At 48.1% G+C, this 66,278-nt stretch overlaps 1 protein-coding gene across 8 annotated transcripts; it reads right to left on the bottom strand.

Annotated features, from left to right (window-relative positions):
• Positions 1-3,735: 3,735 nt before the first annotated feature.
• ZFAND6 (zinc finger AN1-type containing 6) lies at positions 3,736-58,279 on the bottom strand. 8 transcript variants are annotated; one of them, XM_044230985.1, is made up of 7 exons: positions 58,206-58,279; positions 35,315-35,475; positions 18,393-18,563; positions 17,120-17,228; positions 16,203-16,303; positions 7,025-7,138; positions 3,736-4,649 (listed from the first exon to the last, which is right to left on the bottom strand). In XM_044230985.1, the coding sequence occupies exons 3-7, from the start codon at positions 18,544-18,546 to the stop codon at positions 4,501-4,503; spliced, it is 627 nt and encodes a 208-aa protein (XP_044086920.1). In that variant the 5' UTR covers positions 18,547-18,563; positions 35,315-35,475; positions 58,206-58,279; the 3' UTR covers positions 3,736-4,500. The 8 variants fall into 8 exon arrangements, with proteins under 8 accessions (XP_044086920.1, XP_044086927.1, XP_044086919.1 ...); XM_044230992.1 differs by lacking the exon at positions 35,315-35,475 and having other exon boundaries at positions 17,120-17,225; positions 58,206-58,267; XM_044230984.1 differs by lacking the exon at positions 35,315-35,475 and having other exon boundaries at positions 58,206-58,267.
• Positions 58,280-66,278: the final 7,999 nt, after the last annotated feature.

Consider the following 66,278-nt stretch of genomic DNA (forward strand, 5'->3'; position numbering starts at 1 on the left):
TTATCCATCCCTCAGTGGGACTTGGGTGGTTCTGAGTTTTTGCATTCTGTGAACAGTGCCAGAAAATTCATGTTTGTGTCTCCTTGTTATCTTTGTGCAAGTTTTTCTGGGGTTACATTCGGGACTGGGATTTCTAGATTACAGGATGTGTGAAAGTCCAACTTTAAAGGACTATCAGGGGCACCTGGTTGGTTCAGTGAGAAAGGCAAGTGACTCTTGGGCACAGAGATTACTTAACAAAAATGTCAAAAAAAAAAAAATACAAGGTAACGCCAAATCTTCTAAAGAATTAAACCCCCTTTGATTAATACCAGCAGCCTGTCAGAAGTTCTGCAGCATACTGCCAGATTTTTAAATTTTGTCAATTGAGTGGGTACAAAATGGTATTTCATTGTGGTATTGATTGGCATTGTAATTTCTCCCAATTTGTAACACACCTTTTCTTTCTCTGAAGATGCTTTAAATAAATATCTATATGTGCATAAAATACCTCCTTTTCCTTTCTTTTAAAAATTGAAATAGCTGACGCACGATGCTGTGTTAGTTCCAGGCGTGCACCGTGGTGACCGGACACTTCCACGCATTCAGAATGCTCCGCACCACGACGAGGCGCAGTGGCCCCCTGCCGTCAGAGCGATCACGGTATTACTGTTTCCCGCGCCCTACTTTTCATTGTACTTACTTGTAAGTGGAAGCTTGTACCTCCTTGTCCCTATCACCGGCTTCACCCATCTCCCCTCTGGAAGCCACCAGCTTGCTGTCTGTAGTTAATGTCTGTTTCTGGGGTTTTTTTTTTTGCTCCAATGAGTAAAATCATATGGTATTTATCTTTCACTTATTCCACTGAGCAAAATAACCTCTAGGTCCACCCGTGTTGCTGCCCACGGCAGGATTTCCTCCTTTCCTCTCATGACTAATACCCCACTGTGCGCACACGCACACCACACCTTCGTCCGTCCATCGACCGATGGCCACGTAGGTTGCTTCGGTGTCGCACTGTTACACTGTAGGTGATGCTACAATAAACAAGGACGCTGCTTTTCTCTTTCTGAATTAGCTTTCATTTTCCTTAAGTGAATACTCCGAAGCGTAACTGTTGAGCCATATGGTATTCTCCTTTTTAACCGAGGACCCTCCATACTGTTTCCCACAGTGGCTGCACCGGTCTGTGTTCCCACCAGCTGGGCATGAGGGGCCCCCATCCTTGCCAACACCTGTGATTTCTTGTGTTTATCTCAGCCATTCTGGCAGGTCTGAGGTGGTATCTCGTGGTTTTGACGGGCACTTCCCTGATTGATGTGTAGCATCTTTTTGTGTGTCTGGGAACATCTGTAGGTCTTCTTCAGAAAAGCGTCTACTCGGGTCTTCTGCCCACTTTTTAAATCGAATTTTATCTGGTGTTGAATTCCCACTAAGATTACATTTTCATTTTGTTTCCCTCACTGTGTGAAAGCTTTTTAGTTTGATGAAGTCCCAATTGTTTGTGTTTTTCTTGCCCTTGCTTTGTCAGAGTATAGTTTAAGATATTTGGGGCTCTTTTGGGGTTCCAGAGTTTAGGATCACTTACTCTGATTTTGTGAAAAATGCTATTGACATATCAACAGAGACTGCATTAAATCTGCAGATTGCTTTGGATAGGATGGACATTTTAGCAATATTATTTCTTCAAGTCCATGAGCTCGGAGTATCTTTCCACTCATTTGCATCACCTTCCATTTCTTCCACCAACATCTTCTGAGTACAGGGCTTTCACCTGCTTGGGTTAATATTTTCCTAGGTATAAAATACTTCATTTTAATATCTAATTTATCATTAACACTTCCAGTTAATGCTTTGTGTCTTAAGTAGGACCCTATCTCAAGGTCAAAGTACATCTTTACCTTTCCCCCCGAGTTTGAAAATTTTATGTCAGATTTAAGCCACTAACTTCCTCTGGCGTGAGAAAAGAGTTAATTTTCACCCTTTCCCATACAGATAACCAATTGTTCCAGCTCTAATTATCAAATGAACTTTCCCCAATGTGACAAGCCGCCTCACACACCGAAATCCAGTCCATGTGGGCCTTTTCCGGGCCATCTGCTCTACCCCATTGGGCAATGTGAACACCCCTTAGCTAATACCAAGCTCTTTTAATTAACATGGCTTCATGTGATCGAGTCCCAGCATCTGCCAGGACAAGTGCCCAACTCCCTGCCCCTTCTTTTCCAAAACACACTAAGCCTTTGCTACCTTTTACCTTATACTTGATAATTGCTTAAACGAGTCCCAGGAGAAAACCTGGTGGGGTTTTGACTGGAATGCTTTTCATCTGTAGGTCTATCTGGGCACAGATGACATCTATTGTGTTCCCAGCCATTAACGTGCCTCTTGGGTGCCTGGGTGGCTCAGTGGGTTAAACCACTGCCTTTGGCTCAGGTCATGATCTCAGGGTCCTGGGATCGAGTCCCACATCGGGCTCTCTGCTCAGCAGGGAGCCTGCTTCCCTCTCTCACTCTCTCTCTGCCTGCCTCTCTGCCTACTTGTGATCTCTGTCAAATAAATAAATAAAATCTTTAACGTGCCTCTCTCCCCAGTTACTGAGGTTTTAGTTATTGTCTCTTGATAACACTCTAGAATTTTTTCTTAAAGAGCCCTTCAACGTGTATTGAAGGTGCCTGGGGTCAGTAGCACCGGGAAAGGTGCCTTTTGGTTTTCTAGTTATTACCACTGTAAGGAATGCACCTGGTTTCTCTGAGTTAATGGCATATCTAGTTGCTTGACCACACCCGTTATTTTTAGTACTCTGTCTAGATTTGTTCGCTTTTCTCTAAGAACCAACACCTAACATGCAAATATTGAGTGTTTCCTCCTTTCTCCTCTTAGGACTTTCTGTTTTGCCTTACTCTATTGAACACAGGATCTCCAACTCAATTTTGAATGCAAGCAGCGGACAGCAGGCAGCATTTTTTTCTGACTTTAAAATGGAATGAATGAATTTCCTCTTTTTGGAAGATGCTTGGTTTTCATTTGTTCGTTTGGTTTTGCATAGAAGCTATCAGCTTCCAGAAATTCCTCTGTAGTTCTCATTTATCAGGAGTTCTCATCATAAAACGGTGTTAAATTCTATTAAATACTTAACCTGGAGATGTTGGGCTAGGCAAACAGTTTTCTCTTTTTAATCTGTTCATGTAATAAATTAACAGATTACATTTAAATAGATTACATTTGTAGATGATCATGCTAAGCCATCATTGCATACTAAGATAAAACCTAAAAGTAAAGTCGTGGTGTACGACTTTAGAAAGTAAAATACTGCTTTTCACTTGTTTTATGTTTCATGCTAAAAAAAAAAAAAGAAAGAAAAAGACCGGCCGCCCGGTAAGTTTGAAAACCACAGGACAAACGGCCTTTCTCATCCGCAATCCTCCAGCTGCCGTGTTTGAATTGTGCCCTTTCAGTTTCTCGAATTCTACCAGAAAAAGGAGCTCCTAGGCAGATACTGACTCAGCGTGACAGGGTGTAGAACAGAGCGAGAGGATTCGGTATCTGTGCGACAAAAAGCAGTTCTTGGTGTTAAATGCTGACACCTTCCCCTCGATGGGATCTGAGCGTACGAGTCACTACCGGAAGACAAGTCACAGATGGATATGGGAACAGCAGCAGGGCCTGCACAAAATCAATAAAGTAGAAAACAAAAGGACCAAAAGTCAAAATGAATCACCGGAAAGAACAGAGAAAAAGTAACACAAGGGAACGTTACAGTTTTCCATTTTATTTAATCAAAGACTGGTGGGTAAACATAAATACAGCACAATTACTTCAAATCATTCTTCACACCGTGTACACACAGACCGGTGAGCGTAATCTGAAAGAAACCCGCAGTCGGCAATGAAATGCACACAGCTTTCCCTTCCCTCGCTCAAAAAAAATTAAAAACACACAAACTTAGAATCTCATCAGCACACACTCTCTTGTGACAAATGATTCAGACATAAATAGTGGATGCAAAGAAACTATACGCTAACGTATGTAGAACTTCTGTTAATGAACACCCAGCAGCAGCCGTAAGCATGAGGACACATTCCGTGACTGGTAACCAGCCGGGCCCCGAGGGGCGCCGTCGGCAGGGACCGTGCTGCAGAGAAAAGCTACGGACACACACAGTGGAAAATAAACTGCAAGATCAACGCATGCGTGTTTAATACTGGAAAAGTCACGGCCCTCCAAAATTTCTCCACGTTTGTTATAAAAGCCCTCTGCACTCAACTAAAATTAAAATGATCTTAAAAGGATAATACTTGTAAAGTTTACTTAAGTCTTTTCAGCCACAGAAACTGCAATGGAAATAAATGTTCAGAGTCATTTTCAAAACAAAAACAAAAATCTCTTCTTCTGGCGACATGCATGATTAAAAAGGTCTATGCAAGTACGTTGCTCTACATTCCCAAGGACTAGGAAAAAAAACCTCAAGTCAATTTTTAGTTTGCAGATGGTCAAAGGATTTTGTATTCCAGCAGGAGTTCAAATCTTCTGGATCTTTTCACCAACAACTACTGGATTTTCTTTTCTGATTTTCTCAGCAGCATCAGCTTTGTAATTGTAAGAGCAACTGTGTACATCGGAGTAGCGGTGTACAGCACAGTAAACATTTCCACACCGGCATTCAAACCCTGAAAATGGAGCAGTACACACACGTGAGTTGCATGAAAGGTCTAAGTGGTAAGCTCCTTAGCACAGTAATGATGACATCTATCCTGTACGTAGGGCAGCCATCTAAAGAACCACTCCAGACAGTTTCAGGACTGCCTCGCTGAGAGCTTCCTTTCTTACTCCTTATCTACCAACAGAGTCTGCCCCACAGCGGAGCCTCGCCGCTTCTCTAAGCTCGGCCTCCTGACTGCGCCGTGGCCACAGTCACACGTCCTGCCAGAATCAGGACTGCTACGTGGGACGGAAGACCTCTCTCAAATCACATTCTAAATGTGAAAATAAGCACACTGTCAGAAAGCAACCTTAAGAAAGGTGCAACGAGACTCCTGGCAGAACTGTTAAGGGAGAGCACAGCATCGGCCCGGCTTCCCCGGCAGACTCCAGCGCAGAGGCCACCCGGCGGCTGCGGGCTGGGTCAGGGCAGGCTCTGGAGTCTGGCGCCTCCGGGAAGCCACCTCCCGATGCAGGCGGCTGCTTAGCTTCTCTGAGCCTCAGTTTCTGCAGCTGTAGTTCTGGAATAATACTTTACGGATTAAATGACGGATGTGTTAAGTGCTTAACATTTAGCAAACATGCAATAAATGCTCTTTATTTTCGGGAAATGCCCAAAGAGTTGAAGCTAAAAGGGGAGAAGGGGAGGGGAGAGGAGAGAGAGAGAGAGAGTAGATAGTCCTTATCAAACCAGTCCTGCTTCCCAGAACTCAGATTGTAGGACAGGACAGAACCGTTGGAAACGCAGCGGAGGAATCAGCATGTCGCACGCGGACATCTGATGGGGGCGTCTCTACCACAACCCATTCTTGCTTCAGGGACATCTGCTGTCACTTCACGCTAAGGAGTGGAAAATGAAGCCGACCGCGACAGCAGGTGGACAGGCCGGACGAAACGGGTCTTACTGAGCCTCAGCCTCCCATCATGAAGTGAGAGTTCCCGAGATGTCCTCGGACTACACCGGATACCAGTGTGTGCACTCTACAACACCTGACTCGGACCACACCGGACACCAACGTGTGCACTCTACAACACCTGACTCGGACCACACCGGACACCAACGTGTGCACTCTACAACACCTGACTCGGACCACACCGGACACCAACGTGTGCACTCTACAACACCTGACTCGGACCACACCGGACACCAACGTGTGCTCTCTACAACACCTGACTCGGACCACACCGGACACCAACGTGTGCTCTCTACAACACCTGACTCGGACCACACCGGACACCAACGTGTGCACTCTACAACACCTGACTCGGACCACACCGGACACCAACGTGTGCTCTCTACAACACCTGACCCGTTCCCGTCTGCCAGAGCACCGGCCGGTCTTCCACGCCTCAGATACCAGACCGTACTCTGCTTCTGCCCTCTCTACAACCTGCTCCTTGGCCGGAGAAACCTTCCTGAGATCCTGAAAATCTCGTCTACTCTTCTCAGCTCCAAAGTCAAATTCTTGGGGAGTGCTCAGCACGACGCCGGGCACGCAACAAATGATAAACGGGAACCCTCTCCAGCTGCACCCGCTCCCCGCCGTGGGGCACAGCCCACAGCAGCAGCCTCCCCTCTTCCCAGGCTGTGCGCCACAGCCGCCCTCCCCGGCTCGGGCCCCTCAACATGCCCCATCCCTTCCTTTCTCCAGCCCTTGGTTCAAGCTAGTCTTTCTGCCTCGAGTGGCCCTGCTTCCGTCTGCTGAAGTCCCGCTCGTCTCTCGAGACCCGGCTGAACCACGCTGCCTCCACGCCACTCTCCGTGACGGGCCTCTCCGCCCCTTCCGCCATGTGACTCGGGATAGCTGTCCCTGAACTGCCGAAGTGATCCACCAACCGCGCTCAACCTGCTTTGGCTGCCAAAGACCCAAATAACACTTCAAACACGTTTTCTTCCTCTCCCCGTGGCGATACCGTCTCACGGCTATGTTGCAGCCGCACCGCGGTGCGGGGCTGACGCCTCACAAGGGAAAACGCGCGGGGCCCTCACGAGCGCCACCAGCGCCACCTCGAGCCGCTGTGCACTGACAAAGCCCCCCCGCCACTGCCCTCGCTCCCCAACTCCGGCTCGGCCACGCAGGAGCCGTGCACTTCAGCGCCCGGCACCGTGACCCGCCCTAAGACTCGCAAATCCGGGGCTATGAGTTTTTAAAAGAAAATCTATTCATTTTACTTTCAGGTAAATAACTAAAAGCTACTTTATGTAAGAAAATTCAGGAGTTGAAGTGTATCCAGTATTAACTCTCATAGAGCAAAAATGATCTCCACTGAAGCCAGGAACAGTGAGCCACGCGTTACTTTAAAATACAATCTTGAGTTTCAACCAACGGATTTAGGCCCTTACCAGTAAGTCCCACCTTCTTCCTGCACATGAAACAGCGACTCTTTTTTGGTTTTGGTTTTTCAACAGACTTGCTTTGCTCTTCAGACGGCTGCTGTGCCGTATCTGATACTGAAGCTGACAAAAACAGGAAAGTGGTAAAATTTAATTATTCAGGAAGATTTTAATACTGGTGGTGGCTGCCCCCCCCCACCCTCAGTGGTCTGCTACTGTGAGGACAGCTGAGGAATCTGCTAGCGGGGAAAGATGCTTACACAGTTACAAGGTAGAATACACAATACTACACTCTTTTCATTCCATGTATGTACCTACGTTAGGTATCCAGGCACGCACACGTGCACACACACACACATAGGAAACCTAGAATACATACTGGCATGTTAACAGTGTCTCTAGAGATCTAGCGCTGTATTCCCTCTATTTGTAGTAATCATGTATCTGACCCCCACGCAAATACTAGCTGGGTATTCTAAGGGAGTGCGTAAGAAAATGGCCACACGTCAACTTTGAAATATTGCTGGGGTCAGAACTATGTCGATTTCTCAGAGAACAAGGACAAAAAGAGCTGAAACCAAGATTAGGTGGAATACTATGTTTAAAATTCTCAGAATGTTTCACATAAAACCTTTAATATGTTAGAAGATAATTTTATTACGATGTTTTAATTAGGATAATAAATTGACGCAGGTTAGTAGCAAAGTCAAGGCCAACTGCACCGAGATTCAGTCAAATCACCACGTCTGCCTCCGAACCAACGTGAACCTTCCTGTCCCTGGACGCTGTCCCCGGAGTCAGTCTGTCACATGACCCAGCACACACACACACACACACACACACACACACACGACACCTCCCTCTAAAGCAGCGACTACCACAGCCAAGCTGTCCCCTTCTCGGGGTTTCTCAGCGTCTGGTCCTGGAGGACTCTTGCTCAACAGTGCAGAGCAGGCCTCTACAGCCCTTCCGAAGCACACCGAGGCGTCTCATTGCCGAGCTCCTGCCAACAGCCTTTCTCCGCAGAATGCTCTCCCACGCCCTCCTGGCCCACTCTCCCCCTGGCTTACTCGCACTGGTCTTTCCTGTTCAAGCTCACACCATCCGCTCTTACTCCAACCCCCACCCACCAGCTTAGAACAGGAACCGTGCCGTGCGCCCCACTAGTAGTGCCCTACGACGGTAACGGCCTCCTGGTCTTCACCCGGCTGAGTGGTGAGCTCTTCCAGGGCAGGCCGTGTCCTCCACTCCTGCTCCGGCCTGTGCTGGCACCCCTGGCCACAGAGCCGGCGCGCCACAGAGCCCGCTCAGCTGCCCTCCTTCAGCGCTCACCCACTGTGGCTGGGTGCAGTCACGGGCCCCGCGGAAGCTGGTGGGATCTGACATCCCGTGCGAATCTCCAGCACCCACCACCGTGAACTATACATAGCACATGCTCAAGCATTTGGTGGAATGGATTCCAACCTGCTTCTGTTAACTATATTACCTCCCATCAAAGCAGAATATGACAGAGAAAACACCACAAACTACCAAGTAAATATGCACGAATGAACAACTCCGTATGACTCATCACTCCACCTAGAAATTCTGCCAAGTTCTTTTTTTAAAGATCTTATTTATTTATTTCACAGACAGAGATCACAAGTAGGCAGAGAAGCAGGCAGAGAGAGGGGGAAGCAGGCTCTCTGCTGAGCAGAGAGCCCGACGCGGGGCTCGATCCCAGGACCCTGAGATCATGACCTGAGCCGAAGGCAGAGGCTATAACCCACTGAGCCACCCAGGCGCCCCTGCACCTACAAATTCTGAAACCAGATGGGAGCCCGCTGTGCTAATACAAACATTTTATAAACACTTTAAACAGATTATGGACACATAAAACCTTTTATTATTAATAAATAAATATCATTATGTGAACTCCATGATGGTAGGGGCTGAATGTCTAGCTTACTTGGGTTATCCGCAGCCCCTAGAACAGTGTCAAGTAACATTCTGCTATGTGTAAGGGGCTCAAACATAGTGTAACTTGCCATCAGAAAAGAGTCTCTTAATTGTCTTCAAAATCTGTAAGCCGTAACATCTAAACTGTTCTCCCAAGAAACTGTGATATTCATATATGCTTATATGAACAATATTTAAACAGCAACAACAGCACTACTCCAAGAAAACTTTGTCATAACAAAACCGGGTGAATTACTGAGGCACAAACTTTGGAATCCGGAAAGGGACGAGAGTGAAAATAAGTTTCCCTGCCACACGCACACACACGCACGCGCGCACACACACGCACGCACACTCCCGTGTACACAAGTCTCAGCCCTAATGGTCCATCCACAGCAGATGCGCAGCTGTAAAGTTAAGGACCCACAGGCAGCCCGAGGGCTTGGGAGCGAGGCTATGCGCGAGGGCTGGTGTCTGAGGCTGACCATCATCCTCTAACGCTCCCATGAGACTAAGGTGACCTTCGCTTGCCTCGTACTACCGAGGCCTGAATTTAAACATTCACCAAATCAGTTCATGGGCAAGATGATCTAGAATTGTGTCAAGGCCTAGGAGTCCTAGAAATTACCCATTTCCTTATATATGAGATTTAAGACCAAAGCAAGCCTTCCCAACTCTTAATTATGCAAAAGGAAACAATTCCATCTTTTAAAGGGGCCATAAACATACTGAACTTGAAGCCAAAATAAGAAGTGTCCTCAGAACTAGGCAGTTTCTCACAGTGTGACAGGAGAACTGGACACAAGGTCAGCTGCTTGTTAATGACTGAGAACAGGCCGCAGCCTGCTTTCTCTCTGCTGGTCCTCAAGGTCTGTTTGTTTGGGAGGCCTAGGCACGAAGTCTGGGAAGTAAACTTGATTTTTCATGGGAATCCCAAGTAGACAAAGTCTACTGGCCTGTCATTTTAAGATACTTCACAAACCCTCTGCTCTAGGGCCTGCTAAAAAAATACACAGATATAACAGGAAGCACATAAACTACTTAGCATTAACTGTTTGGAAGCATATTAATACACACGATCAATACTGACAGGCAACCCAGGAGTCATCGGCAGCAGACACAGCCCCCATGTAACGTCGGGCGCGTGTCTTTCTCACACAGCAGGACCAGTCCCCCCACAAGCCCCTCGGAGGTCAGACGAAGCTCAAAGCTCCGGGCTTCTGCTCACCGCTTAGACCCACCGCGCGCGGCCCAGCCCTGCAGCAGACTGGAGGGACACGCCCCCTTCCAACGACACCGGGAGGACACTCAACCTCCTTCTCTGTACGCCATTTTATGCAACATGAGGGGTTGAACCCAAGGATTGTTAAGTTATTCCTAGCTCACAAATTCTTTACCAAATGAGAACACGTCAAATATTTAAGGGGAAGTCAGGCTTATAGAACAGCAGGGTCTAAAAGCACAGACCGAGCCATAGATTTAATGTTATATTTTCCAGCCACTGCGTTAAAAAGCATAAAAGAGCCAAGTTAACATATATTACCATTTAAAATGGAATCAGTATTTAAAGCTTTAGTGAGGTATTTGTGACACTCTCGGAAACCTACGTATACGTTGCGGGACTAGCGAACAGACGCGCACTGATTCCAGCCCAGCCGCATGGGACGTGCTCGAGGCTACCCAAGACCAGCGGCCACCTTGCTGGACGAAGCAGCTCTGTGCAGGAGACCACTGTCTATCAGCAGCCACCTGGGGCGAAGCAGTGTCACACTGAACTTCTTAAAACGCAGCTCTGTGTTCTCTTAAAAACAAAACAAAAGCAGCCGGCCTTCCCAAGGCTCTCTCCCCTGTCGATCAGAGCCCAGTACCTCAGGAATCTTCCGTGACTTCCTTAAAACAACCTCCTTGGGGGACGCCTGGGTGGCTCAGTTGGTTGGACGACTGCCTTCGGCTCGGGTCATGATCCCGGAGTCCTGGGATCGAGTCCCGCATCAGGCTCCCAGCTCCACGCGGAGTCTGCTTCTCCCTCTGACCTCCTTGCTCATGCTCTCTCTCACTGTCTCTCTCTCAAATAAATAAATAAAATCTTAAAAAAAAAAAAAAAAAAAAAAAAAAAACCAAAAACCTCCTCGGCTTCTGCTCCAACACAGCCTTGCTGAACCGGCCCCTCCAGCAAGTGCGGCTGCCGCTGCCCCCGAGGGCCCCGTGTGCCGCTGAGTGCCTGCACATGGCCCTCTTCACTGCACCTGCCGGCCCACCTCCTGTGGCCTCTGTGCCTGGCTTCTCGTCCTCTGCGTGTTTTCCAAGTTCAGCCCTGCTGTGGCAGGTATCAGAGCTTCCACTCCTCTCTGACAGAGGAGTGCTTCAGGGTATGGACAGCCCACATCTATCCAGTCACCTGCCGATGGCCAGCCGGGTCGTTTCCATGCCTCGCTAAGTGAACAAGGCTGCTGTGAACACTCCTGGATATGTTTTCAATCCCGCAGGAATTAGGAATGGAACTTCTGGGTCATAAGGGTACCTCTCGGACTTTCTAAATTCAACATGTAACTGTCACCCTGTTTACCCAAGTGGCCGTACCACTGCACGCCCCCAACGCCCATGTATTAGGTTCTCATTTCTCCATACCCTTCACACTTGACCATGGCATAACTGCATCTATTCAAATCCACTGCCCTTTAAAAAACTGGCCTCTTATTGGATTATAACATTCTTTATATATTCCTATCAGATATATGATTCGCAAATATTTTTTTCATTCTGTGGACCGTTTCATGGTCTTGATGGTGTCCCTTGAAGCGAACAGGTTTCACCACGTCTGTTTCCCTCTGCTCGCTCGCGCTCCAGGTGCCGCACCTAAGGTCATGAAGACTCATGCCTGTTTCGTGTAAATGTTTTACAGTTTGGGCTCCTGTAGTCTAGTATTCTGGGGCAAACTTCTGTGTAAGGTGGGGCAGAGGTCCCGTGTTACTCTTCACTCTCTAGCATCATCTGCTGGAACCTGCTCCTCGCGTACCGGATGCTGTCCGTGCACGTGCTGAAAACCAACGGCCCCCGTTGCCGGATATTTCTGGACGCCAGGCCTGCCCCCCCGTCGGCAGGCGCGTCCTCAGGCCCACACCTGCAGTCTCAGGTACTGGAGCCTGTGGGAAGCTTTGCAGCTAGGAGCTGTTAGTCTTCCTGTGGCTCCGGTCTGCTTTTCCCAGGACTGTTTGGTTCTTCTCGCTCAGCCTTTAGAACCAGAAGAAATCTTCAAGTTTTAATCCAGACAGCTTTCTCAAACTAGTCTAAGAGGACTGTTTCTCTTGGACTGTTCTGAGCCATCACGCTGCCCGCTCAGCTCTGCATGAAGTCAGCATCCCTGAGAGCTGGAGGGAGGAACAGCAAGCCCCCTCCCACCGCTCCGACGGGAGCTCAGCGCTCTCGGGCGGGTGCACGGACCACGGGATCGGCGTCTCACCCCACGCTACTGCCAGACGCTGCAAAGCCCCAGTTCCCCGAAGCCTCCTGTAACTGCCGCATCCCTGTGGCACTGTACGGACTAGCAGTGTCCTTTGTGTGCCTAAAACTCACGTCACCTCCACCGCTTCACTGACTGCCGGCACCCTGTAAGCTGGATGTGGCTGTTACTTCTTCTCCTTTAAATGAATAAAAACACGGCTCAGAGAAATGGGGGTGTCAACATATGAAAACAGAACCTCTGGGGCGCCTGGGTGGCTCGGTCAGTGAAGCGCCTGCCTTCCGCTCAGGTCCTAACCCCAGGGTCCTGGGATCGAGCCCCAAACCGGGCTCTCTGCTCAGCAGGGAGGCTACTTCTCCCTCTCCTCCTCCCACACGCCATCGCTCTCCCTCAAATAAATAAATAAAATCTTTAAAAAAAACAAAAGAAAGAAAGAGAGAGGGAGGGAGGAAGGGAAAGAGGAAGAAAGAAAATAAAACCTCTGATCTAAACTCCACTTCTTTTTACTAAGGTTCAGGATCTCAGGCACTGAGAGGTTAACCAAAGCGAAGTACAAGGTGCAGTAAGGCAGTCAAGTATGATGGTGTGAAGTGCACCAAACACTTAAAAAAATGTTCTGTTTTTTTTTTTTTTTAAGATTTTATTTATTTATTTGACAGAGATCACAAGAGACAGAGAGGCAGGCAGAGAGAGAGAGAGAGAGAGAGGAGGAAGCGGCTCCCTGCTAAGCAGAAAACCTGATGCGGGGCTCAATCCCAGGACCCTGGGAACAGGACCTCAACCGAAGGCAGAAGCTTTAAACCACTGAGCCATCCAGGCGCCCCTAAAAAATGTTTTTAAAACTAGCTTTTGTGAACTGAAAATCTGATATTCCTAAGTGAGACTATGTGAGGCGTTGCTACTTGTTAAATTAAAAAGAGTAACTACAAGAGAAACATGCTGTAATATGCTACATTCTCCTTCAAAGAGGAGAAAAATTCTTCAGAGTCACGAGGACAAATGGAAGCAGCACCAGACCCTGGTGGCAACAGCTTACGCAGAAGCAGACAGCGACAGAGAGAAGCTGTTTCCAGGACACTCATCTGCAGGCTCCAAGAAAGACTGTCGGGAAGTGCGGGCGGGGACGCACGGCTGCTCCTCACGAGCCCTCTCCACTGGGATGATCTCCCCATCTAAGCCAGTTTCCCTGAGGGACAGGAGTGGAGTAACACAGAAGGAAGCAGGTACCTGGCTGGTCACCAAACACACGGCCCCACCCTGGCAACGGCGGGACGGCACGTCCCAGTCCAGCGAGCGCGACTGTCCGGGGAAAGACTGGCCCACAGTCAGCACTGGGTTCCAATTCCAGTGCAAAGGACCACAGCACTGGAGTCCAAGACTGCTTCTGTCGGTGTCTGTCCAGTCATAAATAGATGGAAAAAATACCCTCTGCATTCAGTTCTACCCACTAGGGAAATCACAAGTACATTTCCGTTATGAGTGTACACACACACACACACACACACACACTCCCTCCCCACCTCCCAGCTACTGAGAACTGGCTTTATGTCCCTTCACTTTTATGAAAAACCTACATTACTACCTGTTTTTGCTGACAAAGATATTGGTCAAAGAGAATTCTCGCTTTTTTAATTGCTTCGTTACACCATTTTAGTTTACAAAACGTTTCACCAAAATGCTCTACTTTTGGATAGAAGGGAAACCTGCATTTGTGTATATGTTTATAATAAAAGAAAACATTCTTAATTCAACAGCATGAGCAAGGCCTTTTTAAAAACAAGGCTATTAAGACATTTTATGCACTGAAAATGAATCCTCTCAAACTCAGATGAAACTTCTACTGGATTTTTTAAAGATTCTGCAATGCTAAAATAATGAATGCTAAGTTTTTAAGAGGGTTTTTAGTTTTTAAGAGGTACCTGTAAGCTAATACTGGTTTAACTTTAAGTCATTAAAATCAGGGCGCCTGGGGGGCTCAGTGGGTGAAAGCCTGTGACTTCCACTCTGGTCATGATCTCAGGGTCCTGGGATTGAGCCCTGCATTAATTAGGCTCTCTCTGCTCAGCAGGGAGCCTGCTTCTCCTCCCCACCCCCCACTTGTGATCTCTGTCAAATAAATAAATCTTTTTTTAAAAAAAGTCCTTGAAATCCTACGTGAAAAAAGGAGTCTGTAACTTTGAAAACCCCTTAACAATTTCTCATAATACACCTTCAAGCCCACCTCTTGCACTCCTGTCCTCAGGGCTGGGCGCAGAACACTACCCTGCTCCCCATACACCACAGATGGTGTAAAAGCACTTCACAGTCATGGGTGAGCAACCTCTCTGCATGTGTCAGACGTGCGCAGTAACTGCTACCGTACACTTAAGCGGCACACATTTTGTTTACGACCAACATTCAAAGCTTTGTTCTACTGTGGGACAAACCTTCATGATTAGCAGCCTGTTTTCCTTACTTCCTTTCCTTTCCTTACTTAGCTCTCTTCCCAAACTGCTAAGCAACTCTTGCTTCTAGAAACTCTCCGACACGGGCACCCGAGGGCTGAAGTTAACCAGGGCCCAGAGCCGCCGTCCTTGGTTGACTAGTCCTCCGCCCTGCCCCCCTCCTCACTTAAGCACCTCATTTCTCAACGAATCAAGGACTTCCAAATCGCAGACACAGTACTCACGACGCATCTGAATACCCATTATGTTCCCACAGCCTCCAGGGGAGCTAATTCTGAAATGTGATCCCGTCCAACTTGGTGTGCACATCCTGTCTGGCCACGCCACCTGGAGCCCCTGCCTAACGCAGCCGGCCACCGCCCCTCTCCTACTTCCCACACCCCAGGGAGAACTAAATCTTAGGGAGTTTTCCATTTCTTCCCTTCCTAAAATTTTTGTTTAATGAAAAAATAAAAAATTCTCACTTATAATATTTATTAATTTACAATAATATGCTGTATGGAAGGGAATACTGATGTTGGCCAGACAGTATATTTTCTTGCTATAGCACAATCTACAAATAGGCAAATTATGCTAATCATCTCTCGGGCGTGAAGACCGAGCGCGGGGAACTAGCCAGCTCAGTCACAATCAAACTTCAGCAACCTTAGCTAAGATTTCCAGATACATCTGTCGCTACCATGTGAACACTACGTTCGAGGGAAGGTCTCCCTAGCCTGGGTAAGCCACCGCCTCCACACAAGCACGGGTTATCCACTCGCCTCCTCTATCTGTCCACCGCCTCTGCCCGCGAGAAAGCCCTCCTAGATCGTTCCGACCCACAAGATGGGGACATCCAGCAGGGCCCAGAATAAGAGGTCCCACGCTGTGAGGACGAGAAACTGAACCTGATGGCTGCCCTCGCAGCCCACCTGGGGGGAGAGGGACGACGGCCAGTCAAGTCAGTCTGTGACAACCTAAGTCCAAAGACAAGAGATGCCCCCTATGCTGCAGCCGCAGCTGCTCGCACAGAAGTAAGATTGCGGTTCAACTGGTAAAAGTAACGGTAGAAGAGAGCAGTGTAATACCACTGTTCACTCCGTCCGTTCGCCAACTGAACACATTCACAATTCGCTACATTTACTTTGATGACACAATTACAGATCAGCAGCAAGTGGCTCCCAACATTTCCATCCGTTAAATACTTGAAGATATGAAATATTCTGCTCATAGAGAAAATAAATTTAAAAACATTCTTGAGGCAGGCAACTTAAAAGAATCTATGCTCCAAGCATAGCGCCTGGCCTGGAATTGGAATCCTCGACTGGCACGTGAATGACGGAAGTGAGTTAGCTCGTATGCAAACCTTGCAGGTCTTCTGTGTCAGGTACTGCTTTGTCCACAGATGTACTGTCCACTTGGGAAGATGCTACAGATTCTGATAAAAGTGACTGATTTGATACAGGGCTAGAAAAGCAAAAACACGTAGATTTACAAAGTGATCATGCGGGAACAGTAACTAGAGGGCCGGAACAAGCACAGGGTCAGCATGTGTAAGCACACTGTCACACGCCTGAGCGCAGAGGTGCTGGCGACTTCCACATTAACCAGAGCGCCAGGAAACCAGAGACCAGTGTGCACCGAGGTCCCCGGCATTAGCAAGAGAAGCGACAGCGAGTGGTCTCTGTGCGCGGCTTCACCCCGGGAACATCAGCGCGTGCGCCCGGCTTCCCAGCCCGGCCAGGACGCCGGAAGGGACGCACTGGCGTAGCGGGCCGGGCGTCTCCCGTCACTGACCGGGGAAAGGGCTGGAGCAGAAACGTCATCCTTGTTTCCCAACAGCAGAGGATGTAGTGAGGCAGGTATTTTTCTGTTTTCAGGCTTCTACACGGCAGGACCTCACAGCCAGAGTGGAACGCGGGGGCGCAGCCCTCGCGGGGGAGCACAGAGCCGGGATGGGTCTGCGCCACGGCACAGCCCCCGGGGACACCGGCCCCGCACGGAGCCGCGTCTGAAGTCTGGACTTCGGGGAGGGATGGGTCACGAGGAGAAGGAAAGGAAAGGCTGTCTCAAAAGGAAGGGGAACTTAAAAGACACCTTCCCGGCTCCCTCCCAAAGCGAACACAGGAAGCCTCTCCAGACGAGTCAGTGGTGAGACAGACGCAGAGCTCGGCCAGCTGACCCTCCGGAGACTTGAGCCCCTCCTCCACGGCACCCGCGAGACCGAGCACGAGCCTCCTCCGCCACCTGCCTCCCGCCCCCCGCTCGAAGCCCGCACCTTACCTTGGCTGCGCAGACGCACACGCGGAGTCCAGCGGGCACTGAGCGTCGGGGCCACCGCCGTCCACGCACTGGACGGGGAGAGGCTCCGAGAGGCTACTGACGGAGGCTGCTGCAACAGAACCGCACCGCGGGTTAGGGACTCCGTGCTCCCGGCTTTCCCACCCCTGTCTAAACCAGAGAGTACCTACACGCGAGACAGAGCAGACGAATCTTGTTTACGATACCTAGGACATGCTGCTTCGCTACTTTTATTTACAAATTCTCAGTAATTTTCCAGTGGAAGAAAACGTACTTGAAACCAAGAAAGCAAGCACATACGTGCTGTAGGTACTAACAAAGTAAGCTCGTGCTTCCCAGGACGACAGGCCGCCCGCGCCCCAGAAGTCGCACACATCTGTGCACACTCGTGCACAGAATATTTAAGACAAAATCCGGAGCAGGTAAGGCCAACCCAAGTTCAAAACTGAAATCTGTGCTCAGTACATTAAGTTATTCTTTCCCCTATTCTTCATAAGGCAGAATGTAGATGGTGATTTAATTAAAAAACAATTTATATTCATTTGATTTTGGCCTTGAGAAAATTTGGAAAAATTGTGATTCAATGGTTCTAGCTTTCGGCTTGAACGCGAAGCGACAAGGTGAAGGACCGCGGGCGGGATTTTACAGCGACTAAGCAACGGCCTTCACTGCTACACCTCTCTGAAGCACACACTCAGAAACCTCCCGATCCTTCCAGTACAACCACGCACACAAAAACCCACTCCCACGACCCCCGAAGAATCCGCGGGCGCACAGAGCGCACCCAGAACTCAAGCGAGCCGGTGCTGACGCCGCTTGCTCAGTCGCCCCGCGGCACTGCTCCTTCCTCCCGGTGTATGGTCCTCTCTCAAGTCCGCCGTGGCCACCTGTAACCCACGCTTTCCTTCTACAACTATCTTGGCTTCAAAAGTCACCCAAGATAAAATAACCAAGGTCCTCGTGAACCCTCCTTCCCTTACACCTGACTCACCGGATGCCTACATACACTCGGAGCAGGCCTGTGTTTCCTAACAGAGTTCTTTCGACAGCAAGTAAGGCTGTGGAATGGATTTGTTCTGATTATTTCCAATGGGCAAGGATACCACTGACAGTGAAGACACGTAAGGAGGGAGTTTGCTGACACCAACGTGGCGAGAGAACCCCAATGTGAGAGTAGGAAAAAGGTTCCGGTGCATCGAGCCACCCCAGTCTAGGTCAGTGATGAATACTGCTGGGTTGTGACAGAATTACTTACCAGGTGGGCTTATTCTACCATTACTACTATTCTGTCTTTGAAGATGTTCTTTATAGCACACTGAACACATGCCATTTGTACGAGGGTTTCCATAAAATCCGCAGCCAGTGGAACAAAGCATAGGCACTTGGCTGTGATTAGTTTCTTGAGCCATGTTCCTCTGTTGCACACCTGAAATGTACACAGAATCAGTAAAGAACTCAGACACACTGCAACCACACATTATCCACATTTGCTTTATATGATTAATGATTGATATGATTATACTCCTGCCCTAAATCATTCTATACACCTGTCTCAAGATCTAGAGCTAAAGTAGAGAGAAAAAATAATGACCAGAAGATAAACACAAGAAGGTGCGTACTGGCTTAGACAATGTAAATGACTCTAGGGATAGGTCTGTTCAGAAGACTCCACCCCACCAGAATGTTAAGGAAGACCCTTTAAGGCTAGCTCAGTTTGGACTCCTAATAATAAGAAATACATTATATGTTTTGCTATGTGTTTTACTATTAATTACTAGGCATTAACACTTTTGCTCCAAGTTCACTGAGCATACTTGTATAATTTATTGTTGAAAAGGCATTTTACAGAACACCAATGCTGGTGAAGACAGGAAGAAACCGGCAGAATGTGGGGGAAATGAGGAACTGGCCTCAACTTCCTGGCAAACAAGTCAGCAATTCACTGTAAGAGCCTTACAGAACTGCCTTCAGCAGCAGGCATTCCCCATCAGGTTTTCAAAAGAACAGCCAGGGTAGAAGCAGAAAAAAGACCCCCACACACAAGGGACGTCGTCACAGCACTACTGATGATGTCAGTACATTGCAGTACTTGCTCAACATCAGGAGAGTGCATTTTTTCATTTCAGTAGACCTTTAGGCGGAGGAGAATGCTGGCAACGCAGGAAAAGACACAACATGAACTGAAGGGATGATATGCTGTCAATCAGGACAAAATGAGAATCTACACCCCTCGAGGAGGACAGGAAAGAATGTATCGGGGGACGGCAAAGCTAATGGCACTTTCTGACTTGTACATTTTTCTAACTTTTAAAAAATCCTCTTACATGAAGGTACAACTTGCTTAATTGGGAATGAAATATTTATTTAAGATGAAAGAGCGGCTGTGACACAGAGCAGCCGTCTGGAAACCGCACATGGCGGGCCTCAATCCCAGCAGACGGAAGGGCCCCGTGTGCCGTTTCTCCCACCGAGTGAGGCATCCTTTGGCGCAACACGACAGAAGGTAACACCAGACTATTAAAAAAAAAAAAAACCCAACCCTCCCAGATGAAATGAAGGTTACTCCAAAATGGGTGTATGCATATTTAAAGACGAGTCCATGCAAAGACCGTAAGGGATAAGAACCACCAGAGGAGGACAAGGTTTTGCCCTGAGTTGCCCTGAGTCGATCAACAACGAGGGAAAGCGCTGGCAGTTATCGGGCAGTTTTTCTTCACCTGAACGGACTGTAGGGGTGGAGGCTGGTGGCGGTGTACTTAACCCAAATTCCTGAACCAAGAACAAAAATGCATTTGACAGGATTACAAAACAAGGCAGCAGATTTTGCATTTGCCTTTAAAAAGAACTGTCCTAAAACTATGGGGAATCTTTAAACCTTTAGCCTGGGAATACAATCTGGGATTTGGACAAACCTCCTTCTTACTCCAGGCTGGTAAATCGCTCCGGAACCCAATCTTCGCTGCTCTGCTCTCTGCACGAGCTGCCTCCCTAGTTCTATAAATGTACATGAAAAAAAGAAACAAAGTAACAAAGATGGGATAGAAAACTAATGGGAAACATCCCGTGGGGATCTGTGGCCTCTGCTCCCCGGGGACAGTGTGTCTGGCGCTGGCTGTCAGGGTAAGCGCTCTGGGTCATGCGTGTCGCCGGTAAGTGATGGAGCTTGACTCAATCAGCCAGTCTGGCTCTAAGCTCCTGTTCCGAATCAGGGTTTCCCAAAGCGTGCTTCCATGGACCCCCAGGGAGGTCAGAACGGTCTCCACACTAACGCTAATAGCAACTGGCCCCTTCTCACCGTGCTGCCATGTGCCGCAGTGGTCAAGGCATCTGATCAGGAGAACAGCCCCAGTACTAGCTGTCTCCCCCCACACGACATTCTCACCGCAACACAACCAGCTTTATTAAATCTGGAGCCTGAACAAACATCTTGCTAGTATTGTAGGTGACTCTGGAAGTCTGCAGAGAGCTCCTGCTACATACACAAGTGTGAAGACAGCAGGAGCAGACACACTTGCCCAGCTGCTCAAGCTGCAGGCTGCCCCAGTCACTTTTTTCATGGCAGAGGTTTTTTATTCCAAGGAACTGGCGAAGTCTGGTTAGTTAGACTTCTGTACAGAGCAGACATTTTCTCAAAAACGAACGAAGTGAGCCTGTCACTTTAAGAAAAATAACAGTATTTATTGCCAAGGACCACATTCAAGCAAAATAAATAAATACATAAATTAAGCTGGACAAGTATCTCCATTTTTAGAGTCTCTGGTAAGATCAGTAATGATATTAATGACATGTGAGTGGCTGGTACTGTCAGAAAACAAGTATTTGCCAGTGACCAGTGTATGACGGCACAAAACGATTCATCAACAAAGGATCCATTCAGAGAAAGACCAGTGAATTTTAAAGTAATGGGACAAAAGTTTTACATACAGTTTGAGATTCTAGACTGCAACTAACCCTTTAAGAAGCTACAAACTGCCAAGTTTTAGTATAATATCTCTATTATCTGAAAAAGTTACAACATTCCCTCTTTTTTTGCTGACCCATGTGTGTGACGCCAGCTTTTCTTCTGTAACAGGCTAAATGCAGAGACAACTACGAGAATCTCGCTGTTTGCAAAATGTCTAACGATGCCACTTTTCTCACTAAACCTTTTCGATGGTAATGGCAGGGGTGAGGGAAGGGGTGGTTATTTTTAATAAAATATTTTTAAAAATTAATACTTTGCAATTTTTCCTAGCTTTAATTTGTAATGGGATAAATACTGCTAGATATAACACACAAATGAAAGTTCTTCAGGATCCCCAATAATTTCAGAGAATATGAAAGTCCAAAAATTTTGAAAATCCACTGCTGTAAATCATACATTCCCAATGTAGATGGTATCACTTCAAGGGGACAAACACCCATTCTTTGGGGGAAGGAGGCACACAAAATACCTCACTTTTCATGTAGAAACACAGATATATTGAATACATAAATAGAAATACTGTATATCTGTGGAATTAAAATTTCATGGAGGTGGAGGTCAATTAGGAAAAAACTATTTTAAAAAGGCTTTTGTCAGGGAAGAAATTAAAAAAAGAGAGAGATTAAGAAAGACTTGCTGTAAACCACCATTACCCTATGCTGCCTGTTACAGATGCGACAGCAATACTGAGGTAGGACTTGAAGGGACCTTCTTCAGTGGCACAGGTAAACCTTTCAGCATCTGGCTGGCAATCACAAGCACCCAGAAAAGGGAAATATTCTAGTTCTTTAAAAAAATCATCACAGATTAGAATACGACCACCAAGCTTTTATTCACAATACCTGCTTCTGAGCAATAAAATTAAAAAACATACAGCACTAGCAATTTCCCCAAGCCACAGAAGCAAATTAACAATGGTTGTCATACGCTGAGCTTTCTTACAAAAAAACAACCAACCATTATCTTAGTAGGTAAAAAGCACAAAGAATTTCATAGGCTATTTAAAAAGAAGAAAAAAAGACAACCTTATTTATTCATCTTTAGGCCATAAAATGTACCTTCTCATGAAGACACAAAAAAGAACCACCACCATAAATGGGTACCTTAGTTTATCCCAATCTGCAGTGGCAAAGATGGAGGAGCTGTGGGAAAACCAAGTCCTGCCTGCCCACTGCTGCGCCTTCATGGCAGGGAAGGACTCTGCGGGCCATGGGTCTGGCCCTCAGGAGGGAAGGGAATGAGAAGGCAGAGCAACTCCTTCACGGCCATACTGCAGCATTATAAAGCTGCAAAGTCAAGGCAGTAAAGAATGAGATTATCAGACATAAACAAAAAGTTCACTAGCATGGTGTAATTTAAAAACAAATGTCTATGAATTGCAGAAAATTCAGAAAATGTGGTTTCACTGTATTTGTAATCAGGACAAGAGCCAATTATGTTCTCTGCCCTAAGATGGTACTGAGCAGTTACTCAGAGCTGACTGTGGGCCAAGAACCGTTTCTCCTGGTTTATTTCTCTCTGGAGACCTGTGCTGTTGGTCTTGGTGCTACTGGTGTCCCTGTTTCAAAAATGAGGAACTGATATTCAACGAGATTTAATAACTTGCCCAAGGTCACTTATCTGAGAAGCAGCTGGGTGTCTTTTATCTCCTGCAACACAAAGAGAATGACTTTCAGAGTCCATCCTGTCCCTACTGAAGCTATAGCACTGTGAGCATTCATGAATTCTTATTCTTTTCATTTAAAGATAATTTAAATTTTCACTCATTTATTCAACCTCAAGATATTATGCAGCTTTCATTAGCTTAACCAAGCTCTTGAGAAAATTTGTTTTTCAAGTCTTTTGACCTAAGACATTCTCACTGGCATAAGAAACTCAAGATCAAGTATTTTAAGACTGCATAGAAAGTTCATGACCAATTACGAAAATTCTGACAAAGGGACAGCAGTGAGTGGATATAACACAGACTCCGTTATTAACTGCAAACGTGCCTCCGTTAAACTTCCTTTCCTCTGTTGGTGCCCTAGCGTTCGAGTCGCCGGGTTCCCGTCATTTGCACTTTGAACCGTCCCGTCCTCTCTCCTGCATTCCGAGTCCCGACACTCGACACTGCACAGCCCTGTTACCAGTCTGTCTTTCTGTTCTGCTGCCTCTCGCCCAACACATTTCCTTACACTCTCCTCAGTGCCCCGTTCTCATACTACTTCTGCTTTCGTTACTCTAGAATTGCTCCAGAAAGGAGCGCTAGACCTAGCCGGCGTGTCGTGGACATAATCTACCGCAAGCAACGCACTTTCCCTAGAAAGTGAGCTGCGTGGGGGCAGCCTGGCATCCGTCTGACCCCCAGCTCGGCCGTGTTTCTCACCTGTCACCGCCTGGACACGCTCCTAAACTTGTCCGAGTCTCCACTCCCCAGGAGGGCGCGCGGAGCCCGGGGAACCCGATGACGTCAGACCGCGTCTCCAGGAAGTCAGGAAGCACAGAGCCCGGCACAGGGCAGAGCTCCGCAGCGCTCTTCTCTGCCGCGCCTGAAGGCACCGTGCCCTCCGCCCCCGGCCGCTGGAAGCCGGCTCCAGCCCGCCACACTGCTCCTTCCTTGGTGAAGGCCCTCTGCTTCTGCAACGCCTACAACCCTCTCGACCTCAGGCCGACTTCTTCTGGGTCCGCTGCTGCCTGCCTCGATCCCCCTCCGCTCTCCCCCTAAAGCAGCACGGGTCCTTCTGGGGCACTTCAGCAGGACATCACCCAAGTGCTCTCTCGCAGACGCTTCCTTTCCCCCTGAACCCTAAGTTTCTTTTTCAATCCCTTTCCCTGTTACAAGATTTTACTTATTTGAGAGACAGAGCATGAGCAGGGTGAGAGGCAGAGGCAGAAGGAGACTCCCTGCTGAGCAGGGAGCCCGACACGGGGCTTGATCCCAGAACCCCAAGATCATGACCCGAGCTGAAGGCAGATGCTCAACCGACTGAGTCACTCAGGTGCCCCCCAACCCCCTTTATGCCTGATATGCCCTAGGTCAGCTTGTCTTCCCTGCCGTGGCTTGGGCCGGTGCCATCTAGTTCACGTGAGGGTTGCGGTGTGGGGGGAACTATATATTCATTCTTTCTGAGCCAATAAGTAACTCCTCATTTCTAATAGATGAGGTTGCATGGCTCTCATCGGTTGCTTTCTGCCCAAGAATGTTTAAATCAAGGGTTGTCAAATTTTCCTGTGAATGACCAGACAGTAAATGTTCTGGGCTTCAGAGGCCACACGGTCACCGTTAAATCCATTCAGCTCTGCTGTCCCGCAAAACCCGCCAAGCAGCACTTACACCAATGAGCAGGGCTGAATTTCAAAAACACTATCTATGGTTACGGCCACAAAAATTTGCATTTCTTAGAATTTTCACATCATAAAATGTTACTCTTCTGATTTTTCCCCCAACCACTTAAAAATATGAAAACTATTCTTAGCTCTTGGGCTGATGAAAAAACTAGGTGACAAGCCCAAAGTCCACTTGTCCCTTAAATGAGCAGGTGACTTCAGGGCATCACCACGGACGAGGCAGGGGGGCAGGCGGACACAGGACTCCGGCAGAGGCACTCCACCGTGCGGTTCCTCATCCAAACCGAATGTAAACGTTAAGTATTATTTGCTCTTAGTAAAGTTTCGTCTCTTAACTAAGCATGTGTTTACCCGCCAGGAAGGGAAAGGACTGGGAAAGGCGTGTCTCGTCCACACCGGCACCTCGCGCGGGGTTTACACAGAGAGGTGCCGCGATGACGTGGACGGAGGCCGAACCGCTCCTGGTACGAACGTGCCTCTGCCCAGCACGCGGCCCGCCACTCACCGCGCTGCCTGAACCGCGGCGCCAGCAGCTGCCCCGGGCAGACACCCGCACTCCTGAAGCGGGTAGTTCTGGTGTGTCTAGCACGCTCTTCCCTCAGCCCTTCAGGTAACAGAACCTCCCCCGTGGGGCAGAGCATGCCGTCTGGCTGGGGCACGCCTAGCCGCCCCCTCCAGGGCCCGTCGGTCCTCTCTGGACTTAACCGCGCTGCTGGGAAAGAGGCCGACCACGTACACTTGGGGGCTGGGGCTACGCTCGTCACAAGGGAGAGTCTCCACACAATTAAAATCGGGTAAGCAAAGTCCAAATGGGAAGGGAGGGAGGAGCCCAGATCAAACCGGGACTGAGCTCTGGCATCCACCTTGCTGAGGGCAGCTCCGCCTCGGAGACTCCGGTTACGGAAGACAGATCCTGCTCTTGCCTTCGCTCCATCTGGGCTGCTGTCACTTGCAATTCACAGTCCTTAGGAAGGTTAGAATCTGGTGACCCTGTAAAACCCCTCCAACTTCAGGGCATATCAGAATCAGTGCATATCAAAATGAAGGTACTGCATTAGTCCAAGTGAGATGTCCTTGACAGGGAAAAAAACAATCCCAAGAGTTCCTAGTACTTATCATTCTTTTCACAGAGAAAAATATGTAAGTGGTTGGGGGGGGGGGCTGGGGCGGAAGGGACAAGTGGGGAATGACACTAAGGAAGGCACTTGAAGTAATGAGCACTGGGCCTTCTACACGACTGATGCATCACCGACCTCTGCCTCGGAAACGGACAATGTTTCCGTTGATTGACTAGTTAATTGAATTAAATTAAGTTAATTTAGTTTATTTTATTAATTTATTAATTTAATTTATTAATTAAGTTAATAGTTAATTAATAGTTAATTGAATTAAAACACAAACCCTGTATGAGTCCCAGCTGTAAAGCTTGAACTTTCACAAACTGAACACTGCCACTGGCACCCGCCTGAGAACCAGATCACCGCCAGGACTCTCCAAATGCGTCCTCACGCCCTGTCCCAGGAACCCCCCTTTCTCCCAAGTCACTGTGCCGGCTCTGAAACCTCTCTTCCCGCTCCCCAACTTTTATAACGGGGACTGCCCAGTGTGTACACATCGTTGCTGAGCTCCCGCCGGCGACCGTGTCCAACCGCAGTCCCTTCGTTCTTCCTGCTCGCTCGAGCACCTGTGCGCACGAACTGCCCTCCGCTCTGACGCCCAGAGGGCGCGGGGGCTTTCCGGCTCACGAGCACGACAAATACTGGTGAACACGACTGCGCGTCTTTTGACCGACACACATACGCATTCCTGCGGACTCTGTACACACACACAAAACAGGAGTGTCGGGTCGCAGGGCACACACATATCCCGGTTTTTGAAGGTTTGTGTCCTGTCATTCCTACTTCTCGGAAGACCTATATCAGCACCTGTTTTCGTTGAGAAATTTGAAGATGACTTTTGCTTTTCTTGAGAAAAGGCACGAAGTGGAAACAGCGCTCAGAGTTTACTGTGCAGCAAGCCGTCTCAGGGGTAGTGTGCACCCCTGTCGCGGGAGGGGTCCCCTGAGCCCCTTCCCGCACCACCACACGCAGCAGCTCAGCATCCAGCCGCCACGGCCTGGGGCCTGGAACCGCGTCTGTGAGCACCCGAGCTTCGTCTTGGTTTACGGCGCGCACGCATCAGCAGTGTGTCCTGCCGTACCAGAAGAGCCCAAGCGAGAGGATTTTCTGGGTCTGGAAACGCCCCAAGAATCCTCCGCATGAATTCACGGAAACGGCGTCTTCAGAGCAGCCCATTTGGCTTCCAGTAGGTTTCGTGGGCTCGCTCTGCGTGTGGACGGTGGGGAGCCCGCTTGTGTTCGCCCTCGGCCGGCACTGCACCGGTTTCCCGAAGTGGTCACACCCGTCCACACGCTGCTGACAGCGGAGACGCAGTCCAGCTACTCCACACCTCACCAGAACGGGCCACAGTCTGCTGCGCTGGGCTGAACGGTGTCCCTACACACATCTGCGTCCTCACCCCGGAACCTGGGAACATCACCTTCTAAGAGGGGGTGCTTCCCCTGGATTTCCTTGGTGGCCTCAGCTGCAAGGGGCGGAAGGAATTCTGCCACAGACGCCCGGAGAGGGGAGCGCAGAGCTGGAGGGAGGAGGCTGCAGCCGGCAGGATGTGGAAACGAGGACGGCCTCTCCGGGGGCGCGGCACTGCCAACACCCAGGCTTGGACTCTGCGCCTCCAAAGCCGTGAGAGACGGAACACGCGCGGTGCTAAGCCTCCCGTCGGAGGCAGCTTGTCTCGGCAGACCGGAGAACCAGCGCGTGTCCTTCCACGTGGGGTGCCCTCTCGGCCGTGCCGCGATGCCGCAGCCGTCTCGTGCTTCCCACCGTCAGGAAGGCGAAGGCCGCCGAGCACGTCTGCCCCGCGTACTGGCGAGTGGGGGTCCGTCCTCCCGCGGAAGCGCCTCCTGGGGACTGTTAACAGTCCTGAAAGCTGTCCCCTGCGCTCAGTGACTGGGTAAGGCTGCGCCTGGCTCTCTCGTGCTCCGATCACCCATGGCACAAGGAGAGGCCCAGCCGAGTCGCCGAGGCCTCTGGCCAGGAGCCGTGTGAGTGGGCGCGGGAGCCGGTCCTCCAGCCCCACCGCATCGTCAGAGGACTGCAGCCTCACGGGGGACCCAGCGCCTCAACGACACGGCTCCGCCTCCCCCTTATTCCCGACACCAACTGTGTGAGACCATCCGCTGGTTGTCACGTCGTTCAAGTTTTGAGGCACTTTGTTCCGTGGCAACTAACAGCGTGACTTGAACGTCGTCCCCCGCTTCTGTTCTTTCCTCTGCAGCCTATTTCCAACACGGCAGCCTGAGTTCCCGTCGGGATCTGGAGCCCATCACACTGCCGGCCGGCTCAAAATCTGCCAGCCGCTTTCCAATGACCCCGAGCCGACGCCGAACTCCCCGCCATCGTCGGCTCCCCCCCCGGCCTGGCCACACGCCGCCGGCGGCACCAGGGCTGCTCCCGTCTCGAGGACTTCGCACTTCTGACGTCCACCCCCCAGACATCCTTCCGAGCGGGCTCCCTCACCTCCCTCGGGTCTTTGTTCAAATGCCACCCTTTCCGGGAGGACTTCCGTTACCTATTACTTCCCATTACTCTATTTAAAATCGCCCCGGCGTCTTCCATTAGCCCTGCGGTTTCACTTTGCTTCAACGCCCTCAATTTCAGTCTTAGCTTACTATTAAATTACACTTACTTCCCCCTACTAAGATGAAAATCTCAGTAATGACAGGGATTTTGTCCACTTTGCTCACTGCTGCTTGAGTCACGTTTGGCACGCGGTGGGCAGGCCGTGTCTGGGCAACGCACGCCCGGGCGAAGCGGCCTGCCGCCGTGCTAGCACAAAACCCGGAGTGCTCAAATACTGACCCCAGGGCAAGAAACAGAAACAAACCCTGTCTGAAAAAAACTGAATTTGCTGTCCGGGAAGAGATCGAAGTCTGCCAGCGGGGGCCACGACATACGCGTGCGCCGTGTGGGCACCGAACCCGCATCACCAGCACCGAGCGTGGCCACGCCTGTGGACGTCTTCTCCACTTCAGTCGGCTCAGAGAGGGCTTCGCTTAGCGATCTCTATGCAAAATGTTGTAATTCTGTAACGAAACTTAAGCTGCCCTCAATTCTATGTTCTCAAACTGACTAAGGTTCCACAGCGCATACCTTAAACAATCAAGACACAGGTATGATCTGCACAAAGCCCAATCCCTTTCTTTGCAAAAGGCAGGGAGGGGACCCACTCATAGTTTCCCACTGGGCTCCACATTCATGGGCTTTCGTTAGTTTTTCTTCTCACAAAAACTAATACAAAATACACTCTTTGTATATCAAGAGCCACATGCAACACCCCTTTTCAAAATTCTCTCCTCTTTGACCTTGACGCTTGTAACCTGGTCAGCAGCCTGCGCCTCTTGCTCTGCCCCAAAGCCTTCTCAGGCCGCTCCTCTCCTAATGCAAATCTCCAACTCGGCTTCCGGTAGCTGTAAGTGAATCTCCCCCCCAGATTTCTTCTGCGTGACATGGCCAACCTCCACATTTCAACCTCCCCTGTTACCACTGAAGCTCTACAACCTTTTATGTGAGTAACTGGCTTTACTACTTCCTTTTATGAACATGACTCGTACACTACTTTCTGTACCAAACACTGCAGAATTTCACACATATCCACTCCCCGAGTCCTCAGAACTACTCTGTGAAGTGGGGGCTGGCGCCTTCCTCCTTCCGCAGAGGAGAGAAGCGAGGCCTGGAGAGGTCGGGCCCACAGCTGCAGGCCACATAGTGGGTTAAGGGACGGAGCTGAGCCACCCCGGGCTGTCGGGCTGGAGCCCGTGCTGTCAGAGGTTCCCAGGGCTTCTCTTCAGACCCGTGGGGGACCCTGGAGGTCCTGTGGCGGAGGTCAGACGTGGACTTGCTCTTTGTTTGTGCTACGGTGCCGACAAGCCGTGCAAGAGCAGCGGCCACACAGCCGGAGCCTCCGAATGACAGCAGGCGTCCCCGTGTCCTGCTCACCTCCACGGTCTTCACCCGCAGAGTCTCACAATAAGAAAACACACGTTCACTTACGAGTCTTCTGGATGAGGCCATAAAACTCTGGACGTTATTCAGTCTTATTACCGATGACACTTCCTCGTGTTCTCCGTCGCTGACACTCCGCACCGCAGAGCAAGGTCTTCCGCGTGCCCGTTTCCCTGCCACACGCCACCGTCCCAGTCCGCACACGGCCCAGCACTCCGGGTCTCATCTCAGGGCAAAGCCTTGTAAGGAAACACATCCACACCGATTCCAGGAAAAGAACGGACAGTGTCGTACAGGAATCAACGCCGTTCTTTAATATGAACTGAAATACAAACGATGAGTAGATAACGTGGCCGGTAAGGACTGAGAGTAACGTAGAAAAGAAACATATTAAATACACACGCCAATTACTTAGCGTGTTCAGGGTTGTATCCCCAGCAGTGCCGATAAGGGGTTGCTACACATTTTTTCTAAAGACAACGACTTGGGCTGTACCCTACGACAGTCTGTCACGACCACTCAGTTCCACGTTTGTAGTGAGAAAGCAGCTGCCGACATTATAAAAACGGACGGGCCTAGCCGTGTTCTAAGAGAACTTTTGTTTTCAAAAAGAGGTTGCAATAGGGCGTGTCTGGCTTGCGGGCCACAGTGTGCCGGTCCCAGTTCTAGATCAAGCGCCAGGAACATGGGAATTCTCAGACAGACGCTGGATGAACAAGTGAATGATTTCCAAAATGCTTTAGGTGGCACATTATCAGGAAAGAGAGCAAAATTATCCAACACTGAGTCCTTTTCACTTCCTTTTGCCACAGCTCTTCGGACAAGGCTGTCCGGCTTGATACAGTTCTTGCGGTGCCTCCTGATCCGTCAGGACCTGGTCAGCCAGAAGTTAGGGGCCAACTCTGCTCTCAGTGATCAACAGATGCGTGAGGACAGGAATCCTCCTGTGTGGTACGTGCACAGATGTCACGACGACATGCAAAATGACAGTGACGATGAGCCCCATCAGCCGCAAAAACTCAACGCTAAGCAGCAGACCAAAATCAGGTTTGGTGCTCTCCTCCCACGGGGCTTTCAACAATACACAGATGCTCCAACGACGGCCGGCGATTCCCGACGCGGATTCTCCGTCTTCTGCTAGAAGGCACTACACGGGGGAGTGGGAGGTGGGGTGCTGTTAACAAAGACACGGGGAGACAGGCCTAACGACGAGTCCTCGCCAGACAGCAGCACCCGCGCAGGGCGGCCTGCCCTGGACTGCGGCACAGTGGACGCAACGGGACGGACGATCTCGGAGCTGGCTCTGACTCTGCCGCCTTCAGCTCAGATCAGGGGTCCGGTTCCCCGTGTTGACGTTTCGTGATGACCCGTCGTTTTTAACTCGCAGGACTCGGGGACAGCATGAGAGACCATGACTGCAGAACACTTTGTGCCCCGTGAAGTGTGACACAAACCTCCGACTCAGCGGCTCCGGCGAGGCCCCTGCGCGGTGCCGCGTGCTGGGGGCAGTGGCCGTCATCGCGCCAAGACCCCACACTGGCCGCGGATAGCGGGGGCTGGCACGCAAGGGGCGCCCTCCCCACACACCGCGAGCGCCTGCCAGCAGAGCCCCGAACAGCCCTCGCCGCCGCCCGATCTGAGCCCGGGGGCCGCCCGACTTCCGGAGCACAAGGGACGGCACGCGGTTTCTGGGACCCCTCTCACAGGCTCCTGAAAGGACACACGCTATTCCAGACAACTGCCAGCCGAGAAGCCACCGAGGGCTCATCCTTAGTGTCCCGAGCGTGCGCGAAGGGTAACGGCAGGCCGTGTCTCACCAGGGCGGCGACTCCCCGGGGCCCAGGACGGAGCTCTGGAGGGGAGAGCGGATCTGCGTGCGGACGGGCAGGCCACAGGGAATCCCGTCCCCTGGCATGGGCAGGAGGGCACCGCCAGCAGGTCACGAACGTCACCACCATTGCTTGTGGACCTCCCGTTGCTCTGAAAAGGATTTCGGGCGACTTTAAGTGTTCGTGCTGTATGACATGGGAAGCAAAATGGTCTGTTTCAGGGAAAAATGGCAGGAGAAACAAGGAGCGGTCAGGTATGTTGTCAAGAAGCAAAACCCGTGCCCGTCAGGGCACACGTGTGAGTGAGAAGCCGTCCGCCGGACCCCTCTGCCGAGCAGCTAGTACAGAGAAGGCCGTGGCCTGTGAACAGGGAAGATACCTGAAAGGAACAAATCCGGGTGACCCGCTCCAAGTCCCCGGGTCGAGCGCGCGATGCCAGACGGCGAGCCAGTGGGGCGCGGGGTCGAGAGGCCGTCACCCACGCTCTAGAGGTGACCAGGCCACCAGGCCACCAGCCCAGCTCGGAGGCCACTGCCCCTCTGGCTTAAGATCCGCGGCCTAGGTTTCCAGAGGTGGTCATTCCATCTTAAATTCTCCAAAGTTGTTCCCTAAACTAAAAAATCAGGTCAGAAGGCTACTCACTTCAGATGTGTACTCGTAAGCCCTCATGAAGATGCCAGCTCTTGTCGCCACACACGAGGCCCTGTGCTATGGCCTCAGGGGAAGTCTCTCCTTCAGTTCCCGCCGCATCCATACGAGGGAGGTTACAGGATCACACCCCCAAGCTCTGCTTTTCAATCAGTTAAGGAAACTGAAGTTAGATGGGCCAGTCACTGCCTCCCTGTGGACACCCCCCTTTCATACACTCCGCACTGCCCACAGCTCCGAGCGCCTGCTGTCCTGCTTGTGCAACGGGACACACCTCCGGACGAGCCAACTAGACCTGGCTGATCCCCTGACTCCGTGAACCAACCCTACGTCAGCTGTGGGGATGGGGAAGAGGCAGAACACCGCAGCATAAAAAAGACAGCAAGGCCATAAACTTCTTGCAATTCCATAGGGTTTTTTCATTCTTTTAGACTGTCTTTAGTTAGAACCGGTATCTGTCCAACTGCGTTCTGCTCCTTGAAGAGGAGCTAGTGAACAGTGTGTTCCTCTACCACCCAGAACCGTGTTTCTACTTCCTGGTACACCCCCGAGCTCCTGCACTATTTCTAAACATAAAGAGGGAGTATCCGGCTGAAATCCAGACCACTCTGAGCCGTCGGGAGGACCGTCTCACAGAGAGAAACGTCCCCAACAGAACTGCCAGCCAGTCCTTCCTGAGGCGCTCGAGACTCACGTAGCACCACGCCACCGCCCTTCAAGGTGCCCCGAGATCACAAAGCGCTCCACGGCCCCTAAACATCAGAGATGGCCCACTTCACCACGCAGCGGTCACTACGGACAGAACTCAACACTCGGAACACCGCTTGGCCCCCTCACTGCTCCTCTGTGTTTGTAAAAATGTTGTAAGGACTTTTATAAATTGCCTAAAAATCACTTCACTTAACCGGAGGAAGTATACCTAACCTTCACCAAGACTTTTCAAGAAACATTTTCGCCTCCTTTCCTCTTCCTTCGTGGACTTAGGTCTGATGCAAGAGCCCGTTTTTGTGCTCCAGACAAGCAAGAGTGTTGTGTCACCGAGAAACGTCATGTTGAATGTAGCTTCACTACATACCTTCAATGCAAGGCCCTAGAAAACCCGGCGACACCTGCGGCCGCCGAGACTCGGAAGCGGGGCGGGTGCGCACAGCCGGCGGATTTCTCCTCTGCCACCAAGGCAATGGCTCCTGCCAGACTAGCCCGAAGATACCTTACTTCATGGTCTCCAAACGTAGTCCTGAAGCCTTTAAAATGTACTCCTCTGGGGATGAATGTACTACTCAGTGTTCCTCTTCTTGAAGAAGAAACAGAAGTTCAGTAGTAACAATATTTTCCTGGTATTAATGACTCGCTCCCTCAAGATCCCACACCAAATGATAATGTCTGCCTTCCAGATTACAGGCACTAAGGCAGAGAAAGGTTTTAAATCACTTGCTCAAAAAAAACACGCCATGACAAGGGACAGAGTTGGGACCAGACCCCGCACGGCCTCAGTCCTTGCCACGTCACATGGCCTTCCACAGCCCAGCAGCTCAAGGTTAAGGTGCACTGCAAAGGACAGCAGCACAAGTCAGGACGCAGTGACCTGCAGACATTCAGTCACAGACGTGCCAGCAGATCAGTGACAGGGTGACAGCGCGGGGGCAGGGCGAGCAGGGCAGAGGCGAGGCTCTACGGGGCCGTGTGCATGTGCCGCCGGCAGGCACTTCGTGGCCAGCACGGTTCACTCAGTTCTTGGCACCATCCTCTACCTGCGCGGCACCAGACGAACACAGAACGTGCCAAGTGGGGCTCAGAGACGTGCAAGGAGCACCAGAGCCCGGGACCCATCGACCACCGCACAGTGTCCCTTGTCCACCCTCCACGGCTGCAGAAGCTCCTCTTCCCTGCTGTGTGTCCTTTCTGCCCGATCTCATCTTCAAAATCCACTTCGTCCATAGGTTCTGCAGGCTCCCTGCACCTCGAGTTTCACTTCTGGCACTATCTGGAGAGAGGGGAGGGAAGCGGGCCGCGGGTGCCGTGAACAGAGCAGCGTCCGGTTCTGCCCGTGAGGCGCCACGTGGCTCCAACTGGAGAGCTCACGCTCACACTGCAGGCCTTGGTCACCACGACACGAGTAGATTCTAAGAGCTTTTCTTTAGAGTTGCTGAAGGACCAGGAACGAGACAACCCCTGGATGGTCGCACACTGGAACCTTGACTTTTCCGCTGCTCTGAGAGGCGGCCACATACCCTTTACCTCGGCCCTGTGCCCCCTGATCACTTTCACGAGAACAGCCACGCTCAGGGCGCAGTCCTCACGGGCTTCCTGAATGCCTTCTCCTTCGCCGATCCTAAAGACCGTCAACCCTGACTTTCCTTCCACTAAGACATTTGCGATGTGAAAGACAAAGTAAATTCATCTTCATGAAAATACCATTCATTCCATTCCATGTGTCCCCGAACAATTAGTAAGATTTTGTCAAGTTTTATCTAGATGCCCATCACTTTGCTCACATCAATGTCTTGTATTTTAATCACCCTCATCTATACATACCATGTGTTCTTCTAAGGGCGGAAGCCATTCAAAAGTCTTATTCCTAAATCCATGTAGGAAAAAAACACCCCAGTACAAAACAAAAACAAACAAACAAAATAAACAAAACAAAAATAAAAACACAACCAGGGGAGATGGGGGGGGGAAATCAGCTCCCACCCTTGCTGGCCTCAAGTTGATTACTAAGGCAGTAACTTTTACTAAAAGAAAAAGAGAAGAATTTTTTTCTTTAACAGGTACTTAAGATTACCAAAGCACTTTTAAAACATAAAAAGCTGGCAAGTTTAAAAGACTTCCAAACTGCATCTAGGGAACAGGAGTTTATTTATTTGGAAGTATATGCTCTCTCTGGTTCAAAAGAACTATTTAAAAATTACGAAATTTAACTGTAATTTAAATTATGAAATTATTCCCAAGAGCAATTTCCTACATTAATATGTAACATCATATTCCCAAAATACATTTTTATGGTTATCTGGTAAATACAGTAATATAAAATGGCTGAAACCAACTACAAAACAAACTGCAATCTTAAGAATTATAACCTTTTGCTTCACTGTAAGATTAGTAATGCAAATTCCAATGCTTAAAATAATTCTGGAAAAAAAAAAGATGCATGGTCACTAATGATACTTAGCTACGGTTTTTCTCAAAAATATTTTGTAAAATCTACCACCCACTCCACCCTCCGTTTCCTACCCACCAGAAAAAAACCGACCCTATGAAATGTGTCATCATGCTGACTTAAGTGTTTCTTCACTTAGATTTAACTACCCCCAGCGACCTAGGGCTATGCGTTAAGTCTACTCACACAGTTGAGGTTGATGGGCAAACAGCTGTCCTGTATCTCGAGACACACATTAGCCTCCTGCCTTCCCTAGCCTCATAAGCAGCTACTTAAAGTCTGAGTTTTATGCAAGAAAACATTGTAAAGCCTTCAGTGTTTTACCGCAGCAGACTTCAGATTCATTCCTGTAACACATTTAACATGAAACAGAGTTGAGACAGTTAAAATTGACTGTGTACATTTTAATTGTCTAAAATTTTAAGGAGTGCTTTCACTATTATAGCTACATAAAGAGGGCTGTTGAGATAAAATTAAGAAATAAAAACATTTCACTTGCTATTTGACACCAACGTAAAATACAGCAATATGTAACCTTACCAGATTCTTCTTCACCTGGCCCCAGGCGAGGTGAGCAAGAATTATTTTTTATATATAGCCATTCATACCCCAAATAAGCAAAACTAGGTCTTTTTCCACTTCTCTAAAGTTTAATTCATTTAGCATGAACAGCCAGAACTAAAAACGACTGTTACAACCAGACAGTCAATGGGAATGACTTCAATGGCCCCAACAACATTCCCTGGGACCCTCTTGGGTAGGGAGAATGAGATCCTTGGTCCTGTTTCAACCGAAGTAAGAGCCAGGTTTTCTGACATTTACTATGAACGTTTACGGCACATTTACCCACAGATTCACATTTCTCTAGTACCATTACTGCTACAGATTGATCAAGTGTCAGATGGCTTGTCTGGAAAACAGAACTGCATCCGATCAAAATGTCCTTGGGATACACAGGTAACTACTTCCCCTACATGTGTCGCATGGGCATCAAATTTCTACAAAAAGTTTTAGGAAATGCTTTAGCACGTCACAGAGTAAACTTACTATTTATAATAGCCACATGATTTAGAAATACCATGAGAAGTACATCCCAATTTTTAAATCTCACTAACTTTTAAAGTATTAACACTGAAATAAGCTACTATACGTTTGTTTTGCTATAAAAGAGGCCTGTTTATACTCTCCTTATACTGTGCAAAGAAATGACTTGGGAAGTAATTCAAGCCGCATGGAAGCTGTAAGTTGACAGGGCACCTTTCACGCGAGCTGAAGCACGTGTTCCAGAGTGTCCCCCGGCTGCGGCAGAACTTAAGCTTCCTGCGGGAGTCTACCATCAAACACAGCCGCTAACGAGGATGGAACACATCTCGGGCTGTACCACCGGAGTCGGCTTTCTGCGCGGTGACAGCGATAAACGTCTGATGGCTGAGCCCGGTGCAGGAGGCCCCGTCCTGGCGGATTTACACGCACGCTTACTCCTCATTCCACCCTACGAGGTGGGCGCAGTGATTACCAACTCTGTACAGATTATGCACCCTGAGGAGTCTCGAGACGCTAGGAACCTGTTGAAGATCACAGAGCTAAGAGGCAGAGACGGGCCTTGCATCCAGACGTACTGGCCTCCGAAGCCTGGGGCTTAAGATCACAGCAACGGCAGTCCCGTGTCCGGATGAGCCACACGGAGAACGGGCACCCGGACGTGGCTCCCCACGGGAAGGGAGGCGCTAATGAATGAATGCCACCGTGCAACCAACGGGATGGCTACAAGTGCAGGAAGATCTTTTGTCACGAGACGTGACTGTGAGAAACCTAGAGAAAAGTCACAAAGGAGCGCGTTCTGAAGGACCGTTCAAGAGGGCACAGAGCGGGCTTATCTCACGTGGTACAAAGCACAGACTCTGCAGCCGCGCGTGCAAGTCTCGGAAGACGGTTCCAGCTCAACACGAGACCCTCTCGGAAGCGAAGGAACCCAACGGCTGGAGCAGACGCCCTCCAGGCCACGGAGTCCGCGCCGTTCCGTACTTGAACCTCAACCGCCGCCGCAGTGACCAGCTCAAACACAATGACCGTGGCAAGGTCAAACTCACAGTGGGCGCAGGTCTCACAGGGGATCGTGTGCGCCGAGTCTCGAAGTTACTTCCCCACACACGGCTTATTGTGAAAGGAAAACTAATAATGCTTTAAGTGGAAGAACCTGGCGGATACCACCTCAACCGAAAGACCAAAAGTCTAACGGGACACCGCTAACGGGACAGGTGGCCATGCTGTCGCCGCCGCGACGCACGGAGGGGCACACGCGCCAGTGACACAACCTGCCGACGCCACAGCCCCTAAACTGAGTCACAAGGATACGCCGGACAAGCCCAGCTTGAGGGGACTCTGTCAGTAAATGGTCACTCTTCACACAATGCCAACGTCCTAAGAGACAAGGAAAGGGTTAAGAAACGCTCCTGACTCAGGGAGAACAGAGAAGCAGGATAAGTGAACGCAGTAAGGGATTCTGGGCTGGATGCTGGACTGGAGAAAAATCAATGAAGGAAGGACATGTCGGGAGAAAGGGAGAAATCCAAAAGTGGACTGGAGTAGAGAATTCTACCAGATCAGTATTAATTTTCCTTTACTCGGTAACTGACTACCGCTGAAAATCCAAGACTGGCCTTGTCAGAATATGTAAATATGATGTATTTACCTATAAATAAAGGGTAAAGGGGACAGGATGCACACTACCAATGGTCACACAGTTCCGAAAAAAATAATATGATAAAGCGTAAGAGTGAATGTGGCAAAGGGTTAGCAGTGGTCAGATCCTGTCAAGGAGTATATGGGAATTATCTGTATTATCAATGCAACTTCCTATAAATGTGAAAATAAAACCCGAGAAAAATAAATATTTGAAGCTGATGTTCTAAAGATTCTGAATACTTATCAAGTGGGTCATTGTCCCAATCTGATCTCTACATACTCCAAGTCCAATCCGACAGCAATCCAAAGTCATCTGACCACCTAGATAGTGACTTGTCATAGTGCTCGGGTTTATGACATCCCATGCTGGGTGCTGCGTGACACGTGCCATTCCACACTGATGACAGGTTTGACTCCACGGATCTAAGCCCTGTGCATGTCCGCCTCCTCCCGACCGTGTCAGCCTGCCACGGCCTTCCCCAGAGCACAGCACGGTGAGGGAAACAGACCTCTCGCCCCGAGCGACTGCTCTTCACCGGGAACACAGCAGAGGGGATGCCTCCTCGCTGAGAACTCCACGATCAGTTAACTTCTGCTTACAAAGCAGAACCCATGGAGGAGATGAGCGACCAACAACATGCAAGAAAACAGTAGAATAAATGTCCCTCCCCAAACAAATAAAACTCGATGATGCCAATAAAACGCTGACAAAGCACACATTGACTACAGAGCACCTGGAAAGACCAGCGATCAGACGTCAATCACGGAGAAGCTCGCCAGCCCCCAAATGGGTAATACGCACACACTGTAGTGGCGTGAAGCCATAAAATGAAGAGGAAGGAGCACAGAAAACAGCGAGAGGGAACACGGAAAGTGAGAACGGCCCCACGCGAGCCCACTGCTGACACTGCTCGCCTTCCTCCCCGGTGGCTGGCCCATTTCTCCCTCCACGTTCCCCTTCAGTTTAGTCCTCCCCTGTCCTCTAGCTCGCCTACTGCAGGGTCTTTGTGAGACTCGCTGCTGCGGGCGCGGAGGACTACAGCAGGACAATCCGCGTCTTGTACCCATACTCCCTCCCCTCGCTGTCAAGAGGCACAGAGGGGCAGTCTCTCTACCGGGACAGACCGTCCAACAGGTGGCTTGGGAAAGGAATGGAATGACAGCAGCATCACTAGCTCCCAGTCGAACAAAGAAGGCAGGAAGTGGAGGGGTAGAAAACCAGCCAATTTAGAAAGTCAAGGTGGAGCAAAGATGACCGGGGAAGAAGGGATGAATTTCAGTCTCTCACAGTCAGTATACTCCCATCAGGCCGAAGCGCCCCGTGCACAGCATTTACTGTTCTTTAGCTAATTCCAGATCAGCTCTGTTACAGAGCCTGGCGTCCTCTGGGGCAGGCTCCCTATCAGATTAATCCCTGTAACCCAACAGCAAACACCACCTTGTTTAAAGAAGGCACAGAACAGGCCCTTACAGATGCCTAATGTCAAAACAGGCAAAGGTACTTTTTTTTTTTTTTAAAGATTTTTTATTTTATTTATTTGAGAGAGAGAGACAGTGAGAGAGAGAATGAGCGAGGAGAAGGTCAGAGAGCGAAGCAGACTCCCCATGGAGCTGGGAGCCTGATGTGGGACTCGATCCCGGGACTCCAGGATCACGCCCTGAGCCGGAGGCAGTCGTCCAACCAACTGCGCCACCCAGGCATCCCCAAAACAGGCAAAGGTACTTTATCCCAACCTCTTCCCTGTGTTTGACACCATTTTCTCACGCAGCACGTTTGGAAATCCTCTGTCCACCGATGTATGCACTACCTTTCTAAACCTTCCTCTGATCTCAATTCAAACTCTAGCCTCTGAATGCTGCAGATTGATGCCCTTTTAATAAAAGAATCAGAATAATCCACCTTGTGAAAGATGATAAATCTAAAATTTAAATCAATTTTGAAGCCCAAATCCCTAATTTAAGAAATACGGGATGTGAGGGGAAGGTGGGTGGCTCAGTCCATTGAGCATCTGACTCCTGGTTTTGGCCTGGGTCATGATCTTGGGGTCACGAGTGCTCAGTGTAAAGTCTGCTTGAGATTCTCCTTCTCTGCCTACTCCCAAATAAATAAATCTTTAAAAAAAAAAAAAAAAGGCAGCATGGAATGTGTCTGTGGACATTTGTATATGTACATACGCATCTGGGAGGGCATGAAGCGAGTTTTCAGGCATCCCTTGATTCTAAACGGACTCTGAGCCACAGTGCCGAGGAGATTATAACATACATTTGTTAGCAAATATTACGCTTCATTAGTCATTAAGTCAGACCAACAGAGCCTGCAGCTGAATTTCCAGCAAACTCCTATCATATATATCTATATATATATCCTACACACATAAAATGTCGTAGCCTTTACCTGTAGCTTCTTATGTAGGCCCTTCTCAGACCACACTATGTAGCTCCCAACTCTCAGAGAGGAGGTGCTGTAGAAAGAAATAAAAAAGGCTCCAAAAAATAAAACTTAGTATGAGGTAGAGGCACAAAGGGGTAGGGACAGAAGTACTGTACAATAGCCACAGTTCAACAAGCCCATCTAAAATTCAGCTTATTCTTCCAAGAGAGTTTTAAATAAGGAATACCATTTAAGAAGAGGTTTTATAGAGATCAAAGGTAGTAGCTTTTCTCGGGGAAAGGGAAAAGACAAGGACTATAACAAAGGTATAAAGAATAAGAGAATAACAGCTGACCATTCAGCTTTTTCTCTAGGACAAATTTTATCTTTTGGTCTGTATAAGGTTTTTCTGTCTTCCCTCCCAAAACTATGAGACGGAGACTGACATCTGAGCGAAGCCCCGACCACCAGGTTTCTGCACGCATGTGCACACACAGGCTTGCGCTCAAACGTTCACGACGGCCTTATTTACGCCAGCAGGCGGTGGCACGGTCCGGACGGCGTCCAGGGGTGAGCGGACAAACTGGGACACGTACGCGCCACGGAGCACTACTGAGCAAGGAAAGAAGTGAAGCCCCGACGAGGGCACTATGGTGTGTGATCACCTGGCGTGTGATCCACATCAGAGGAAATGCTAGAAATAGCCACCAGACAGAATGGAGGCCCAAGGGCCAGGGGTGGGAGAGGAGGTTAGCTCCAAAGGGACACGAGGACACGCTCTGGGTAACAAATGCCCCACAACATGACCGCTATAGCGGTGGCGTAAATACATTCATCTGTCATAACTAAAGCTGCATGCTAAAAATTAGTAAATGTCACTGCATGCAAACGTACATCAGTAGAGCTGATTTCATGAAATAGGACAAAAGAAACAGCCATTCTGATTTAAGACGTGAGTGAGTTATAGCTATGTGGGGTACAAGATAAATATTACATGTTAAGTTACACGAAGAGGTGCCACATAACTCATGAGTTCAAGTTCCTGAAAGTATCTGTGTACTATTAAGTCATTATTTTATTTTTTAATATCTTGAAAAAAACTTTCTAAATCATCATCCTCATTTAGATATAACAGAGAAACCAACTTTCCTTTTCTTACCTTCTCTCTCTATCCACTTATTTTATCTTATCACTACCTTGAAAACGATCTGGTATCTTGAATAAGATCAACCTGGGCTGCTTTTCATTTATTTTTTATTTTTATTTTAAAGTAAGCTCTGCACAGGGTGCCTGGCCGGCTCAGTTGGTTGAGCATCTGATTCTTGATCTCAGCTCAGGGCATGAGTTCATGCCCTGTGTTGGGCTCTACGCTGAGCATGGAGCCTACTTAAAAAAATAAAAATAAAAATAGAAAAATAAAGTAAGCTCTATGCCCAACAAGCATGAACTCACCACCCTGAGATCGAGAGTCACATGCTCCATTGACAGAGCTGGCCAGGCACCCCTGGGATTGCTTTATAAATAACACGCGTTATTATTTTACAACAAGCATAAGGCATGAATAGGAGCTTGAACAAATTCACCATCAATTTTCAAAGTTGGGGAGAGGGAGCTTACAATTCTAACAAATTCTACTAAACACTATTTCCTGGTCCTAGATTTTCAAGTACAACTGACATGAATTTGCTGCATTTCATCAAAAGCTGCCTCCCAAATAAAGGCAACACAGCTCCTTCCTTTCATCAGGAATTGCTTCTGAATGTCTACTGGTTCTTCAGAAACTATAGGGAAAGCAGTTTGCTCACACTGCCTTGCTCAGTCATTAAAGTTATGTTACAAAATAATTCATGTCCCTAAAGAGTTTTCTCAAATCAAAGCTTCCATTAAAAAAAAAAAAAATTTTTTTCTCTTGAAAAAGATCAAGCTTTTTTTACAAAAAGCTTGTTGTAAAATTCAAATATAAAACCTAAAGATAAACTTATAGTAAACTAGGTAATTTGAGCCAAGAGACTTCTTCGGGAACTTAAAAGGAATTTAAAAGTATTTTTAAGAAAAATTGTAATTCATTTCAAACATTTTAACTTGTTTACCACGAAGTTCAAATGCCCAAAATAATAGCTATTTTTTGAGTAGCCTTTCCACTTAAACAATTTTTCTCCATTCTCTTAGTGTAATGGTCAGACCAGCACTACCAAGATACAACACTCCCAGGCAAGCAGCTTTCGTGAACCCACTCAGCCACCCGCTGCTCTGCAGAGCTGTGGGGATGAGACACTGGGAGAACAAAGCAGCCTCAGTGAGTTAGGTGGGCTGCTTTCTCCCCTAATTCTCACCACTGACAAGTCTGAATAAATTGTTACTACCCATCTAATAAAAAATGTTACTACTGAATAACTGATGTTTTATTTTATTTATTTTTAAAGTCTGTATTTGCTACTGAGCGAGCACAGGCAGGGGGAGCAGCAGTGGGAGGGAGGAGCAGGCTCCCCGCTGAGCAGGGAGCCACCCCGGGGGCTCGATCCCAGGACCCAGGGATCATGACCTGGGCCAAAGGCAGACGCTCAGCTGACTGAGCCACCCAGGTGCCCCTGAATAACTGATGTTTTAAATACTATTTTTAGTTTATTATATTGTTCACAGAGAATACTGGATGGAGTTTTAATTTCCAGCAATCATGAAATCTTTTTTTCTACAAAGCCTTTCATTAATCCCAGTTAACAATTATCTTGCATATGAATACTATCTCTTGCAAGTGGGGTAAACTATATGGAGAAAAGTAAATACCAAAACAGCACTGCTAAGAAACACAGCACATGTTAATACATAAGTCACCTTTCCTCTCAAAGTTAAACCCAGTTATTAATTTGGCCCATAACAATTTGGTAACACTAAATGTTAGAACCCATGTGTCTTTCCACTTTATTTCTAACACCTGACACAGCTGCATTAAACAGGTATTCCAGGCCCTCAGATGTTCACATAACGCATCAGCGTGTGACCTGCACACAAGAACCAACCCCGAGCCTCTTACAGACCCATCAGAGGAAACTCAATCTCCAGGTAAAAACCAAATTACGAGTCTTTTTCATCTTAATGCTCGGGATCAATCAGAGAACGACTGAACAGTGTAGACAGACTAAACCGATCTGAATCAGCAACTTTTTCTCCTTCGAGGCCATTCAACAGTCAGCAGATTAATCCACAGCAACCTACAACAGCCCACCAGGTGAGGAGTCTGTGGTAAGGCTTCCTCCCTTCTCTCCCTTCTCTCCGGGACACGGATGGCGCCCAGGGCCCACTGTATACAAGCACGGTCCGCGGACCAGTCTCTACCCCACATCACTAAAATACCCGCACGTATACGCGCACCACCTCTGCTGCCAAAGAAGTACAGGTGACTTGACGGACTCTCGGATCTTCCTCAACGAGGAACAAAAGTAGAACAAAAGCAGAGCGCATTAGCTTTAGAGCTACTTAGGAGTGATCGACCCCAGAACACGCGTCGACCGGGTCTCCGCATCACGCAGAGATCGTCTTGACAACTGAAGCTCCTATGTTCGTGATACCGACTTGGAAATGTTAGGCAGGCCTGAATCCGCCATCCCAAGGCCAGACTTTCCGGTTTCTGGTGTAGTTATAAAACACAAAATAAACTGCTCGCCACCAAAGTCTGAAGCCATCGAGCATTCAGCCAAGAATGGTTTCTACTTCATCAACGATGGGTCCTGTAACAGCTCCTTGGTCTTCAGTCTTAAAAAGTCCAACTGACTCCAGCGCAGGCCTCAATACACCAGTCCCCAGGACCTGGCTTTAAGTCAGCCCAAAGCAAAGACCCAAGGAGAGTAGGATTCAAAATTTCAAGAGAAAAGCAGGTTTGAAGAGTTCTCCTGAACTGATCTCCAAACACGATTTCCCTATAAAACCTTTCCAGGGGCTCCTGGGTGGCTCGGTGGGTTAAGCCTCTGCCTTGGGCTCAGGTCATGGTCTCAGGGTCCTGGGATCGAGTCCCGCATCGGGCTCTCTGCTCAGCAGGGAGCCTGCTTCCCCCTCTCCCTCTGCCTGCTTCTCTGCCTGCTTGTGATCTCTGTCTGTCAAATAAAGAAATAAAATCTTCAAATAAATAAATAAATAAATAAATAAAACCTTTCCATCCGTGCTTCTCAAATACACGGATGACAGCATCAGAAAACACCACACGGAAAGCTGGAACCCGTTTCTCAGCAGACGCTGACGAACAGACCAAGGGTACTGATGACCAATCAGCAACCCTCGGTGCTATTTTTCTCTAAAACATTTCACTCTTGATTCTCTTAAGAATTTAAGACAGCATTACAAAACATTAAGAATTTTACCTAAATGAAACTCCTGGGGTGAAAACCATCAGACAAGAGGTGCTCATAACCATCTCCTTCAAAGAGGTATCTAATTATTCCGAGAAAACTCAGTTACAGAAGAGGGAGGGTGGCTCAAGGTTCAAGCACGCACACACCAGCAAATGACGGGCAGATTCCTCAGAGGTGCCGGTGCCGCTCCCCCTACCCTCCATGCAGCCTCTAGTTTCCCATGCACCCCCTGACCTCACTGTTAAAAACCCCCAATCGCCCCCACAGGTTTACTATACACATTCTACTGACTAAAAAGACAAGATCAGCGAAATCTCACTTTGGAATTATTTGTCTTGATGACTTTCTCTTCCTTCTACTTGCCAAACAGGGTCACGCCTGTAACAGAGACTTCTTCTCTGAAGAAAAACCTAGATTGTGTGATCCAGCAACAAGACACAAGACTTTGCTGGAAAACATGTACCTCTGAGAGGCGTGCAGGACAGGGGCAGACATGTCAGGCTACCTCAAATTTCTGTGCTGCTTCCACATGCGTGACCCTGTATTCTGTGGGGCCTGAAGAGCTGCTGTTGCTGAAATATTCCGGAGACTTAGAAGGGCAATCAAAAATCTTCACAAACTGGGATGCCAGTTTCTTGTGCTTGAACAGTGCCATGGCTCCGGGAACCGGATCTCCAAATCCCTGCACCTGTCACCTGCCTCCTCGTGCGAGGCTTCGGTCGCACAGCTCTAACTGGGAGCTCGGAGCAAGTCTAAAGAGGACTCTGGCCCAGACCCTTCTCCAGAGCTCTCCGTTCGCTAACTGAACGCCGGACGTCTACCAGCTCTGCCAGGAAAACCGTCGCGGGGCGCCCGTGGGGCAGGGTGGACGAAGAGAAGCTGGGAGCCACGTCAGAAGACCAGGACGGGCCACAAACAGAAGTGAGAGGGTCCGTGAGAAGTGCCTTCCCTGTACTGTCCCCTCTAACCCTCACAAGATCCCTCCCAGGCAGGAGCTCTCACTCCTCCGTTCCAGAGATGAGGAAACGGAGCCTGAGGGAGACTAGGGAAGCTGCTGGGGACAAACCGCCAGCAGGCAGGAAAGCAAGGACCCCAACCCAGGGAGCCGGGCTCCAAATCCCAAGCACCTGCACGTGCCAAAACCCCAAGAAGAGAAGGGATGCAGACTCCGCCAGGGGAACTGTGCTCTCTGGTCCATTCAAGAGGCATCTCCTGAGCACCGGAAGTATGGGCCAGACACTGCGTGTGCGCGCGCACACACACACAAACACACTCACACACACAATTATCTGGATTCAAATCCCTGCTTGACCCCTTATTAGCTTTGCAACCTGAGAAAGTTTGCAGCTTACACCAGTGAGTCAGGAAAGAGTGTGCGTATATTCATACATACACAAATGCAGACACAAAGAAAAACAGACCGAGAAAGGACTATGATAAACAAATAGGACAAAGCATAAAGACTGAGAATCTGGGAAAAAGAAACAGGAGCTCCTTGTACGATTCATGCAACATCTATGCTAAATTTGAAATTCAATCAAAACAAGAAGTTACAGAAAAACTCACAGCATCAAACCATAACCGTACGTGACCTGCTCTGGTGGTAGCAACTGCTCAGGTTCACAAGCAGCGCGCACACGGCTGCCCCGGTCCAAGATTAGCAACGCAGAAGTGGCTTTAGACGGACCTGCGGCCGGGAGGGAGGAAGGAAGAAACAAGAGACGGGGGGCTGTAAAGCTTCGGACTGAGTGGTGGGGAAAAGGAGAGCCGGAGGGGGCAGGAGGCTCCAGCTGGAGGGGACAGGAGGCTCCAGCCGGAATCCGACGGACACTGGCATCCCATGTGTTGCGGGGGAGGGGTCTGCCGTCGTCTGAGAAGTAGGAGTCCCCCACAGGGAGCCACCACTCCGAATCTTACAGGCACTGACCGCACCAAGTGCTGGTGAGGGTAGAGAGAAAGAGAAGTCCTTGTGCACTGCTGCTGGGGACAAAATGACTGTGGGAGCTTAGGAAAACACTCTGCCGTCTCCTACAGAGTTACACTGGCAGCTATCCATGATCGAGTAATTCCACTTCTGGGTGTCTACGCAAGAGAAACAAAACCGGACGCCTCCCAAACGCTCACACATACATGTTCACAGCAGACAAGCCTAAAGCTGCAAACAACCCACCGTGTGCCCCCGGCAGGCGGAGCAGTAACTGCGGTATACACATGTACACGATGAACGCGGACTGGCAATGGGGGGCGGGGCAGTCTTTTCAAGCGCCAGTGGCAGGAAAACTGGATCTCCACATGCCAGGGAATGAAGTTTGACCCTTACTTTATACCACGTACAGAAATTAACTTAAGATGGATCAAAGACCTAAGCATATAAACTAAAAAACTCCTATAAGAAAACATAGGGCTAAAGATTGGACACTGGATTTGGCAATGATTTCTTAGATATGATACCAAAAACACAGGTAACAATAGATAATTTGAGTATTATCAAAATAAAAAAACTTATCCATCAAAGGACACAATCAACAGAGTAGAATGCCAGCCCACAGAGAGGGACGAAAAACTATGTGCAGGTGCTACTACTGGGTAAGGAATTAATATGCAGAAAGCATAAGCACTCCTACAACGCAACAACAAAAAATCCAGCCCAGTAACCGGCAAAGAACTTGCACAGACGTATCCCCAAAGAAGACATGCCAGTGCACAACCAATACGCACACAAAAAGATACCCCACATCACTCATCATTAGAAAATATAAATCACAACCGCAGTGAGATACCACTCCCCGCCATCCGGACAGCTGTCTTCAAAAAGACAAAGTAAGGGGGTGCCTGGGTGGCTCAGTGGGTTAAAGCCTCTGCCTTCGGCTCAGGTCATGATCTCAGGGTCCTGGGATCGAGCCCCGCATCAGGCTCTCTGCTCAGCAGGGAACCTGCTTCCTCCTGTCTCTCTGCCCGGCCTCTCTGCCTACTTGTGATCTCTGTCAAATAAATAAATAAAATCTTTAGGAAAAAAAAAAAAAAGACAAAGTAGGGGCACCTGGGGGGCTCAGTGGGTTAAGCCTCTGCCTTTGGCTCAGGTCATGATCTCAGGGTCCTGGGATCGAGCCCCGAATCGGGCTCTCTGCTTATTTTAAAAAGCTTATTTTAAAAAAAGAATCACCAAAAAGAGAGAACTTCAAATAGTGAAATTCACACAGACACAAAGCAGAATAGTAATTCCTGAGCAGCAGGGGTGGGGAGTTATGGTTTAACGGGCACAGAGCTTCAAGATGATGAGAAAAGTTCTAGAGATGGACAGCAGTGATGGCTGCCAATCAGTGTACAAGCATTTAATACCAATCAACTCTACACTTGAAAATAATTTCAATGGCGTATATATATATATACACACACACACATACGTGTATGTATATATATACATACACACACACATTTTTAAGATTTTATTTATCTATTTATTCGTCAGAGAGAAAGCACAAGCACAAGGAGGGGGCAGGGCAGGGAGGAGAGGCAGATTCCCCACCAAGCAGAGAGCCTGCCCTGGGACTCGATCCCAGGACCCTGGAATCGTGACCGGAGCCAAAGGCAGCGGCTTAACCAAATGAGCCACCCAAGCGTCTGTAAATGGTGTATTTTTATGTGTATTTTATCACAATAAAAAATAAATAAGAGATAAAAGAAAAAAAGAAAAACGGACCACGCTAATGACCAATGTTGCATCAGGGATGCTGGCTCAGGAGGCAAACCGGAAAGACACCAGAATCCGTGATGCCATTCACATGTGGAGAAAGAACAAATCTACGGGACAGAGAACAGGTCTGCTGGTTGCTGAGGACTGGCACTGGGAATGGGATGTGTTTACAAAGAGACTTGAGGGATCTTTCCGGGCTAAAGGAAATGTTCTAAGTGGAGTCTGGTAGTAATTACACAACTTTGTGAATTTATTTAAAATTACTGAATTGAACACTTACTAAATGGGTGAATTTTATGGTATATAAGTTAGAATCATTAAAAAAAAAAAAAAAACTACCATACTTTCTTGTGTGGCTCCAGATAAACTAGTGTTTACACAAACTAGCTCAGTCCGAGTCCTTCTTCCTCTATGGTCTTGTCTCATTCTCTGCACCTGTCAGAACTTCATGGCTTCTTCCCTTGTATCACTAAATATTTTAATCCTGAGTCTGTTTCCCCAGGGTATCATAAATTACTGCCACAGCACCTAGCAGGTGCTAAGGAAATCTGTGGACTATTTGTCGGTGTGGCTACCACCACCAACCGCTCGCAGGGCTAGAAGGTTAAAAATAACAAACATAAAAAGAAAGCACAGTGTTCGGTACACCACCATTTTTATCTGTACCATATCCACATCAGAAATTTCTGTATGAGAAAATTAAGAAAGGTAAAGATACAGCGACTGATTAATAAATCTCTACTCAAAAAAAAAAAATTCTGATTTTGAGCTCACAGGAAATCAAAGAACCAGAGGACTTGAACTCAGCGGAAGATGGGGAGAAGGCATGGTCTCATCCTCACAAGGACCCTAGAGCGCTGGAACTCCGCCAGTTCCATCATCTGAAACTCACTGGGGGTAAGGAGTTCTCCGTCTTACCTCTCCCAGGAAGTTATCCGAAAGTGGCCTTGAGATCACAACCCTAAAGTTCAGGAAGATCAGGAAAATAACTCAGATTTACCACGGAGCTTCCCAAACAATCCTGGCAGTTTCCCCACCTTGAATATCTTCTCTTCTCCAAGCAAATCTGAACGGCAAGATCACGCACTGGTGTCAGACTTGAGAAATTAAACAGAGGCTCTGTCACCTCACCAGCTGTGTGACTTTTTAAGTGGCCTCTCTATGCGTCAGTATCATTATCTGTGAAGCACAGACAGTAACACCCGGCTCATAATAACTGTTGTGAGGACTCGAAAAGTCAGTATGGGAACAAAGGGAAACTTCCTCAAGTTGACAGAGTATCTACAAACTTCCTATGGGTGGCATCATACTTGATGGTGAGAAACCTGAAGTTTCCCCACAAAGATCAGGAACAGGCAAATACGTACCCTCTTTTCAACATGGTGCTGAAAGTACTAGCTAATGCAGTAAGACAAGAAAAAGAAATAGAAAGTATACAGATTACACAGGCGGAAATTAAATGGTCTTTGTTCACAGATGACATGCCTGTGCGGAAAATTTGAATCAACTACAAAAAACCCTCATGAAACTAAGTGGTTATAGCAAAGTTGCAGGATATAAGGTTAATATATAAGTCAATTGCTATCTCATACATCAGCAGTAAATTTAAAATTAAAAACACAATACCATTTACATTAGGATCCAAAAATGAAATACACAGGCAGTGTAAATCTAACAAAACACGCATACAATCCATATGAAGAAAACTACAAAACTCTGATGAGCAAAATCAAAGAAGAACTAAATAAATGGAGAGATATTCCATGTTTATGGACAGGAAGACTCAATATTGTCCACATGTCAGTTCTTCCACAATTAATCTACATATGAAATGAAATGAAATCCCAATCAAAATTCCAGCAAGTTATATTGTGGATATCAACAAACTGATTCTCAAGTTTATATGGAGAGGCAAAAGATTCAGAATTGCCAATAAATGCTGGAGGAGAACAAAGTTGGAGGGCTGACACTGCCCAACTTCGATTTAGCATGAAGTTACAATAGTCAAGCCATATGGTATTGGGTAAAGACAAACAAACAGATCATCAGAATAAAAGAGAACCCAGCAAAAGACCCATACAAATATAGCCAACATAGCCAAATGATTTTCTCAAATGACTGAGCAAAAACAAAGACAGTCTTTTCCACAAATGGTGCTGGAGCAGTCAGACACCCATATGCCAAAAAAATGAATCTAGACACACACCTTACACCCTTCACAAAAATGAACACAAAATGTATCATGGACCTAAATGTAAAACACAAAACTACAGCCCTCCTAGAGGATAACGAAGGAGAAAATCTCACTGACCTTGGGAATGGCAATTACTTTTTAGATGCAACACCAAGTGCCTGATCCACGGAAGAACAGCTGATAAGCTGAACTTCCACTCTGTGAGAGGCAATGTCAGGAGAAGGAGGAGACAAGCCATAGACTGTAAGAAAATACTTACAAAAGACACATCTGATAAAGGACTGATCCAAAATATACAAAGAACTCTAAAACACTGGGCCAAAGGCCTTACAGATACCATAGTAAAGATACAGAGATAGCCTCCACATCATACATCAGGGAAATACAAATGAAAACAGTGAGACAGCAGTACACACCTATGAGAATGGCAGAAATCTGGACCACTGACGGCATGAAATGCTGGCAAAGATGTGGAGCAACGGGAATGCTCAAGCTTTACTTATGGGAATGCAAAATGATACACCCACTTTGGAAGAAGACTTATATGGTGGATTCTTCAGTACCAACTACTTTACAATCCAGCATAACAGTCTTTGTACGTAAGCAAAGGTAAACGTGGAGGTTTGCAGCAGCTTTATTCCGACTGATAAGAACTCTGAAGCAACCAAGATGTCTTTCAGGGTGGATGGATCAATGAACTACGACCCATCCACACAATGGAATATTAGTCCGTCCTAAAGAGAAAGGCGCTATCAAGCCATGAAAAGACATGGAGGAAACTTAAACGCTTATTATTACTAAATGAAAAAAAGGCAATCGGAAAACACTACATGCTGTGTGACTCCAACTGTAGGACATCGTAAAAAAGGCGAAACTATGGAGACCACAAAAAATCAGTGTTGTTGGGGGCTGAGGATGAGAGAATGGATGAACAGAAGGACTACAGGGGGTTTTCACGGCAGTGAGATACTCTGCGCAATACTATAATGACGACACAAGGCATGTTGGCCCAAACCTACAGAATCTACACTACTAAGAGTGAACGCCAGTGGACTCTGAGGGACTATGACGCGTCAACGGAGGCTCATCGCTGTAACAAGTGTACCACTCTGGTGGCCGATGTTGGTAAAGGGGGAGGATATGCATGTGTGAAGACCCCGGGGGTACGCAGGAAATTGCTGTAACTTTCTAGTAAGGTTGCTGTGAACTGAAAGCCCCTCCAAAAATATTAAACCTTTTTAAAAAAGTTAACGTGTCTGATACAGTGTTCATGTGAGTTGTGATCACGGCGTTAGTCCTCCTAATACTGCTGTCACCGCGTCTCTGCATAGAAGCCTCTGACACCTCACACAGCTCAGAGTCACACCATTCCCACAACCAGAGCCCCTCCGTGCCTCTTTAGCGCCTCACGAATCCCAGGAAGCCGGAACTTACTAGGTTAAGTGGGAAATGGTGTGGCACTCCCCGAACCAGGAAAACGTCTGCGGAAGCCAGCTGACAGTCTCTGCTTTCATTACTCTGGACTTCACCATTTCAGAGCTACCCCTTTCCAGGAGAAAAGAATAAAACTTTTGCTATCTAAAATTTAAGAAAAAGAAACAGAAAAGATAGAAGAAGAAAGAAAAGAAGGCTGTCACTGCTGTAGTCTCAAACATATCTAACTTTCAAGACGTGCTTCAGATTTTACTTTCTAGAGTTTCCTGATTATCCTCGCTCACAGTGACCGTTCTCCCTGCTGCGTTTCTACCGCAGTCATTTAAAACAAACCACAGTCTGGCACTCAGTAATCCGTAATACTGACCTACAGGACGCAGAATATTCATATCCCCCAATTTCTTCCAACAGTACAGGAACTGAAAAGGATGGGTCTTTCAGCACTTTAGCAAAGTCACCTGACTAGGTGACTGGGTCAGTCCAAGAAGAATTTGCTTACTGAAACTATTGTTTTAAGCAATTAATGAGACCTTTTCAGTGTAGGTTTTCATTTTAAATAATCTGTCAAGAATAATTTTTCCCACTAAAACTGATTTTATTTTATAAAGTTCTATAGCTACTGGGATTTGAAAAGATACACTATATACTTTTAAGCCATTACCTAAAAAATTAAGGAAAATTATTATGTATTCTATTCATCAACACTAAGTTATACATTCTTTTCAAATCATATATTGTTTGATTACTGAAATATATAACACAAAATTCATTAAATCAACTATTAGTTTGCATTTTTATTATTTAAGAAAATAGCAAAAGATTATTTTGGATAATATGGCAAATTAAAACTTTTGAGAGCAGGATGGAATGTTCTACCTCTAAAATACATGAATGGTAAAAACAACACAAAACAAAACCACCCACAAAAACTCCTGCTTTTTTAACAGACAACTATGAATTTTAATTAAAAGTGTATAATTACATTAGCTTCCAAGTCCAGTTATAGATTCAACCATTTCCAAAACCAAGTATTTACCTATATTTTTGAAAGTTCTATCCCTATGATCTTTTTCTTTTAAAACCACATCCTTTCCAAGCTATGGAGGAAAGGCTTTTTTATTTTTAATTGAATAAAGGTCATTTTGCCTTAAAACATGTTGGAAGGGGTGACGGAGAGAGATGAAGGGAAATGAAGTGACTCCAAATGAACTGTGACTCCACTTACCTCAGTATTCTTTCTACAGAAACTCTGCTGCGGTATTTAGCCTGCTCTGATTCTATAATGTCGGCTGCAAGAGAACACGCAGCCCATCCTCCGCGGCTTAGTCCCCGGTGTTCACAGGCTCAGGCCTCCTACCCCGGCTGAGAAAACGCACACAGGGGCCTCCAGGAACAGCCACGGGAAGGCCATTAGGATCTCAAAAGGCTCTGATAAGGCGTTTCCACTTTGTCTAATCTTCTCTCACACAGGCAGGTACTGAGCTTTTATTAAATGTGAAGAATGCAACAGCTTTGAAATTCAAAACCGACTACGTATGGAAAACTACCTCTATCTTTCCTACGTCTCATTCTTTGATCTTCTTCTATTCTGGACGTGCTAAGGTGTCTCAGACATTTGCAGTGTTCCAAAAAACTGTCAAAAATGTTTTTTTGAGAACCCTTAAAGCACTTGAAGACTCGGGCAACAAGTTTTGAGCACGGCCTCGAAGAAGGAACTGCACACGGCTGGTGAGAGGGTGAAACCAAGTGGTGCAGGGGGAGGGCAGAGAAGCAAGGGCCGGCTTAGGAAGGCTCCAGGCTCAGCGGTCAGGATTGGCAGGACTTCGGCCCAGCGCACCTGAGTTCAAAGTGCGCTGCCGCTCAGCGGCGAAGTCAGCCCTGCACAAAGCACACTAGTTAGCCTTGCCAAAGTGCCCCACGTGTGAAGTGGAGGGAACAGTGCTTACCTACTCCGGCCGTAAGAGAACGCTCAGCACAGAATTAGCCAGTAGTGTTCCTCATCCTAGGAAGCGGAGAAAGTGCAAGTGGCAACGAGGAACACTGAAGAACTGTAAGCAGAGAAAACCAGACACAATGTCGCAGTGAAGAGTGGATTGTAGAAAGCCAAAACCGGAAGGGAAGAGGAGCCGAGGCTGTTTTAGTAACCGAAATGAGAAGCCATGGCTCTAGAGCCTATGGATTTAAAACGGACAGGAGGGAGAGACGGCGGGCTCAGGCCGTGGGGTGTGCGACTCTTGATCTCAGGGTTCTGAGTCTGAGCCCCACGCTGGGTGCAGGGACTACTTAAAGGTAAAAACTTGGGCGTCCGGGGGGCCTAGTTGGTTAAGCAACTGCCCTCAGCTCAGGTCATGATCCCAGAGTCCCAGGACCGAGTCCCACGTCCGGCTCCCGCTCAGCTGGTCCCGTGTTTCTCCCTCTCCTCCCTGCCCCTGCCTCTCTCACTATCTCTGTCTCTGTCTCCCTCCAATAAATAAATAAACAAATATGTTTTTAAAAAGGTAAAATCTTTTAAAATAATTGAATAGAATCAGGAGGAGGTGGAGGCTCACCAGGCACGAGAAGGAGTTAGAACCAGAGGCGGACCCGGCTTCTGCGCACCTCCCCCTTTCTGGGCCAGGAGGGAAGAAAGGACGGTAGGCCACTGCGGGGAGGGTGAAAGCGGCAGTTAAAATTTAGCCTTGCTGAGTTTCACACAGGTATGGAAGAGAGATCTTTGTGAGCTGGATGGACACGCGGTTCAAGATTTCAAAGCAATCTGGATTTAAGGTACAGATCTTAGAACCATTACTATGCACAGGCAGTTAACTGAAGGTGTGGCGCTGGAGGTCACCCAAGAGGGACAGCCTGAGAAGAATGTTGGGTCAGAATCCTACGAAATTTCAATACTTAATGGTTATAAAGAGGAAACACTTGCAAAGGACAGACATCACAAAAAGAAGCCAGAGCAGTATCACTAATTCATGGGAAGAGCTTCAAGACGAAAAAAGTAGTTAACGGCGCTAAATTTCACTAAGACACCAAGTACACACTCAACAAAAATCCGCTGGTGGGGAAACACGGTGCTTATTCTGGGGAGAAAATGTAAAAGTATAAAGAGAGATAGATGGATCTGCTCCTTTCTCTCAAGAAGAAGAAGAAGAAGAAAAGAAAAAGAAAAAAGTTTCAAGTTCATTTTTTTCTAATGACATCCAAACGCGAAAAATCAGGTTGAAGTCAAACAGGTTCCCAGACATCAGTTAATAAATGAGCCAATTCCTAGAAGTTGTCAATAAAAAATACTTTCTAAAACATTTAGCTCCTTTTTATAAAGAAGCCACACACGAAGAACACCGCAAAGCCGTACAGCCCCTCTGTGCACAGAGCAGAGAGACCTGGTCAGTATGAAGCTGCTAGTTCTAGGTCCTCTCCAGCTTCACCAACTGAACGCCCATTATAATTTTACCTCATGCTATTAGACCAAAAAAATCCCTGTATTCCCCTTGAATGAAAACTAACAACAGACACTCTGAATGCATTTAATATTCCCTCTTAGATCACTTTCTCCCTAATCCTTAATGAATAAAATAGAGCTATCACTATTCTTAGGCCTCCATATTAGCTCATTTAAAGCGTTTTCTTCTCCCACTAGAAAACGGGCTTCTACTCGGAAATGTTGCTACTCCCTAGTGCTGTCAATCAGAGAGCATCCAGCCTTCACAGGGCAGATGTGCGATCCCCTGAGAGCCCCAGGGGAGCAGGGGGCCTTCAAATGTGACCCACAGCTAAACCTGCGAAGACTTTAGCTACAATCTTTATATTTACAATTATCTTCTTTTCTATTGTAGCAACAAGATCCATCTGTTAAGATTGAAAAAAAAATTAAATACATTTTCTCAAATTCAGAACAAAGGAAAGATTTGTGAAATAAATACTTAAGCACCAACATAAATTGTAAATATTCAAGTGAAACCCAAACAGTTGTCCTACTCATGAATGAAGAATTTACGTGTGTAAGTTCTGATACAGCCACAAAATTTAAATGCATGGAAAATGTGTTTCAAGGTAACTATTTCACTAATTACAACAGATGAGTTTCAAGCCCTTCTCTGCTACTCCAAATAAGAAGAAAAACCCAAGGGTCTAGAAAACTCAAACTGTTCACCTGTTGGCAAACAAAACAGCATTCCCCTGAAACAACACAATGACCAAGAACATGAGCTTTGCAAGTTGGAGACATGATGTTATCAGTAATTGAAGAAAAACTTCACAGAAAATAAACAGAACTGCAGCTGTGCTCAGCCCCTCTGCATCAGTGAGAGCTTCCCCACCATTTATCACTGCCTCCCTCTCACCAGTTAAACTAGCATTTCTGTCTTGAATTTTGCTTCAAAGCAACTTTTCAAGTTTATTATGGAACATCAGTTAACAAGTTCATAAGCTGAGCAGGTACCGCCCAGCCCACGGAACACACTAGCTGTCAAGTGCACATGACCAGCTGTCACCGCCAAACAGAGCGCTCTCAAAGACAAGAACAGCACGGTCTACACTGCTGTGTGAGCGATGGGTCACAGAAAACCCATGAAATACTGGAAAGGTGTTGATGTACCATTTTAAAATGTAGATCTACAAATACTCATTCTCTTTCTCTGCCATATAAAAAGGCCCTGAGAAGCACAGTGACAAAGGCTGTTCACACCTGTTCAAAGGCAGGTAACCTTAAGTGGTCCTACTGCAGCCCTTCTCTAGAAATGTTTCTGATAGAAACCGTAAGAAAATACTTCTCCCAATACGTGCTTACAGAAGCAGCGCACACCAGAAAACCTGGGTGAAACAGCAAGGCGGATGTGAAACAGGAAGCCCCGTACTGACAGCATAATAAATAAAATATCCAAGCAAGATATAATCCCTCACTTAAGCAGGTAAAAATTTTTCCAATTTCCTTCAGCTGGTTTTAATGACCAGAAAATGACTTTATATTCATGTACACCTTGGAAAACGGGACTTAAAATAGGTTATTAGTTTAGGCAAAAAGCAATCACCCAATCGGAGAGCTTCAGAGGCCCACTTTAACAGCACCCCGAAGGGGCTACCCCTTGGACCAATCTCGAAGCACATCCTGCTGGTGGCAATATGAACTGGTCTAACCTTCCTAAAAGGCAGTTTGGCTACTGAAGTGTTCATATCCTTTCATCTAGGTCAGCCCACTCCCAGAATTTTTCCAGAAGAAAAATCTGGGGAAAAGGAGGAACTATTTTTAAAGTACACACGGGAGTGTGTTTCACACGATGCTATTTACAGGAGTGAAAAATGAGGACCCGTGTCCAGTGATACGGGCAGAAGACTAGGCCGAGGAGGGTCCTGCTGACTTGGGAGAAGCGTACAATCACAAGTAGACCAGTTTTCACAGACGACACAGTTCAGTCAAAGAACGATCTAACAGAAAACCGCACTTATTTACAATTACGGGAAAAATACGCGAGTCCGGCGAGGTAAGAAGAGGGAAAACACAAGAGCTCCGCGCGGTGACTTCCTGAGTTCCCACCGGGGCTGTCACCGCGCCGCGTCCAAGCCCGAGCGGGGAAGCGCTGCGGGCTCGAGGCCGGCGACCCGGTGAGCTCCGAGCACCTTCCTCGGCGGACGAACGCGCAGCAGCGCGCGGACAGCGGTCTCCGGGGACGGGGCGGGCCGCGGGACCCGCCGCCACGGTCCGGCGCGTCGGGAGAGCCGGCGGACTCCGAGCCGGTCCTGGCGAAGTTTCCGGCCCAGCCGCAGCCCCGCACCGGACGCCCGGGCCCGCGTCTGCCACGCACGGGTCTGAAGGCGGCAGCCAGCGCGTCCCCGAGTGCGGCTCGGGAGGAGGCGGCGAGCCCCTGGCCCCGGATGCCCGCCGGCCCGCCCCGAGGGCGCCGCGGGTGAGGGGCGCACTGCAGGGGAGCGGCGGGGGGAGCCCGGGACACGCTGTCGTGGGGGTACCGGGCCGAGTCCCCAGCACAGCAGTGGGGAGGCGGGGTCCGGGGGGGTCGTCGGAGTCGCGGGGAGAGCCCGGCGGCCCCGACCGCCCTCGCGCCCCAGCCGCCCGCCCTCGCGAGGGCTCAGCGGCCCCGAGCTCAGGCGCACGGCCGTCCAGGGCCGGCGGCGAGGAGGCCGGGCCGGGGAAGCAAGCGGGGCTCGCGCCGGAGACCCCGGGCCACCAAGTCAAGTTGCGGCTCCCGACCCCGATTTCCTGTCCAAACAGCCCTTTTGTTCTGCTTCCCCGCTCGCCGTTAGTGGGGGCCGCGCGCACGAAGAGCACGGCCACGGAGCCTGGCGCGCTCAGAAGCACAAAGGAGCAGAAGTGCAAGATAAAGGAGAATCAGGAGATCGGAACAAAATCCTACCACCAAAACCTCCACAATTTTCTGCTCGCTTCCCCTCAGATGAACTTCACTTGAAGCCGTGCTCCGCGCAACCGAGCTTGGCCGGCAGGCCCCGCCCCCTGCGCGCCTACTGGCCGCCGAGGACACGCCCCGCCCCGCGCCGGCGGCCGGCCGCTGCGGTTGGACGCGGCTGACGTCCGTCATTTTAAAGAACTTTTCCCGGCTAGCAGGTTAGGCGGCGGCGGCCGCGAGCCCCGGGGAAGCTGGTCTCTTAAAGCGACCGCAGCGCGGTTTCGCTTTCCCGGGGCGGCGCGCGGCTCGCTCCTTTGTCTGCGGGAGCGCGCGCACGGCGCGGCGCGGGACCCCAGCCGGCCGGCCCCGCGGTCCCCCACGGCGCTCCTCCGCGGGCCCTGCAGGCTCTGCCCAGCCGGGAGCGCACCGCGGAGTCGGGGAGGACACGCTGCTTCAGCCGAGTTCGCGCCTTCTCCGGGGGCGCCCCGCGAAGTCCCGCCGACGGAGCGGAAGCGCGGCCTCCTCCGAGACGGAAAACCGGCGCCGCCTCCGCCACGGGAACAGCCCCGGCGCGCTCCTGCCCGCGCCATCGAGATCGCGGCCGCTCCGTCCCCAGCGTCCCCAGCGCCGCCGCGGGGCCAACACCCGGGCCTCCGACTCCGACGCTCCTGCTCCGAGGGCACCCACGCCCCGGGGGCGCACGGCCACCGCCGACCGCCCGCCCGCCACCGAGGAAAGGCCGCCGGCCGCGCGCCATCGGTGAGGCTCCGGAGGCCCTGCTCGTTCGGTCTCTGCTTTAATTCCGGCGGCGCTTCCTTAAGGGCAGGCACGGTTTGGCAGCCTCCTCTGGCGTCCACGGACTTAGGGGGCGCGCGCACACGGGCGGGGAGACCCTCGGACACCACTGGGCGACAGGAGGTGCCGCCCGCAGAGATCGGAGAGGCGCCCGTGCTGCAGGCGGGCCGGGTGCGCTGCAGTCCACCGCGCTCCTCCTCGCGCGAGCCCTGCTCGTGCCCCCGCGGCTGGCCGTCTAGTCCTCCGACGCTGACCACCTGCCCGCCGGGCGCGGAGCTCGCTCCGCACAGTCCAGCTGTCACCTCTGCCAACATTTCAGCCGGCTTAGGAACACAAACCCAAAACGCAGTGCTTCTCAAAATACTTGCAATACGTTTACATACAAGTTTTTTAAATTGAATGTATAGTTTTCAAAGTTCCAAACCTTGCAAGCATTTTCCCGGAAAGAAAATCTGTGTATTAGAACAACACAAAGCCAAGTCTGTAGGAGACTGAAATGCACGTAACTGCAAGTGGACACGAATAGGGAGGAACACCCAAGCAGCAGCGCATCTGCTTGGCGCTTCCAGAGGACACACGGAAACGGCCAGTTCACAGAGGCCCGGCCCCAAGACGCTTTGCCCAAACCAAGATGCTTTGCAAGGATTCGAGGCTCTGAAAGCCCAGCACTCCACGAGTCAAGTTCGGGTTTTCTTCCCACTGTGAGGACACTCTCCCAAAACGACGCTGGAAGCAGAAGAGGGGCGGGAGCAAATAACAAACAGAACACATAATTTGAGTTACAGCACGAAACTCGGGGGGAAAGGGTTTAAGATGGCTAAAATTTGACAGGGCCACAGGAAAAGAGATGGAAGCATTTATATATTAAACTTTGGCAAACACAAAATTACTAGACAGTTACGGAAACCAAAAAACCTTTGCTCCGATATCAATGTTTCACTTCAGAGTTAAGTATTGGTATAAAACAGATCACATTACATACACTAGAATAACACCAGGCCCACTCTCAATCTGGAAGAGAAATACAGACGTGGTTATACCAGATTGTTCACAGATCTCTAGGACCTGTATGAAAGAACTTCACTGTGATAAATACCATTTTAGGCGGCTCACAGGATAAAACTAAGGGGAGTTTATTCTACTTCTAAATCAGTAGCAGAAGAAAACAGCAACAACAAGTGAAAGGAAAGCAACGCCACCACCGAGATTATCTGAACACAATATTGCTTCATAGGAACAGGAAGCCTGCAAAGTTCCAAGGCTCGCGGATGGCACGTGACAACACCGCCTTTTGAATATCAAGTATCCAAAGAACGCAGTGTGTATTCTTGGAGGGGGACGAGCTCAGAAGCCTTCCCAAACCCATCAACTAACCATGAGGAAGATAACAAGCCAGAACAACTAACTGGGTCTCATCTCACTTTAAAAAGACCCTCTACAAGGAATAAGTACCTAGACTATTAGGATTAACTTTTGTAGGTACAGAACAGGGTGAAGGCGTCCTCAGAACTGTAAAGGACTGAGAACCGCTCACACTACTCTCCACACAACAGAAATTAATCCTTGGCATCACCCCTGGGTGCTAACAGGTGGGTTTATGCAGTAATTGATAAAAGGCCCAGCCTGACATTCAACAAAGCATGACCAGGTCACTAGAGATAGGGTCCCCAAACCACTATCTAATGGAGAAAAAAAATTTAGAAAAATATTTCCCTGACAAATACACATTGCTTACCAAAGTAAGGCATGTATTTGAGTTTGCAACTCATGCCCTGTGCCTGCCAGTTCATTACGGGAGACCACCACAAGGGGAGTAGGGAGCACTGGGGCAAGAGCAAAGGGTAAGGGCCCATTCAGCCAAATTCTGAGCACAAAGGAAACAAACAGATAAAGCATAAACCAAGGGGAGGTACCTTTCTAGAAGACAATGGGTTTAAGTCCACAGGGATAAACAAGGTCACCAACAAATGTGACTAAAAAGGAACAGGAATCACAATATTGAGACCAAAGTATAAGGAAAAAGCATTCCCAATACTCAATTATGAAGACTTAATAGCCATAAATTTTCCTGTTCCAAGTAACAACCCCGCCAATCTAAGTAAACTTCGAGACAGAGAGAGGTGATGGAAAACAGACTGGCCGACTCTAAGTTCCCTCCTCTCTCTCAGCAGCCAAAGCGAGAAAGAAATAAAAGATGAAAAAATAAATGATCCACTCTATTTAATAAAATTTATTTTTATATACCTATCAAAAGAAAAGCTGCTTTTTTCAACAGGCATGGAAAATCTGTAAAAATCATAGTCACAGAAAATGAGCAATTTTGAAAAGAACAAGCTGACCAGGTAACCTCCTCTAACGACCACACAGTAATGTTCAAGCTTCACGGAAGAGTTTATGAACCCACCAAACGCTCACAACGCCTACTGCATGCTGGGTACTGCTACCTGCTGTGGACATCACGGGGCCCTGTCCTGCCCACTGTGGAGACTTGGGGTCAGACCACTGTGGTCCCACAGCAATGTCATGGGAACCATAAGTGACTTGTATGTTCTCGTGGCCACATCACAACGTTAAATAGTTAAATTAATTGTTGTAACATATTTTACTTAACACAAAACATATAAAATAGCATTACTTCAATATGTAATCATTTTTAAATTGAGATTTTACTCTGTTTTTGGTAGAAATCCAGTCAGTTCATATTATGCTTTCAGGATCATTCAAACTTGGGATATTTTACAGCCAGTGGCTGCTTAAATTTACATCTCCGCCACCCGGTACGACAGCCACCAGCCACATGTGGCTACTGCGCAACTGGTATGTTCGAGCTTGACTGAAGAACCGAATTTTTAATATTACTTAATTTTGATGGATTTAAATAGCAACAAATGGCTATCTGCCAGCTTGGGAAGTAACAGCTCTAGCGCAAGAAACCCAGAAACAAATCACTTACACTTAATGAACTGCAGTTACTACAAGTGTTTACACAAGAATTGTCCAATATAAAATGAGTAAATATAGCCAACAGAGGGTTTAACCTCTTTTGCCAGCATTAGGGAAGGATTCTTCAAGGAAATCACAATCAAGCAAAAGGGCACAGCATATGCAAAGGTCTTGAGTGGAGAAAAAACTGGAAAATACAGTAGAAATAATGAAGGGAAGTACCAAGGGGTGAAGTCATCTTAAATTATTTGTAGGAGACTGATTTGGGTCACAGAATCCAAATAGGGTAGGAAGGAAGAGAAGTCGAAGCAGCTGGTTCTCCGGGAAATAATGTTAAGTCCCCCCAAGGGGTCTTGCTGGACCCACACTACTCAATGGATGAACCCGGGTCACTCTACGCCGCTGGCAAATCCTAAATCAAGCCAACTCTTCTGTCCCGTTTGTGCTAGCAGTACCCTTCGCTTGAAAAACGTCCCCCCCGCCCCCGGGGCGCCTGGGTGGCTCAGTGGGTTAATAAAGCCTCTGCCTTGGCTCCGGTCATGATCTCAGGGTCCTGGGATTGAGTCCCACATCGGGCTCTCTGCTCAGCAGGGAGCCTGCTTCCCTTCCTCTCCCTCTGTCTGTCTCTCTGCCTGCTTGTGATCTCTGTCTTTCAAATAAATAAATAAAATCTTAAAAAAAAAAAAAAAGAAAGAAAGAAAGGAAAAACGTCCCCCGGCTCGCTCTTGATCTCAGAACTCAAAATCACAGTGCCAAATTTTCCATAGGAGAAGCTTCACGCTCGAAACTGTTTACAAGGCAATTTTCACCAAAAAAAATTTGCAAAAGAAATTCAGTGTGCCATTGTTTTGTTTTGAATGTTCTGACAGATCCAGGATTTGCTTAAAGAAACTCCCCAAACAAACCTTGGTTCCACCATTAGGCTTAAATATTACATCCTCACAGAAACCTTCTCAGAACATCCAATTAGCACGTTCTAATCTCTACTGGCACATCATATTTCTTTCCTTCTTAGCACTTGTCAACATTTGAAAACCCTTTGTTCTTCAGTTAGCTTTCCCAGAGACTCTGAACTCAGTGAAAGCAAAGGCCCTGTGTGTTCACCGAGGAGGCCTCAGCACTGGGCACAAAGTCCAGGCAGCAAAGAGCAGTGGCAGCTATGAGGGACAAGTAAATAAATACAGATATTTTTACATGTCAACATTTAAGGAACATAGCTGAAACTACATGCAAAAAAGAATTTAATGGCACTAAATATTTTTATTATACATAAAACATTAGCTGTAGATATAAGAATTTTTTAGGGGCACCAGGGTGGCTCAGTCACTAAGCATATGCCTTGGGCTCAGGTCATGATCTCAGGGTCCCGGGATTGAGCCACATATCAGGCTCCCTGCTCAGTGGGAAGCCTGCTTCTCCCTCTCCCACTCCCGCTGCTTGTGTTCCCTCTCTTGCTGTGTCTCTCTCCATCAAATAAATAAATAAAATCTTTAAAAAAAAAGTTTTTAAATTAAAAAATTTGGACCCTAAAGAATCAACTAAAAAACTTGAGAACAAAGCAACAGCCAAAAATTTAGGGAGGAAAAGGGAGGGAGACATAGAGTAACAAAATGAAAACACATTATTACTCCCAATTACTAAAACAATGTGCACTAGTATCAAATCATGAATACTGAATAAAAGCTAAGAATCAAGTATAAAAATATATGTCTTTAGTATATAAGAAAGGTAGCTTTATTTCAAGGCACCAAGAATAAGATTTTTGTTAATGGGGCTAAAACAACTGATTAATTATTAAGGAAAAGTAAAGGAAGTTATTTCACTTCATGTATGATGTCAAAACAAGTCCTAGAAGAACAGAAAGAGATAGATGTGAAAAACGAAAGTATAAAAGAACTAGAAAAAAACAGTTATCTGGGCAAGGAGAACCCATTAAATATGAAAGCAAAGGAGGAGGCATAGAAAGGTGGTATTAACTTAAATTTCTTAAAGGTAAAAAACTCAAGTTAAAAAAAAATAATAATACCCTAAGCAAGTAAAAGGCAAAGAGCCAGGGGAGAGATCTGCAAAATGTGACAAAGGGCTGCTATCCTAAATATATAAAAGAATAAAAAGGGTACTGCAAATATAGAACACCGACCCAAGTGAGCAAAAGACAAATTAGAAGATACAACACCCATCTCCCCATTCATCATCATAATTAAGCTAAGAAATGTATAATCAGTCTTATGAAAAGGAAAGACAGTATTCAAGTGTTGGCAAAGATAGGGAGAAATGTGTATTCTCTCCTCACATTTTTTGTCAAACTTCATACACATTTGGTCAACTTTATGTTAGTTAATTTTTTTTTTAAAGATCTGACAATATTTAGGGGCGCCTGGGTGGCTCAGTGGGTTAAGCCTCTGCCTTCGGCTCAGGTCATGATCTCAGGGTCCTGGGATCGAGCCCCGCATCGGGCTCTCTGCTCAGCAGGGAGCCTGCTTCCTCCTCTCTCTCCGCCTGTCTCTCTGCCTACTTGTGATCTCTCTCTGTCAAATAAATAAATAAAATCTTTAAAAAAAAAAAAAAAGATCTGACAATATTTATAAAAAGACCAAAAAAATGTTCATGTGCTTTGACTCAGTTACTGTAAGACAGTCTGAATCCCAAAGAAATGAGAAATATGTAAAAAGACTGAGCTCTTCCCCACACTTGAACAGTGACAGGAGGATGAAGCAACCAGTGACACATGACAGGGAGGCGAAATGCTGCACGTCCTTACAGAATCCCACGTATGTGGATGTAACTTCTGCCCTGAAGTGAGAGATAATAACCCAATAAACCACTTTGGATGATAGGTTCCATAAGGAAATGCAGCAGAGTCCCAGGGTCAGGGACTTGGTCAAGGCCTCTCTGAAGCCGTGACGTCTAGGCAGACATACAATTGAGTGTGACAGGCAGAAAGCACAACAATTTTAAGGAAATAAGCGTGGCATGCTCAAGAATTCCAAAAAGACCAGTAGAGCTGGAGGTACTGAGTCAGGGGAAAGCCCGCAAGGCTGGACAGGCAAGAGCGGCTCCATCCACCCGACAGCCACGAGTCCTGTGTGGCTGGCTATTCGGCACCTCAAACTGGGCCAGTCCCGACCCACTGTCAGTGACAATACATATTGGATTTTGAAGACAGTCTGAAAAAAGTTAAGTGTAATATCCCATTAATAATTTCCTATGCTAATTACTTACTGAAATAGTAATATCTTGGGATAAAACATTATTTTTTAAAATTTTTATTGCTATTTATTATCAGGATAAAATATTATTCCCTGTTTCTCTCTTTTCTTTTTAATGTGGCTATAAGAAGGTTTTAAAGATTTACGTATGTGGGAGCTGGCGGGGAGGCGGTGGGGAGAGAGAATAGCAAGCAGGCTTCCTGCTCAGTGTCCAGCGCTCCGCGGGGCTCAATCTGACAACTGTGAGATCATGACCCGAGCCAAAGTCAAGAGTGAGATGCCGGACTGAGCTACCCAGGTGCCCCTGACCATCAGATCTTCAGTTACTTGTGTGGCTCCCATTACATCTCCACTGCAGGTCTAGGGTAAAGCTGGCAGAGTAAAAAGCTCTCATTTCATTTCATGTGTTGTGACGTCACCGCTGGGTACTGAGCCTGGAACTCACCCACTGAAGGGTCGCTCCCCCTCAGGAGCAGCGCAGACTGCAGGAGAACCACAGCCGAGGCAGGGAGGCAGGGAGACGGGTTAGATGACAGCTCTTACCCTCGGGGTGCAGCACGGTGTTGAGACGGATCCTATTCCGGATAAGCCTTGAAGGCAGAGGCAACCCAGAATCGTTCAGAATCCCACCCCCAATTTCTTAGAATGCACACAAACAGAAAGACTCGGGGTGTACCTGCCAAAACTTTAACAACGGCTATTTATTCTCCGTGAACTTCTATTCCTTGTGAAGGGGGGGGGGGAGCCACACCAAAAACACACTGCCCTTAAAACAAAACTGAGGCTATTTTCAAAGCTTCTGAGCAGGATAGTAAAGCGGCCCGACCCAAACCCAGCTCCCTGCTAAGCGTGCGTGCGAGCCACCCGAGCCAGCGACAGCAACAACGCGTCTCTACTCCTGCACCCCCAAAACAAGGCGTGTGACGCCGTCTATAAACCCCCATGACTTACGCAGCGCTTCCCCAAATTAAGGCTGCCCGGCGTGGTCAGCGCCGGCGGGGCCCGGCCGTCCCGCGGCTCTAGGAGCATAGCGGCCCGCACTGCAGGTCTGCGGCTGGGGCCCACCGCCCGTCCGCCTCCGCAGCTGTGCGGGTCACCCTCCAAGTCTCCGCACACAGAGCCCCTCCGTCCTACG

Source organism: Neovison vison, chromosome 13, assembly GCF_020171115.1.
Source record: "Neovison vison isolate M4711 chromosome 13, ASM_NN_V1, whole genome shotgun sequence".
Lineage (NCBI taxonomy): Eukaryota > Metazoa > Chordata > Mammalia > Carnivora > Mustelidae > Neogale > Neogale vison.

Coding starts and splice junctions, on each gene's coding strand:
- ZFAND6 (XM_044230985.1), bottom strand. CDS start 18,546: ATGGCTCAAGAAACTAATCACAGCCAAGTGCCTATGCTTTGTTCCACT. Junction 16,304..17,119: donor TGTGCGTCTGCGCAGCCAAG/GTAAGGTGCGGG, acceptor TTGCTTTTCTAG/CCCTGTATCAAATCAGTCAC. Junction 4,650..7,024: donor GAAGAAGGTGGGACTTACTG/GTAAGGGCCTAA, acceptor CTCCATTTTCAG/GGTTTGAATGCCGGTGTGGA.